The following is a 71,890-nucleotide window of genomic DNA, read 5'->3' as shown; positions in this document are numbered from 1 at the left end:
ACCACAACCATCTTTCTTTGTGGTAGGTATGACTTCAACCAGTGGAGAGTTTTCCCCTGATTCCCATTTTGCTAGGGCTCCTTGATGCCACACTCTGCCAAATGCTGCCTTGATGTCAAGGGCAGTCACTATCGCCTCACCTCAGGCATTCAGCTCTTATGTCCATGTTTGAACCAAGGCTGTAATGAGGTCAGGAGCTGAGTGGCCCTGGCGGAACCCAGACTGGGTATCAGTGAGCAGGTTATTGCTCAGCAAGTGCCACTTGATAGCAGAGTTGATGATGGAGAGTAGACTGTTGGAGCGGTAATTTGTCCTGCTTTTTGTGACAGGACATACCTTGGCAATTTTCCACATAGCTGGGCAGATGCCAGTGTTGTAGCTGTACTGGAACAGCTTGGCTAGTGGTGAGGCAAGTTCTGGAGCACAAGTCTTCAGTACTATTGTCGGAACATTGTCAGGGCCCATAACCTTTGCTGTATCCAGTGTCTTCAGCCATTACTTGATATCACGTGGAGTGAATCAAATTGGCTGAAGACTGGCATCTGTGATGCTGGGGACCTCCAAAGGAGGCCAAGATGGATCATCCATGCAACATGCTTGGCTGAAAATTATAGCAAATGCTTCAGCCTTATCTTTTGCACTAACATGCTTTGCTCCTCCATCATTGAGGATGGGCATATTTGAGGAGCCTCTTCCCCCAGTGAGTTGTTTAATTGTCCACCACCATTCATGACTGAATGTGGCAGGACTGCAGAGCTTAAAACTAGTACATTGGTTGTGGGATCACTTAGCTCTATCTATCACTTGCTGCTTATGCTTTTTGGGGCGCAAGTAGTCCTGTGTTATAGCTTCACCAGGTTGGCACCTCATTTTTAGGTACCCCTGGTGCTGCTCCTGGCATGCCCTCCTATGGACTTCATTTAACCCCTGGCTTGATGGTAATGGTAGAGTGAGGGATATGCTGGTCCATGAGGTTACAGATGGTGTTTGAGTACAATTCTGCTGCTGCTGATGGCCCACAGCGCCTCATGGATGCCCAGTCTTAAGTTGCTAGATCTGTTCAAAATCTATCCCATTTAGCACAGTGTGTGTTTGAATGTTTGTGCTATATGTATATGTGTGTCTGCTGGATGTGTGTGTGTGTGTGTGTGTGTGTGTGTGTGTGGGGGGGCTGGATGTGTGTGTGTATGTGTGTGTGTGCTGGATGTGTGTGTGTCTGTGCTGGGTGTGTGTGCGCGTGGACGTGCTGGATGTGTGTGTGTGTGTGTGTGTGTGTGCACCTGCTGGATGTGTGTGTGTGTGTGTGTGCCTGCTGGCTGTGTGTGTGCGTGTGGGTGTGTGCTCCTGCTGGATGTGTGTGTGTGTGTGCGTGTGTGTGTGCTGGATGTGTGTGTGTGTGTGCGTGTGTGTGTGCTGGATGTGTGTGTGTGCTGGATGTGTGTGTGTGCTGGATGTGTGTGTGTGCTGCATGTGTGTGTTGGAAGTGTGCGTGTGTGTGTTGGAAGTGTGTGTGTGTGTGTTGGAAGTGTGTGTGTGTGTGTTGGAAGTGTGTGTGTGTGTGTTGGAAGTGTATGTGTGTGTGTTGGAAGTGTGTGTGTGTGTGTTGGAAGTGTGTGTGTGTGTGTTGGAAGTGTGTGTGTGTGTGTTGGAAGTGTGTGTGTGTGTGTTGGAAGTGTGTGTGTGTGTTGGAAGTGTGTGTGTGTTGGAAGTGTGTGTGTGTTGGAAGTGTGTGTGTGTTGGAAGTGTGTGTGTGTTGGATGTGTGTGTGTGTTGGATGTGTGTGTGTGTTGGATGTGTGTGTGTGTTGGATGTGTGTGTGTTGGATGTGTGTGTGTGTGTGTGTGCTGGATGTGTGTGTGTGTGTGTGTGTGTGCTGGATGTGTGTGTGTCTGTGCTGGGTGTGTGTGCACGCGCGCATGCTGGATGTGTGTGTGCGTGTGTGTGTGTGTGTGTGTGCACCTGCTGGATGTGTGTGTGTATATGCGTGTGTGTGTGTCTGTGTGTGTGCGAGCACCTGATGGGTGTGTGTATGTGTGTGTGTGTGCGCGCGCCTGCTGGATGTGTGTGTGTGTGTGTGTTTGTGCGCCTGCTGGATGTGTGTGTGTGTGCGTGTGCGTGCGCCTGCTGGATGTGTGTGTGTGTGTGTGTGTTTGTGCGCCTGCTGGATGTGTGTGTGTGCGTGTGCGTGCGCCTGCTGGATGTGTGTGTGTGTACGTGTGCGTGCGCCTGCTGGATGTGTGTGTGTGCGTGTGCGTGCGCCTGCTGGATATGTGTGTGTGTGCGTCTGCTGGAATTGTGTGTGTGTGTTTGTGCGCCTGCTGGATGTGTGTGTGTGTGTGCACCTGCTGGATGTGTGTGTGTGTGTGTGTGTGTGCCCCTGCTGGATGTGTGTGTGTGTGTGTGTGCGCCTGCTGGATGTGTGTGTGTGTGTGCGCCTGCTGGATGTGTGTGTGTGTGCACCTGCTGGATGTGTGTGTGTGTGCGCCTGCTGGATGTGTGTGTGTGTGTGTGTGTGTGTGTGCACCTGCTGGATGTGTGTGTGTGTGTGTGCACCTGCTGGATGTGTGTGTGTGTGTGTGCACCTGCTGGATGTGTGTGTGTGTGTGTGTGTGCGCCTGCTGGATGTGTGTGTGTGTGTGTGTGTGCGCCTGCTGGATGTGTGTGTGTGTGTGTGTGTGTGCGCCTGCTGGATGTGTGTGTGTGTGTGTGTGTGCGCCTGCTGGATGTGTGTGTGTGTGTGTGTGTGTGTGTGCGCCTGCTGGATGTGTGTGTGTGTGTGTGTGTGTGCGCGCCTGCTGGATGTGTGTGTGTGTGTGTGTGTGTGTGCGCCTGCTGGATGTGTGTGTGTGTGTGTGTGTGTGCGCCTGCTGGATGTGTGTGTGTGTGTGTGTGTGTGTGTGTGCGCCTGCTGGATGTGTGTGTGTGTGTGTGTGTGTGCTCGCCTGCTGGATGTGTGTGTGTGTGTGTGTATGCGCCTGCTGGATGTGTGTGTGTGTGTGTGTGTGCGCCTGCTGGATGTGTGTGTGTGTGTTTGTGCGCCTGCTGGATGTGTGTGTGTGTGCGTGTGCGTGCGCCTGCTGGATGTGTGTGTGTGCGTGTGCGTGCGCCTGCTGGATATGTGTGTGTGTGCGTCTGCTGGATGTGTGTGTGTGTGTTTGTGCGCCTGCTGGATGTGTGTGTGTGTGTGCGTCTGCTGGATGTGTGTGTGTGTGTTTGTGCGCCTGCTGGATGTGTGTGTGTGTGTTTGTGCGCCTGCTGGATGTGTGTGTGTGTGTGCGCCTGCTGGATGTGTGTGTGTGTGTGTGTGTGTGTGTGCGCCTGCTGGATGTGTGTGTGTGTGTGCGCCTGCTGGATGTGTGTGTGTGTGTGTGTGTGTGTGTGCGCGCCTGCTGGATGTGTGTGTGTGTGTGTGTGTGTGCGCGCCTGCTGGATGTGTGTGTGTGTGTGTGTGTGTGTGCGCGCCTGCTGGATGTGTGTGTGTGTGTGTGTGTGTGTGTGTGCGCGCCTGCTGGATGGTAGTGCCACACAACACGATGGCAGGTGTCCTCAATATGAAAGCTGGACTTCATTTCCACAAGGACTGTGCGATGGTCACTCCTACTGATACTGTCATGGGCAGACGCATCTGCGGCAGGCAGGTTGGTAAGGATGAGGTTAAGTATGATTTTCCCTTTTGTAGATTCCCTCACCACCTGCTGCAGGCCCAGGCTAGCAGTAATGTCCTTTAGGACCTTGGCCAGCTGGGTCAGTGGTGACACTGCCGAGCCATTCTTGGTGATGGACATTGAAGTCCCCCACCCAGAGCACATTCTGATGAATCTTTGAAATTCTCTGATCCATCACTTAATACATCCATAGCTGAGATAGACAGGTGTTGGGGGCGGAATTTATAGGCGATCGTTGGAGTGGGTAAGATGGCAGGTGGACATGGAGAATTATGCAGGAGATTGTGTGTCTGACTCCCAGTGGCATTAAAACTTTCCAACATTTAGTGAGGGGCAGGAAGGGAAACCCAACCGCTTGTGATGGGACAGCAATTCGGCTCCTTAATGAGCCGCTTGAAACCAATTATTCCTGAGCCCACCGGGACTTACTAGTGGCTCAGGCAATTTAACAGGACTCGCACATGTCTCCCATGCCCCCAGAGAATCGCCCTGTCAGGTTTGACAGTGGGCTACCAGGGGGCTCCCTGTTCACATGAAGCCAGTGCCCGATTGAGGGACTCGGCGTTAGAAAGAGGGGGTGGTGCTGTTGAAGGGCAGCCTCCTGCCCCTGCATCTGTCAACTCCTGCCCCGTTGCTGGTGGTACCCTCCCGGGGACCCCCATCCAATCCCAATTTCCTCCCACCAGCAACCCAGTGACAATCCCTGATGAAGGCCTCAGTGCATTACCGGCAGCAGCCACTGCTCCCAGGGGCGCTGTCAGCCTCTGATTGGCCAGCAGCTTTCAGGGATGGGGTTTCAGACCTACTGGGATCTTAATTCACTGGGAGGCCCAACACTGTCTAGGTAAGTGCCTGGCTTACCTTGTAAATGTCTCAGGCCTGTGGAAAGGTGATGTGGGTCTCCCACTGGAGCTCCAACTGTCACCACAACTAAGTTCCACCCTTGGCCTCTCAGGGAATCAAGGGATATGGAGAGCGGGAAGAAAATGGAGTAGAACAAAAAGTCAGACATGCTCATATTGAATGGCAGAGCAGGCTGCAAGGGCCATATGGACTACCCCTGGTCCTGTATTTTACATTCTTATATTGAGATAGCTCTAGTTCCTCAGTTGAGCCATTTCACACTCTCCTTTTTATTCCTAGTGAACCATCAGAAGGGAATAAAGGATGTGAAGAGTCTTTTTAATACCCTTGCCAGGTAAACATCCTCATTCCTCCACTGAAATTCAAACAGGCTGCTGTGAATTTTCACCGGTTTAGTCAAGCTGTGCTTCCCCAAGTCAGGAGCTGTTGTAACATTCAAAGGAAATAATATCAACCTGGATTCAGAGGGGGTCAAGTACTGCTGCAGGACTCCGGTGAAAACAACATTGCAAATTGCAGAAATATTGCTTCCCACTGTTAGTAATCGATGGGAAAAATGATTTATAGTGTGAAAAAAATAACTGACAAATAACCCCCTTTTAAACTGCCTAAGCTGTGAGACCCAATTTTGACATATATTTAAGTTCCAATTAAACCACACACAATGACTGACAGCCTGGCGCTACAGTGGGGAATTATGAGCGTGACTCAAGCTTCTCACCTCTTAGAAAGGACCGACTGTGTGCAAGTGTTCTTAATGGACAATGGGAAGCAATTTGGCGAAGGTGAGATGTACCATGAGATCCCACTTCAGCATTTCAAGAAATTATTAAGGCTTTATTAGACTGAAGCCCATTGTAGGGAAGTGATGAGAATCTGTTAGTGCGGACAGAGCGATTGAACACTTGGAAAGATATGAGGCGATCGGCCGGGGCCAGTGTGTGGACGTGATAAGAATATGTTACGTCCAATGAATGTTTTGAGCGGGTAACTCCTGTGGTAGATGAGGGGGGCACATACGCATGTTGGGCGGAATTTCCTGGCCCCACCAGCAGCAGGATTTGTCGGGTTATGGGTGCGGAAAATTTGGAGCGAGGCCCAAAGTCTGAATTGCGCCGGTGGGAAAGCAAGCCGGAACTTTCCCCTCAGAACTTTCACGGCAGGCTGATGGCGAGTCGGCTTCCCCGCTGACCCATGTCGGGAACCCCCATTTAGCATGTATTAGCATGTCATGAATACTCATTGAAATTGCAAGTAGCCAGAATCACGTCCTCCCTCTTAATTACCTGTCACGCCAGTGGGAAATGAGATCGATCTGAATCAGGGCCACTTGTATCAGTCACGTGCAGCTGTACACCTTTACATCGCTCGTGACTACGAGGTGGGTGCAGCATTCAAAACCGGCCTGCAGCAACACCGCTCTGAGTCATCAGTGATGCCCAAAGCTGCAGGGACAGGTGAGATTGAAGGCGGTGGGGGGGTCTAGCTGGGCTGCTTGCAGTGGGAGTTGTGGGGATCTAACTGGGCTGCTCACGGTGGGTGTTGTGGGGGTCTAGCTGGGCTGCTCGCGGTGGGTGTTGTGGGGGTCTAGCTGGGCTGCTCACGGTGGGTGTTGTGGGGGTCTAGCTGGGCTGCTCACGGTGGATGTTGTGGGGGTCTAGCTGTGCTGCTCACGGTGGGTGTTGTGGGGGTCTAGCTGTGCTGCTCGCGGTGGGTGTTGTGGGGGTCTAGCTGGGCTGCTCACGGTGGGTGTTGTGGGGGTCTAGCTGGGCTGCTCACGGTGGGTGTTGTGGGGGTCTAGCTGGCTATTCACGGTGGGTGTTGTGGGGGTCTAGCTGGGCTATTCACGGTGGGTGTTGTGGGGGTCTAGCTGGCTATTCACAGTGGGTGTTGTGGGGGTCTAGCTGGGCTGCTCACGGTGGATGTTGTGGGGGTCTAGCTGTGCTGCTCACGGTGGGTGTTGTGGGGGTCTAGCTGGGCTATTCACGGTGGGTGTTGTGGGGGTCTAGCTGGCTATTCACAGTGGGTGTTGTGGGGGTCTAGCTGGGCTGCTCACGGTGGGTGTTGTGGTCTAGCTGGGCTGCTCACGGTGGGTGTTGTGGGGGTCTTGCTGGGATATTCACGGTGGGTGTTGTAGGGGTCTAGCTGGGCTATTCACGGTGGTCGTTGTGGGGGTCTAGCTGGGCTATTCACAGTGGGTGTTGTGGGGGTCTAGCTGGGCTGCTCACGGTGGGTGTTGTGGGGGTCTAGCTGGGATATTCACGGTGGGCGTTGTGGGGGTCTAGCTGGGCTGCTCACGGTGGGTGTTGTGGGGGTCTAGCTGGGCTGCTCACGGTGGGTCTTGTGGGGGTCTTGCTGGGATATTCACGGTGGGTGTTGTGGGGGTCTAGCTGGGCTATTCACGGTGGGCATTGTGGGGGTCTAGCTGGGCTATTCACAGTGGGTGTTGTGGGGGTCTAGCTGGGCTGCTCACGGTGGGTGTTGTGGGGGTCTAGCTGGGATATTCACGGTGGGCGTTGTGGGGGTCTAGCTGGGCTGCTCACGGTGGGTGTTGTGGGAGTCTAGCTGGGCTAGAGAGTCAGGGGGCAGAGGTGAGTATGGTGGCCATTACCAAGGAGAAGGTGCTAGGAAAACTGAAAGGTCTGAAGGTGGATAAATCACCTGGACCAGATGGATTACACCCCAGAGTTCTGAAGGAGATAGCTGAAGAGATAGTGGAGGGGTTAGTGGTGATCTTTCAGGAATCACTGGAGTCAGGGAGGGTCCCAGAGGACTGGAAAATCGCTAATGTAACCCCCCTGTTTAAGAAGGGAGTGAGGCAAAAGACGGGTAATTACAGGCCGATCAGCCTGACCTCGGTCGTTGGTAAGATTTTAGAGTCCATTATTGAGGATGAGATTTCAGAATACTTGGAAGTGCATGGTAAAATCGGGTAAAGTCAGCATGGTTTCATCAAAGGGAGGTCATGCCTGACAAATCTGTTAGAATTCTTTGAGGAGGTAACGAGTAGGTTAGACAAAAGAGAGCCAATGGATTTTATCTACTTGGACTTCCAGAAGGCCTTTGACAAGCTGCCGCACAGGAGGCTGCTCAGTAAGATAAGAGCCCATGGTGTTAGAGGCAAGGTACTAGCATGGATAGAAGATTGGCTGTCTGGCAGGAGGCAGAGAGTGGGGATAAGGGGGTCCTTCTCAGGATGGCGGCCGGTGACTAGTGGAGTTCCGCAAGGGTCAGTGTTGGGACCACAACTTTTCACTTTATACATTAATGATTAAGATGGAGGAACTGAGAGCATCCTGGCTAAGTTTGCAGATGATACAAAGATAGGTGGAGGGACAGGTAGTATTGAGGAAGCGGGGAGGCTGCAGAAGGATTTGGATAGGTTAGGAGAATGGGCAAATAAGTGGCAGATGGAATATAACGTGGGGAAGTGTGAGGTCATGCACTTTGGTAGGAAGAATAGAGGCATAGACTATTTTCTAAATGGGGAGAGAATTCAGAAATCTGGAGTGCAAAGGGACTTGGGAGTCCTAGTCCAGGGTTCTCTTAAGGTTAACTTGCAGGTTGAGTCGGTAGTTAGGAAGGCAAATGCAATGTTGGCATTTATTTCGAGAGGACTAGAATATAAAAGCAGGGATGTGCTGCTAATGCTTTATAAGGCTGTGGTCAGACCACATTTAGAATATTGTGAGCAATTTTGGGCCCCGTATCTCAGGAAGGATGTTCTGGCCTTGGAGAGGGTCCAGAGGAGGTTCATGAGAACGATCCCAGGAATGAAAGGCTTAACATACGAGGAACGTTTGAGGACTCTGGGTCTATACTCGATGGAGTTTAGAAGGATGAGGGGGGTTCTGATTGAAACTTACAGAATACTGAAAGGCCTGGATAGACTGGATGTGGGGAAGATGTTTCCATTAGTAGGAGAGACTAGGACCCGAGGGCACAGCCTCAGAGTAAAGGGAAGACCTTTTAGAACAGAGATGAGGAGAAACTTCTTTAGCCAGAGAGTGGTGAATCTATGGAATTCATTGCCACAGAAGGCTGTGGAGGCCAGGTCATTGAGTGTATTTAAGACCAAGATAGATAGGTTCTTGATTGGTAAGGGGATCAAAGGTTACGGGGAGAAGGCGGGAGAATGGGGTTGAAAAACTTATCAGCCGTGATTGAATGGCGGAGCAGACTCGATGGGCCGAATGGTCTAATTTCTGCTCCTATGTCTTATGGTCTTATGGTCTTTACGCGAGACAGCAATCGGTAATGGGCTCACATTAGAGGTGGCCTCAATGAACATTCAAAAGTCAGGAATGTGAGAAGGAAAGACGCATTAAGAGAGCACAGCTGCCACATCTCTGCAAGTTTAATCCAACCCTGCAAAGTGCATTATCCAATTGACATGGGTTACAGGCAAAAAGGCATCCAGTCATTCAAAAAGGCTTAATCTCAAATCCAAATCAAGCCTCATGTGAGTGCCTTTACTGAGAGTGACCATAACATGGCTGTGCTCAAGCCTCTTCTGTTCTCTATGGGCCTTGAGATGTCAGGTTATTTGGGTTGCTTCTTAGGCACCTATACCTGAGGTAATGCCTCAGCTACAAGGCTGCAACAGGGAAAGGCAGATAGCGCAGACCCAGCACTAGAGCATGACAGTGGCTTTCTGGCTGAGAAAGGGAAGTCTACTATAAATGGTCAATCTAAATTCATCCAATGGATCTACCTGTCCACCGGAAGAAGGAGAATTTAATGCTGCCTTCCCGATGGCAGTGCTCAGGTTGAGGAGGTGAAGAAGGGCCCATCGCCATCTAGCACAACTCAGAGAAGAACCCCAGCCTGAGGTAAAAGCAAAATACCGCGGATGCTGAAAATCTGAAACAAAAACAGAAAATGCTGGAAAAACTCAGCAGGTCTAACAGCATCTGTGGAGAGATAAACAGAGTTAACGTTTTGAGTCCATATGACTCTTCTTCAAAGCTAAAGAGAAGTGGAAATGTGATGAAATTTATACCGTTTAAGTGGGGTGGAGCAGGTGAAGCTGGGTAGAAGGTCAGCAATAGGTGGAGACAAGGGGAGATTGACAACCACCTGCCGCAAACCCAGTCTAGCAGTTATGTCCTGTAGGGCTTGGCCAGCTTGGTCTTTGGTAGTGCTACAAAGCCACCTATAGTGATGGAAATTTAAGTCTCCCCTCCAGAGTAATTCTGTGCCCTTGCCACCATCAGTGCTCCCTCCAAGAGGTGTTCAACATGGAGGAAGCACTGATTCATCAGTCTAGTGGAGGGAGTGGTGGTGGCGGGGTTGGGTCAGTACGTGATAATCAGAAGGAGATTTCCTTGCCCACGTTTAACCTGATGCCATGAGGCTTCATGGTGACCGGAGTCGATGTTGAGGACTTCGATGTTCTGACTTCGGTGATTGGCAAATTATTGGAAACAATTCTGAGAGGCAGGATAAGTTGTCACACGGAAAGGCACAGATTGATCACAGGTTGTGATCAAGCTACTGTAAAGGGAAGATTGTGTCTTATTAACTTCATCAAATTTTTTGAGGAAGTAACAAGGAGGATTGATGAGGGTAGTGCAGTGGATGATGTCTACATGGATTTCAGTAAAGGATTTGATAAGGTCCCACATGGCAGACTGGTCAGAAAAGTGAGATCCCATGGGATACAGGGGAAGGTGGCAGGTTGGATCCAAAATTGGCTCAGTGACAGGAAACAAAGGGTAATGGTTAATGGATGTTTTTACAGATGGAAACAATTTTCAGTGATGCTCCACAGGGCTCAGTGTTGGGTTCCTTGCTGTTTATTGTATATATTAATGCTTTAGGCTTAAAAGTGGGAGGCTTGTTTGGGAAAATTGTAGATGACACAAAAATTGGCCGTGTAGTTGACAGTGAAGAGGATAGATGTTGACTCCAGAATGATATCAAGGGTTTGGTACAGTGGGTGGAGAAGTAGCAAATGGAATTCAATTCTGAAAAGGGCAAGGTTATGCATTTCTGGAGGGCAAACAAAGCAAGTGAATACTCAGTTAATGGGAAGTTATTGAGTGGGGTTGAGGAAGTAAGAGACTTTGGAGTGCGCTTCCACAGGTCCTTTAAGATGTCAGGACAGGTCGACAGAGTGCTCAAGAAAGCATATGGAATGCCTTCCTTTATTGGGTATTGAATACAAAAGCAGGGGTTGAAAGGGCTAGAGTTGTTTTCCAGTGTGCCATTGGTGTCGGGCCCCAGCATCTTCTGTTTCTCGGATGTCCGTGATGTGAGCAAGGCCATGACAGTACGTCCTGACTTCTGCACGTCACACTTGTCAAGACGTGTTCTGCACTGGAACAAAAATAAAAATACCTGGAAAAACTCAGCAGGTCTGGCAGCATCTGCTGAGAGGAACACAGTTAATGTTTCGAGGCCGTATGACTCTTCAACAGAACTAAGGAAAAATAGAAGAGAGGTGAAATATAAGCTGGTTTAAGGGAGGGTGGGACAGGTAGAGCTGGATAGAGGGCCAGTGATAGGTGGAAATAGCCAAAAGATGTCATAGACAAAAGGCCAAAGAGGTGTTGAAGGTGGTGATATTATCTAAGGAATGTGCTAATTAAGGGTAGAAAGCAGGACAAGCAAGGTACAGATAGCCCTAGTGGGGGTGGGGTGGGGTGAAGGAATCAAAACACTTGAAAGGAGTGTTTGGGTCCTTTCAAGTGAAGCAGCATTTCACTTGCACTTCCCACAACTTAGTCTACTGCATTCGCTGCTCCCAATGCGGTTTCCTCTACACTGGAGAGACCAAACGCAGACTGGGTGACCGCTTTGCGGAACACCTTCGGTCTGTCCATAAGCATGACCCAGGCCTCCCTGTCGCTTGCCATTTCAACACTCCACCCTGCTCTCATGCCCACATGTCCGTCCTTGGCTTGCTGCAATGTTCCAGTGAAGCTCAACGCAAACTGGAGGAACAGCAGCTCATCTTCCGACTAGGCACTTTACAGCCTTCCGGACTGAATATTGAGTTCAACAATTTTAGATCATGAACTCTCTCCTCCATCCCCACCCCCTTTCCGATCCCCTCCTTTTTTTTCCAATAATTTATATAGATTTTTCTTTTCCCACCTATTTCCATTATTTTTAAATGTATTTCCATCCATTGTTTTATCTCTACCTTTTAGCCTTTTTCGATTCCTTCAACACCTTCAACACTTCTTTGTCCTTTTGTCTGTGACATCTTTTGGTTATCTCCACCTATCACTGGCCCTCTATCCAGTTCTACTTGTCCCACCCTCCCTTAAACCAGCTTATATTTCACCTCTCCTCTATTTTTCCTTAGTTCTGTTGAAGAGTCATACGGACTCGAAACGTTAACTGTGTTCCTCTCCGCAGATGCTGCCAGACCTGCTGAGTTTTTCCAGGTATTTTTATTTTTGTTCTGGATTTCCAGCATCCGCAGTTTTTTTGCTTTTAATTTATTAGGGAGTTGATTTAAATGTTTTATTTATTTGCAGTTTTAATAATTAGTTTAACCATTTAAGCTACATGTTTAATTCAATACTGCACAGTTTCCGAAGCCTAGTTTAACAATTCAGAGTGGGGTTCCTCAGGGGTCATTGGAATGACCCCTGCTTTCCCTGATATATATTGGTGACCTGGACTTGGGTGTACAGGGCACAATTTCAAAATTGGTGAATGGCAAAGAATTTGTAAGCATTGTGAACAGTGAGGATGATAGTGCTAAAATTTTAGGACGTAGACAGGTTGGTGGAATGGGTGTTCAGGTGGCAAATGAAATTTAATACAGAGAAGCGGGAAGTGATTCATTTGGGAAGGAGAATAAGGAGAAGGACCATAAAACAAAGGGTAAAATTCCAAAGTGGGTGCAGGAGCAGAGGGACCTGGGTGTATATGTGCATAAATCATTGAAGATGGCAGGATAAGTTGAAAAAATGGTGAACAAAACATATGGGATCCTGGGCTTTATAAGTAGGTGCATAGAGTGCAAAAGGAAGGGAGTTATGTAGAAGCAAGGAAGGCTGCAGAAATCACTGGCTTGGCGAAAACAAAAATATTCTGTCTACTTCTGCGCACCACATTGATGTGAAGACATTAGAAAGAGTGGAGGAAAAAATTTACGGGAATGGTTCCAGAGATGAGGAACTTCATTTATTTGGATAGATTGGAGAAGGTGGGACTGGCCTCCTGAGAGAGGAGGAGGTTATAAGAGATTTGATAGAGGCGTTCAAAATCATGAGTGGAACAGACAGGGTAGATGGAGAGAAACTGTTCCTATTGGCAGGAGGATTGAGAACCAGAAGGCAAAGGTTTAATGTGATTGGCAAAAGAAGCAATGATGACATGAGCAAAAACATTTTTATGTAGTGAGCATTCAGGACCTGGAATGTGCTGACTGACTATGCGGTGGAGACAGATTCAATCAATGCTTTCAATACTGCACCATCTCTGCAACCACATATTCATCTGCTATATCCCTCCTATTTCTATCTATTTCTATAATCACTAGTGTGCGGCACTGGGAGTAAACTGGTAATTACTAACTTTGGAGGTCCTGCTCCAAGCTTCTTTGAATGGATGTCTCAGGTAAGGATTGCACGGCAATTGCCCGGGAAGTTCAAACTTCCGTTGGGCAATCGCACTGCACTGGGGACCAGTCTAAAACATGATTTAAATCCCAAGGTTCGGATAGTTCTGACTGTCTTACAGCAATAGTTACCCAGAAAAGGTTAGAAGAATTAAAACAGCTTCTAGCTTCTGGGTAACTATTCTACTGACCTCCCCTGACCCCCTGCATAGGACACCCGGCTACCCCTCATTACACATCCCCAAACCCCCACAGGCCCCTTCACATCCCAACCCGTCACAGAACAACTCACCCACACCCCGACTGTCCCCCACCCCCACCACAGGACGTCCCTATGGCCCTGACTGTCTGAGACCACCCGACCATGCACCAGCCCCCCATCCCCCACCCTGGACCACTCAATACCTCCCCCAACCCAATTCAGTCCATTAACCTTCACCCTGCCTTCTCAGTGCTGGGCCATTAAACTCACCTGCTTTAGGGCATTTAGTGCTGTTAAAAGGGGGAGTGGCTTACTTACCTGAGCCTGAGTTGCCCTCTATTGTAGCCCTTGGGAACACACCATGCTGGAGTGATCTCGCCGCCCTGAGTCAGAAGGTCTGGTGAGATATAGGAGTGGCTGGATTTCAAGGTAAGTAATGAGGAACGAAATGGCAAACCCATTCATCTGCCACTCCACTGGTCCAATGTGTTAGGTGGGGACCGGAGGAAGGAGAAAATGCAATACGTCTAAATTAGGTTTACTCTGCATGTGAATGTATTCGTGTAGTAAATAAGGTTATGAGCTAGAGGCACAGATAGCCCCATGGAAATATGATGTAGTGGTGTCTTTCCTCTACACCCACTCTCCTATGTACCCTCCCTCCCATACGTCACCTTTCCCTTGTGCCCATTCTCCCGTGTGACCTCTCACCCATGTGTCTTCTCTCTCATGTGTCCTCTCCCCTGTGCGTGTCCTCTCTCCTATGCACCCCCTCTCCTGTGCGCCCCCTCTCCTGTGCGCCCCCTTTCCTGTGTGCCCCCTCTCTTGTGCGCCTCCTTTCCTGTGCGCCTCCTTTCCTGTGTGCCCCCTCTCCTGTGTGCCCCCTCTCCTGTGTGCCCCCTCTCCTGTGTGCACTGACCCCTGCGCGCCCCGACTGCTGTGCGCCCTGTCTCCTGTGCGCCCTGTCTCCTGTGCACCCTGACTGCTGTGCAAACCCAAGGACCACAATATTCTGTTTTAGTAAAGGCTGTCTAAGCCAAGCAACGTTCAGCTGCCAGGATATTTTGTAGTACCCTGCAACAATGTCTAAATAAGGCATTTTTCTGGTCTTGTGGAATGAATTGTTTCAGTTAATGTCCTTAAGAGAGGTTGGGAATTTTAGTTGAATATTTATAGACAATTTTCTATCGCTTTCACTTTTAATCACTTTTTGTACCTCTAATCTTACACAATTTCCTTCCTCAGTTAATTATTATTATTTGAAATGTGCCCATTTACGGGAAAGATTGTGCTTTCAGTTTCACAACATATGTGTGTGATTTTATTTGAAAATGAAGAATATGAAAATGGTATCTTGATTATTAACAAAAGATTTTGCACGTTAGTGTTCAGTAAAAAGTGATGATAAATGAATTAAGTCTTCCAGCACAGATGCTCTTTATCTATTACATGTAGAATGTATAAGAGTGTCTCTGTAAAGGGGAACGCTACGCCTCTGGGTAAAGTGAGCTCTCGTTCTGTGACAGGACTGGAGAGTCCCAAAGAAAGGAGAGGGAATGTTTCGAGATGTTAAAACATTTGACTCTTTCACCTAGATAAAAATAGCTATGTGTGTCACTAAGATATGTAGATTCCTTCAGAAATAAGGGGGGTGATTTATTTTACGAAGTATTTCCAAGTCAGGATGGTGAGTGACTCGGAGGGGAACTTCCAGGCAGTGGTGTTCCCACCCATTCAAATAAAACCTATCAAATATTTGACATTACCCATTGTGGGCTTCAGTTCCCTTATGGTAAAGAGAAGGTCCTACTGCAACTTTACAATGTGACTGCAAACAAATTCTTCTAATCTAAGGGGATAAAAGGGTAAAAAATCAACAAGTTGTATTTAAACAACAAGGTTGACAAAGAGATAATGAATACCAATGGTTGAAGGGTCCGAAACTGAGAGAAAAAAATTTAAAAGGTGTCTTGCAGTAAACACGAGCAGGATGCCTGGAAAATTGATACTTCAAGATTTCCCATTGATAATCTGGCCCATTGTTAGACTCTCTGTAACTTTTACAGTAAAATCCAACCCCACTCGGGGTGCGCAGGAGCCGGGGTGCGCAGGAGCCGGTGTGCGCTGGAGCCGGTGTGCGCAGGAGTCGGTGTGCGCAGGAGTCAGGCTGCGCAGGGTGCGTAGCAATCAAGGTGCACAGGAGTCAGTGTAGTGAGGAATAAGGGTGCACAGGTTTCATGGTGCACAGGAGTCAACCTGTACAAGTGAGGAACTGCACAGGGGTCAGGATGCACTGGTGCACAGGTGTCAGGCTGCAAAGGAGTCAGGGTGCACAGGAGTCAGGGTGCACAGGATGAAATGTGCACAGGTATCATTTTGCACATTAGTCAGGATGCACAGGAGTCAGGGGACACGGTTGCCAGGGTGCACAGGTGTCATTGTGCACAGGAGTACACAACGTACACAGGTTTCAGGGTGCACAGGTATCATTGTGCACAGGAGTACACAACGTACACAGGTGTCAGGGTGCACAGGTGTCATTGTGCACAGGAGTACACAACGTACACAGGTGTCAGGGTGCACAGGTGTCATTGTGCACAGGAGTACACAACGTACACAGGTTTCAGGGTGCACAGGTGTCATTGTGCACAGGAGTACACAACGTACACAGGTGTCAGGGTGCACAGGTGTCATTGTGCACAGGAGTACACAACGTACACAGGTGTCAGGGTGCACAGGTGTCATTGTGCACAGGAGTACACAACGTACCCAGGTTTCAGGGTGCACAGGTATCATTGTGCACAGGAGTACACAACGTACACAGGTGTCAGGGTGCACAGGTGTCATTGTGCACAGGAGTACACAACGTACACAGGTGTCAGGGTGCACAGGTGTCATTGTGCACAGGAGTACACAACGTACACAGGTTTCAGGGTGCACAGGTGTCATTGTGCACAGGAGTACACAACGTACACAGGTGTCAGGGTGCACAGGTGTCATTGTGCACAGGAGTACACAACGTACACAGGTGTCAGGGTGCACAGGTGTCATTGTGCACAGGAGTACACAACGTACACAGGTTTCAGGGTGCACAGGTGTCATTGTGCACAGGAGTACACAACGTACACAGGTGTCAGGGTGCACAGGTGTCATTGTGCACAGGAGTACACAACGTACACAGGTGTCAGGGTGCACAGGTGTCATTGTGCACAGGAGTACACAACGTACACAGGTTTCAGGGTGCACAGGTGTCATTGTGCACAGGAGTACACAACATACACAGGTTTCAGGGTGCACAGGTGTCATTGTGCACAGGAGTACACAACGTACACAGGTTTCAGGGTGCACAGGTGTCATTGTGCACAGAAGTACACAATGTACACAGGTGTCAGGGTGCACAGGTGTCATTGTGCACAGGAGTACACAACGTACACAGGTGTCAGGGTGCACAGGTGTCAAGGTGGACTGTAAAATTCAGAAGGAAGAGGTGGGTGCTGTCACATTGGGGAGATGTTGGAGAGATCATGAGGGTGTTTCCAAGCAGGCATAAGGACAGCAGCTCATCACTGAATGCAGCTAGTCACATAGTGTGAACTTGTGAATTTGATGAGTAAGGGAATTCAGTGCCGTGTGGCAGGAGGGAAGCAGGTAACTGATTAGTCGGTATGTGTTTTACTCATTTATACTTCAAAATTCGTGTAATTGATCAATAATCCTGCGGTTTTTCTAAGTGTTAGAAGGGTTACTGGCAGTAGTAATGTTCATTGAGAGTCCTTTGGTTTATTTATTATAAGTTACTTAACAAAGCGCCCACAGCTTGCAGAGTTTCGGTTCAGGGTCCTTGAGCTGGAGGTCGAGATGTAGACACAGTGATGCATCAGGGAGGGAAAAGTTTACTGAGACACTTTGTTCCCGGAGGTGGTCTCACCTCTTATGTTACGGTTAGAGTAAAATGATAGCTTCTGAGCATGTGTGTGAGGAGCTGCGTCATTGTGATTTCACTCACTGAGAGCAGGTGAGTGGGAAGCATGTCAGTGAGTAGCTTTAGCTATGTCTTCATATACAGCCTTTGTAAAAAGTAGATGAACAAATGTTTTTGAACAAAAGACTATTGCCTCCAGCAAGACCTCTTCTAGAGTAAGAAGCTGAGGAATCCCAAGATAAACCCACAATAACAGATGGTCGCAGCAGTGACTAAACCCACAGAGAAACAGTACAAAATGGCAAAAAGAGCCTCAGCTCAAACCCAGCAACACTGCAGGCCAGCGGGTGAAGGGCACCAAAGCCAACCCAGCAGCCATACAGGAGATGACCAAATAATGCAGGGCAGCATTGGGCATCATGGCGGGCGGGGGTGGACAATATGACGACATAGCCAAAAATCGGTTTCACGCTGTCGTGAAACCAGTTTGTGATTGTCAGCTCCACCCGACAATGGCGGGCCGCATTTCCCAGCACCGCCCGTTGGGAACCTGACTTCAATACTTTAGCATCTCATAATAAACCCTGCTCGCCGGAATCATCCCTCCACGTTGGATCATCCGGGCATGTTGGTGTGATTGCACGCCGACATGTTTCACAACTGTACATAAATGGTGTGCACCTGGTGTGCTGCTCTTGGCTCAGGGCTTGGAGGTTTGTTTGCCCACCTTGCTTCGGGCGGGCAGCACTCGCAAGCATCAGCCCCAGGCTTCGCAGGCAACACCGCATCACATTGAGGGGGGGCTGACGGGCAGGCCTCTACCCACCAAACCCACCGTAAGGTGGTGGGGGGCTTCACAATGGCTGCCAGGGCTAGGGCTTGCTTGGGGAAGGGGGAGAAGTGGCCTCAGGCAAGGGAAGAGGCTGCAGGGTATACGGGGTGGTGTGTGTCAGCTTCACCTCTGACTTCTGAGTGGTCTGAATCGCTCCCACTCCCTGAGTTCTCGACCTTGGACTTATTTGGGGGTTGTGACAAAGTGCAGCAGACAACTGGTTTTGGTGCAAGAAAAACTGGGTTTATTGAAGTCACAAATGAACTTGTAACATTAGGATTACACTGAGATTATACAGACCTACAAAGTACACTTAGTTAAGAATGGGGAACACGCGGCATAACGAGGGAAAATCACGCTACTAATCCCCTTACCCTTGTCCCACCCCCCAAAACCTAACTAAATTGTACTAGGAGAGGTCAGCGATCATGCTCACCAACCCAGGGTTCCTTGACAGTTCGAAATCCAGCCAGGTAAGCCGGTTGCAGTTTTGGGGTACGTTCTTTGTGTCCTCTGGGGACTGCCGTCCCCATGTGGTCCTGGTCTGTGGAATCTGCGAAGGTTCTTCAGTTGGGTGGAGGGCGCGGTTGTGGGTGGTCGATCTTCGTGGAGGGCGCAGCTGTGGGTGGTCGATCTTCGTGGAGGGCTGCGGTTGCGGCCTTGTTGTCTTCGGTTGAGCCTGCCACCCCGTGCCCCTCGCCGTGATGTTGCCTGCAGGCTTGCAAACCTCCAGATCTCCTTCCTCTGCTTGGCACAGCTCCCTGCTTAAACTCTGCTTCAAACGCTCCAAACTGCTCACCCATCCTCCTTCGTAACTGGTGGCCCAGTTATACTGTTTTTTGAATTTCTTAACTGAACCCAAATCAAGGTTAGTTCTTTGTCTGATTTTGGTGGGCATCTTCAGGTGATTGTTGTCTCATTGTTTTTAATGGGCTCACATGATGTTTATCATTGTCTTCCTGTCCCCGTAACTAGTCTTGAACTGAAAGCCATTGTATCTGTAGAGTATTGATAGATTTGCATAATTGCATTGATTGCGGCCTTCTTGCCTTAGTAGTTAGTAGCGATTATTTATGCAAGATGTTGATGGGCTTTAGTTTCGTGTAAGATGAAGTCTTTCTCTGGGTTGATTGTTTTAAAGGGAAGAATGCGTATTCTGTCTCCTCTCGTTGTCTGGCTTCCAGGCAACAATCCGCACTGCACTCAACATGCCCGGGCATGTCCAGTCCCAGGCCTTCATGGGCCTAGCCTCCTGTCTGCAGGGTTCTACACTTAACCCAGCAGTTGGGTCCTCTGCCATAAAAGTCCAAAAGTCATATCCTTGTTGACGATATGAAAAATGTGGGAATTTTGAGAACCCTTCAAGGGTGAGGGCTGTACAGGGGAAGGGGGGCGGTATCCCAGAGTGTGTGTGGTGTGGCAGTCGGTGGGGGTGGGGAGGGGGGGTGGACATGTTGATCTATGCAAGTGGCCTCAAGATGGTGAGGACTGAGGAGGCTGTCTCTGGAGGAGATGAAGTCAGATGGAGATGTGAGGGTGTGTGTGAGAGAGCGAGTGGGGATGTCCCTTGAGCTGGCAGTGAGTGAGATGCCAGTGAATGTGTGATGGCCTTGAGAGTGTGTGAGTTTAGAGTGATGAGATGGTTGCCTTACCTTGACGGAATAGGTGAGATCATTGATCCATTTTCTGCACCGCATCGTCGACCTATTGTGTGCAGCATTGGCACTGACCACCTCTGCCACCGCCTCCCAAGCCAGAGTGGAGAGGCTGATGGGTCTTCTGTGGCCAGAGCGGGGATAGAGGATATCGTGGCGGGCTCCAAAAGTGCCCAAAAGGTGTCCCAGGAATGAGTCACTGAATCGGGGGGGGTGGGCTACATTCTTCATGGCTTGTGCGGCCATGTCTTCACTGGAGCAGCCCTGGGCTGCAAATGTCGAGCAGTGCGCACAGCTACAGTTTAAATATGGCGCCCTACGTGAGGAAGCGGTGAGGTAGCGGCATGGCGGGCGAATCCGACGTCGCCCTGCACCAAGATGACGTGTTTCCTGTGGCTGCATAATTAATGAGGCAGGAATGCGATGATGCGGCGGGGGAACCCGCCATTACAGTTGGCGGGTATAACAACTTTTTTCCCATCTGCTCCCACACTTTCTAGCCTTAGGCAGATAAACACACTCTGCTGAGGGAGCTGAGTACTTAATTAGCTGACTGGTTGAATCTGGTTTCTCTAGCCTCAGTTCAGTTTTACATAAATTCAAGTGTAAAAAAAATTATACAAACTGGTGGTAAAGCTAATAAAATGCATAAAAAAAACACAACCTAATTAAGTGAATAATATAATTAAGTAATTAATTAAAACACATTAAAGATGGCAGGACAGGTGATGTGTCAATGCTGCAGCATGTGGGAGCTCCTGGCTGCCAGTGCGATCCAGGGCAAATGCGTCAGCAGTAAATGTTTATGGTTGGAGGAGCTTTGGCTCAGAGTCATTGAGTTGGAGGCTGATCTGCAGACACTGCTACATATCAGGGAGGGGGAATGTCACCTGGATGCTGTGTACCGGGAAGCAGTCGCATCACTTAGGATAGGGTCTCATGATTTGGTAGTGGCCAGGAACAGGAGGGTGTGACTGCGAGTCAGGTGGGTAAGGGGACCCAGAGGGTAGGAGTGCAGGGGTGTGAGCCTCTGCAATTGTCCAACAGGTTTGAGGTTCGCTCAGCTTGTTTGGGTGAGAGTTGGGGCTTCAGGGTGGATGAGCAAACTGACCATGGCACCGTGGTACAGGAAGACACCCACATAGGGGTGTGCAAAAAGGAATATAGGGGACAGTAGAGTTGGGGGGATTGACACTGTTCTCTGTAGCAAAGAGTGAGAGTCCAGACGGCTGTGTTGCATGCCCGGTGCCAGTGTTCGGGACATCTGCTCAGGGCAGTGGGAAGGGGGAGATCCAGTTGTCATGGTCCCCGTAGGTACCAACGACATAGACAGAACTAGGAAAGAGGTTCTGCATAGAGTATAAGGACCCATGACCACTACCATCTAGAAGGACAGAGCAGCAGACACATAGAAACACCACCACCGGCAAGTTCCCCTCCAAGCCACTCACCATCCTGACTTGGAGATATATCTCCATTCCTTCACTGTTGCTGGCTCAAAATCCTGGAACTCCCTTGCTAACAGCACTGTGGGTGTACCTACACCACATAGACTGCAGTGGTTCAAGGAGGCAGCTCACCACCACCTTCTCAAGGGCAACTAGGGATGGGCAATGAATCCTGGCCTAGCCAGTGAAGCCCACTTCCTGTGAATTAATTAAAAAAGTGCTAGGCACTAAGTTACAAAGCAGAACCTCAAAGGTTATAACCTCTGGATTATTACCTGAGCCACGTGAAAATTCGCATAGGGTGCCTGAAATTAGAAAGGTAAATACTTGGCTTAAAGACTGGTATGGGAGAAGTGGGTCCCGGTTATTGGGGCACTGGCATCAGTATTGGGGAAAGTGGGGGCCTTACCATTGGGACAGCACACACCTGAACCATGATGGATTTGTGTTCTGGTGAACTGCATAACTAGGGAAGTGGAGAGGATTTTAGTAGAGAGATTGGGGGGCAAGGGCTCAAGTGGGGCAGATGTGGAATATCAAAGAGCAGAAACAAAGGAAAAGAGGAATATATTTATATGTGAAATGATAAAATGACAGGAAGGGACAGAGTACAAATCTAAGAGTAAATCAACAGATAAGGCTAGGGGTTACAAAAATAATAAAATGACAAAACTTAAGGCTCTATTTCTGAATGCACGTAGCATTTGAAACAAAACAGATGAACTGATAGTGCAAATAGAAATGAATAAGTACGATCTAATAGCTATTACAGAGACATGGCTACAGGATGGCATAGATTTAGGAAAGAGAGGAAGTTAGGGAAAGGTGGAGGGGTGGGTTTGTTAATTAAAGATTACATTAGCACAATAGAGAGGGATGACCTAAATTCAGGAAACCAAGCTATAGAGGCGATTAGGGTAGAGGTGAGGAATGATAAAGGCAAGAAGTCACTTGTGGGAGTGTTGCACTGGCTCCCTAACAGTAATCACATGATAGGGAATGGTATGAAAGAAGAAAGAGTGGGAGCTTGTCAGAAAGATACAGCAATGATCATGGGGGTTTTAATTTACACATAGGTTAGAAAAACCAGATGTGCAAAAGTAGTATAGATGATGAATTCATAGAATAGATTTCAGGATGATTTCTTAAGTCAGCACATTCCGAAGCCAACCAGGGAGCAGGCAATGAGATAGGATTAATTAATGGCCTTATAGTGAAGGCACCCCAAGGTAGCAATGATCATAATATGATTGAATTTTATATTCAGTTAGAGGGAGAGGAGAGTGGGTCTAAGACAAGTATTTTAAATTTAAATAAGAATAATTATGAGGACATGAAAGCTGAGCTAGCAAAAGTGAATGGGCAATTTAGGTTAAGGGATAGGTCAATAGAAATGCAGTAGCATACATTTAAGGGGATAGTTCAGAGTACACAGAATGGATACTTTACAATGAGAAAGAAACATTCCGAGGGGAGGATCCACCATCTGTGGTTAACTAAAGAAAATAAAGGTAGGATCAAACTTTTTTAGAAAATATCTAGAAACATAGAAACATAGAAACTAGGAGCAGGAGTAGACCATTCAGCCCTTCGAGTCTGCTCTGCCATTCATTATGATCATGACTGATCATCCAACTCAACAGCCTGTTCCCACTTTCTTCCCATATCCTTTGATCCCTTTCACCCCAAGAGCTATATCTAACTCCTTCTTGAAAACATACAATGTTTTGGCCTCAACTACTTTCTGTGGTAGCGAATTCCACAGGCTCACCACTCTCTGGGTGAAGAAATTTCTCCTCATCTCAGTCCTAAATGGTCTACCCCATATCCTCAGACTGTGACCCCTTGTTCTGGACTCCCCCACCATTGGGAACATCCTTCCTGCATCTACCCTGTCTAGTCCTGTTAGAATTTTATAGGTTTCTATGAGACCACCCCCTCCCTCATTCTTCTGAACTCCAGCGAATATAACCCTAACCAACTCAATCTCTCCTCATATGTCAGTCCCACCATTCCAGGAATCAGTCTGGTAAACCTTCGCTGCACTCCCTCTATAGCAAGAACATCCTTCCTCAGATAAGGAGACCAAAACTGCACACAATATTCCAGGTGTGGTCTCACCAAGACCCTGTATAATTGCAGCAAGACATCCCTTTTCCTGTACTCTAATCCTCTGGCTATGAAGGCCAACATACCATTTGCCTACTTTACCACCTGCTGCACCTGCATGCTTACCTTCAGCGACTGGTGTACGAGGACACCCAGGTCTCGTTGCACATTCCTCTCTCTCAATTTATAGCCATTCAGATAATAATCTGCCTTCCTGTTTTTGCTACCAAAATGGATAACCTCACAGTTATCCACATTATACTGCATCTGCCATTCATCTGCCCACTCACTCAGCTTGTCCAAATCATACTGAAGCATCTCTGCATCCTCCTCACAGCTCACCCTCCCACCCAGCTTTGTGTCATCTGCAAATTTGGAGATATTGCATTCAGTTCCCTCATCTAAATCATTAATATATATTGTGAATAGTGTTGAATTTTCACTTCGGGGATGGGAAATAGGAGTCGGGACCATTTGTGGGACCTGAACTTGCCTCCAGGAGGGAAACATTTACTGACTTGGGATTTTCACCCCCTTAATTGGCATGGAATCTGCTCCTCAGTTCAATTAAAGCTGACAGACCATCTCCCGAAGCTGACGGGCCAACCAGAGGCCATCCAGCTTGAGGGAACAGGCTGCAGTAAAGCATAAGTAACTGAGCGGGTGCTTCAGTGCGGAGGTGCCCTCTCACTAACATTTAATAAAAATCAGAAAAAGCATCAAGACCACCACTGTGGGTGGAAATCCCTCTGCAGGGGGACCTTTGTTTGCAACCCCTACCCAGGCAGACAAAACAGGCCTGTACGCCTGCCTGGAGTACCAGCCTGTTCGGCCTGGCACTGGGCACACACCTCCAGGCCGCAACTTCAGCAGGAATACCATGAGGCAGCGATGGACAACCTAGGCTAGTGAGTGTGCTGCAAGAATGGCCCTCCTTCATCTCAGTGGGCCGCAAGATTGAAATCAGGGATGTACACTAACCATGACCCCATGAATAACAATTTGCGGGGCATGCCGATTGAACCGCAGCAGTGCTTTGATTGGACGCAGAGGGAGCGCACGGCTCTCACAGCCAATGTTGTGTACAATCACCACGTACCTCACTTCACGGGCCCTTGCTTTGCACGTGTATCACTTTAGAAATACCGGTTGGGAAAAAACTACATGGACGAAAACCAGCGGAATCTGACAGCCCTGCGCATGGGCAACGGTCAACAAAATGTCTTGCAGGCCGCACTCAGAACCCTGATGGGCCACACACTACCATAAGGGTGGAGGTTGCAGGTTGCCCACCACTACCATAAGGGCTGAAAATGTTCCTTTACTCTAGAAAAGAGCAGGCTGAGCAGTGACCTGAAGGCATTTAAAATTGTGAAAGGGGTTTGACATGGTAGATGGAGAGAACATGTTTCAACTTGTCGGGGAATCCAAAACTAGGATTATAAGATATCTGTTAATAAATGCAATATTTTTCACTCAGAGAGTGGTGTAAATATGGAACTCACTACTGCAGTGAGTCGTTGAGGTGAATAGAATAGATGCATTAAAGCTGAAGCTAGATAAGCACATGAGGGAGAAAGAATGGACGATGATGTTAGGTCAGGAGAGATAGAAGGGGTCTTGCGTGAAATATAAAAAAGGCTGTATGGACCAGCTGGAAAGAAAAGCTTGCTTCGGTAGTGTAGCTCCAGCATTGTTCTATGTAAAACATTCCCTTCAATAACCGACCACCAATGCTGGGGCAGCAGAGCAGGTAAACACTTGTACAAATTCAGGGCCACAGCCTTTGGGGGAGTATAACCAACTGGGTCAAGTTGGCACTTACTGGCAGCTGTAATACTGCATGAGTCAGCACATTCAAGTGAGAAGATTGGGGAAAATGGACTTGAGAGTGTTAATGATTCTTGCCACATCAGGGCTGAGTCACTCATATACATTGTGTAAGTTAATGATTCAACATCACAATAAAACATCACAACTTTACCCTTTAAAGGTAAATAACTGCCTATAAAACAAGGCGGAAATTTGGAAAAAGACTTTGGCGTCTTTCTGTGTTGCACCAAGAGAACTCCTTCACAATGGCTTTCAATGGACATTATGAGCTGCAGACCGAGGACAGCTTTGGAACTGAAACGAATGGTAAGTGTACAGCAATGGCTAGCAATGTGCGTTTCAAATCGTAATATGAAATTCTAAAATATTTGATATCATCTGAGGTCAATGTAAGTCTGTTGAATAGATAAAGTGATCTCGAAACAAACGATACTTTGCAAGAAAACATGAGCTGCGCAGTTTGAAATAGTAAAACCACAAAGACCGAATCTTGGCTGTTCGAACGTGCACCGAAATGCTTTGGGAAATTTGGCTTCCCTGCACAGAGAGAGTGGGGTTAGATCTTGACTTTGTGTGGTACTGTATAACCGGCAACTGTAAACTGTCAGCTCGTTTTCCTTCTTGCCGAATGTTGATGTCAATGCCAGGGGCAGAAGTTTACGCTAATCGGGCGGGCGCGCTCCCGACCCAATCCGGCGTAAAATCGCACGAGATGACATCGGGCGGGGATCCCGACTCTATCCCACGCTCGTGCGATATTTCGGTCGGGCGGGCATGTGCAAAAATCGGAAGCGCGCCCGATGACGATTGAGAGGGCAATTAAGCTGATGGCGCAATTGGCTGCAATTTTTTGTTGCCCGTCCGACCTTACGGCTGGCGGACGGGCGAACCTGCCAGGCGGCCTTTACATTTCTCATCGAACCTCATCCATGGGCTGGATGAGGTTCCCCTTGATGAAATAAAACATAAATAAATTTCTGTGGGCAACGTTTTCAGCAGCTAAATTTTCAGGTGATTTATTCTGATGCATGGACACTATCTTTCAGCGACCGATTGTTCAGATACTGAGTCGACTATGGAATATAGCATCCCTCTTTCCCCTGCGCTCTCTCTCCCCTGCGCTGTCTCTCCACTGCGCTCTCTTTCCCCTGCGCTCTCTCTCCCCTGCGCTCTCTCTCCCCTGCGCTCTCTCTCCCCTGCGCTCTCTCTCCCCTGCGCTCTCCCTCCCCTGGGCTCTCCCTCCCCTGCGCTCTCTCTCCCCTGTGCTCTCTCTCCCCTGCGCTCTCTCTCCCCTGAGCTCTCTCTCCCCTGCGCTCTCCCTCCCGTGCGCTCTCTCTCCCCTGCGCTCTCTCTCCCCTGCGCTCTCTCTCCCCTGCGCTCTCTCTCCCCTGTGCTCTCCCTCCCCTGTGCTCTCCCTCCCCTGCGCTCTCTCTCCCCTGCGCTCTCTCTCCCCTGCGCTCTCTCTCCCCTGCGCTCTCTCTCCCCTGCGCTCTCCCTCCCCTGCGCTCTCTCTCCCCTGCGCTCTCTCTCCCCTGCGCTCTCTCTCCCCTGCGCTCTCTCTCCTGTGCTTCCTCTCTCCCGTGTGCTCTCTCTCTCCAGCACCCTCTCTCCTGTGCGCTCTCTCTCCCGGGTGCTCTCCGTCCCCTGCACCCTCTCTCCTGTGCGCTCACCATCCCGTGTGCTCTCTCTCTCCAGCACCCTCTCTCCTGTGCTTCCTCTCTCCCGTGTGCTCTCCCTCCCCTGCACCCTCTCTCCTGTGCTTCCTCTCTCCCGTGTGCTCTCCCTCCCCTGCACCCTCTCTCCTGTGCGCTCTCTCTCCCGTGTGCTCTCCCTCCCCTGCACCCTCTCTCCTGTGCGCTCTCTCTCCCGTGTGCTCTCTCTCCCCTGCACCCTCTCTCCTGTGCTTCCTCTCTCCCGTGTGCTCTCTCTCCCCTGCACCCTCTCTCCTGTGTGCTCTCTCTCCCGTGTGCTCTCTCTCCCCTGCACCCTCTCTCCTGTGCTTCCTCTCTCCCTTGTGCTCTCTCTCCCCTGCACCCTCTCTCCTGTGCTTCCTCTCTCCCGTGTGCTCTCTCTCCCCTGCACCCTCTCTCCCGTGTGCTCTCTCTCCCCTGCACCCTCTCTCCCCTGCACCCTCTCTCCTGTGCGCTCCCCCTCCCGTGTGCTCTCTCTCTCCCCTGCACCCTCTCTCCTGTGCGCTCTCTCTCCTCTTTCATAGACTTTCCTGAAAATTTGTTTTCATTTTCACACTTTATTATTTTTTATCAGTAACTTGAAATTAAATTGTGTCTTGGGTTAATGTTTTGAGTCTGTATGACTCTTCTTCAGAGCTAAAATGAAGTTGAAGTGTAATAAAATGTAAATTGTTCAAGAGGGGTGGAGCAGGTGAGGCTGGATAGAAGGTCAGCGATAGGTGGGGGCTAAGGAGAGATTGACAAGGATGTCATGGACACTGTCAGCACCTTCCTTAGCCCTTACCACTACCATTGACACTCACCTTGTCTTGTGTCCATGACATCTTTGTCAATCTCTCCTTAGACCCCACCTATTGCTGACCTTCTACCCAGCTTCACCTGCTCCACCTCCCCACCCTTAAACAGTATGAATTTCATCACATTCATTACACTTCATTTTAGCTCTGAAGGAGAGTCATATGGACTCGAAACGTCAGCTCTGTTTCTCTCTCCACAGATGCTGCCAGACCTGCTGAGTTTTTCCAGCATTTTCTGGTTTCGTTTCAGATTTCCAGCATCCACATTATTGTGCTTTACTGTTAAACTGTCTCCTGTTTTTCTTGAAGCAACATTCTGTGTTTTAGGTGTGGACTGAAATTATTATGCATACTTTAAATATAGTTTCAGTTTCACAGTCGCTATAAATATATAAGTAGGGCACATTTTCTCTTAGGCCTTGACAGAGTGTATCAGGGCTAGTGCAAACTCTTGCTCAAATGAGGTCTCTGTGAATCTGCAATCAGTTCTTCAGAAGACGTGAGTTATCAGTGGGGAAATAATAGTTTGCAGTTATGGTCTGGTTCCAATATCCCAAATAATGAAAGAAACCTCATTAGTACTGGAGTGAACATTTACTGGAGTTAGCATTTTCAGCAGCTAAATTTTCAGGTGATTTATTCTGATGCATGGACACTATCTTTCAGAGAACGAATGGACAGATACTGAGTCAACTTTGGAAGATCCCATCTCTCTCAACACAGAAGAGGATGAACAATCTCACCTGTACTGGCAGGGTAAGGAAACCATCTCATCACTCTAAACTCACACACTCTCAAGCCCATTACACATTCACTGGCATCTCACTCACTGCCAGCTCAAGGGACATCACCACTCACTCTCTCACACGCACCCTCACATCCCCATCTAACCTCATCTCCTCTGGAGACTGCCTCCTCAGCCCTCACCATCTTGAGGACACTTACAAAGATCAACATGTGTCCCCACACATACCCTGGGATACCCTCCTTCCCCAGTAATGCCCTTGCCCTGCAGCTTCTTCCCTTGCCTGAGGTCACAATTCTCCCCCTTCCCCAAGCAAACCATGTCCCTGCAACCCTTGAAAAGCTATCTCTGCCTTATGGCTGGTCTGGTAGGTAGAGACTTGCCCATGAGCCTGCCCAAAACTGATGTGGCGCTGCCTGTGAAGCCTTACTCTGCATGTGAATGTATTCGTGTAGTAAATAAGGTTATGAGCTAGAGGCACAAATAGCCCCATGGAAATATGATGTAGTGGTGTCTTTCCTCTACACCCACTCTCCTATGTACCCTCCCTCCCATACGTCCCCTTTCCCTTGTGCCCATTCTCCCGTGTGACCTCTCACCCATGTGTCTTCTCTCTCATGTGTCCTCTCCCCTGTGCGTGTCCTCTCCCCTGTGCGCCCCCTCTCCTGTGCGCCCCCTCTCCTGTGCGCCCCCTCTCCTGTGCGCCCCCTCTCCTGTGCGCCCCCATCCTGTGCGCCCCCTCTCCTGTGCGTCCCCTCTCCTGTGCGTCCCCTCTCCTGTGCGTCCCCTCTCCTGTGCGTCCCCTCTCCTGTGTGCCCCCTCTCCTGTGCGCCCCCTCTCCTGTGCGCCTCCTCTCGTGTGCGCCCCCTCTCCTGTGTGCCCCCTCCTGTGCGACTCCCCTCCTGTGCGTCTCCTCTCCTGTGCGCCCCCTCTCGTGTGCGCCCCCTCTCGTGTGCGCCCACCTCCTGTGTGACCCCCCTCCTGTGTGTCCCCTCTCCTGTGCGTCCCCTCTCCTGTGCGCCCCCTCTCCTGTGCGCCCCCTTTCCTGTGCGCCCCCTTTCCTGTGCGCCCCCTCTCCTGTGCGCCCCCTCTCCTGTGCGCCCCCTCTCCTGTGCGCCCCCCTCCTGTGTGCCCCCCCTCCTGTGTGCCCCCTCTCCTGTGTGCCCCCCTCCTGTGTGCCCCCCTCCTGTGTGCCCCCTCTCCTGTGCGTCCCCTCTCCTGTGCGTCCCCTCTCCTGTGCGTCCCCTCTCCTGTGCGTCCCCTCTCCTGTGCGTTCCCTCTCTCCCAATTGCCTTCTCTCCCTTGCTCCCTCTCTCCCTGCACCCTCTCTCCTGTACACACTTTCTCTCCTGTGCGCCCTCTCTCCTGTGCATCCTGTCGCCCATGTGTCCTTTGTCCTGTGTGTCTTCTCTCACATATGCCATCTGTCCTGTGCACCATGTCTCCTGTGAACCCATGTACTCTCTCTCCCATGAACCCTCTCTCCCATGAACCCTCTCTCCCGTGAACCCTCTCCCCTGTGCACACCGTCCTAAGCATCCTGTCTCCCATGTGCCCTCTCTCTTATGCACCCTCTCTCCAATTTGCCCTCTCTCCTGTGCACCCTTTCTCCTATGAACCCTCGCGCCCCTGTGCACTGTTTGCGTTGTGCCCTATCTCCCCTGCGCTCTCTCTCCCCTGCGCTCTCTCTCCCCTGCGCTCTCTCTCCCCTGCGCTCTCTCTCCCCTGCGCTCTCTCTCCCCTGCGCTCTCTCTCCCCTGCGCTCTCCCTCCCCTGCGCTCTCTCTCCCCTGCGCTCTCACTCGTTTGCCTTCTCTCCCCTGCGCTCTCTCTCCCCTGCGCTCTCTCTCCCCTGCGCTCTCTCTCCCCTGCGCTCTCCCTCCCCTGCGCTCTCTCTCCCCTGCGCTCTCTCTCCCCTGCGCTCTCCCTCCCCTGCGCTCTCTCTCCCCTGCGCTCTCTCTCCCCTGCGCTCTCCCTCCCCTGCGCTCTCTCTCCCCTGCGCTCTCTCTCCCCTGCGCTCTCTCTCCCCTGCGCTCTCTCTCCCCTGCGCTCTCTCTCCCCTGCGCTCTCCCTCCCCTGCGCTCTCTCTCGCTTGCCTTCTCTCCCCTGCGCCTTCTCTCCTGTGCGCTCTCCCTCCTCTGCACTCTGTCACCCGTGTGCCCTCTCTCTCCGATGTGACCTCTCTTCCATGTGCTCCCTCTCCCATTCAACCTCTCTCCTGTGCTTCCTCTCTCCCGTGTGCTCTCTCTCCCCTGCACCCTCTCTCCTGTGCTTCCTCTCTCCCGTGTGCTCTCTCTCCCCTGCACCCTCTCTCCTGTGCTTCCTCTCTCCCGTGTGCTCTCTCTCCCCTGCACCCTCTCCCCTGTGCTTCCTCTCTCCCGTGTGCTCTCCCTCCCCTGCACCCTCTCTCCTGTGCTTCCTCTCTCCCGTGTGCTCTCTCTCCCCTGCACCCTCTCTCCTGTGCTTCCTCTCTCCCGTGTGCTCTCCCTCCCCTGCATCCTCTCTCCTGTGCGCTCTCTCTCCTGTGTGCTCTCCCTCCCCTGCACCCTCTCTCCTGTGCTTCCTCTCTCCTGTGTGCTCTCCCTCCCCTGCACCCTCTCTCCTGTGCTTCCTCTCTCCCGTGTGCTCTCCCTCCCCTGCACCCTCTCTCCTGTGCGCTCTCTCTCCTGTGTGCTCTCCCTCCCCTGCACCCTCTCTCCTGTGCGCTCTCTCTCCTGTGTGCTCTCTCTCCCCTGCACCCTCTCTCCTGTGCTTCCTCTCTTCCATGTGCTCTCTCTCCCCTGCATCCTCTCTCCTGTGCGCTCCCCCTCCCGTGTGCTCTCTCCCCTGCACCCTCTCTCCTGTGCGCTCTCTCTCCCGTGTGCTCTCTCTCCCCTGCACCCTCTCTCCTGTGTGCTCCCCCTCCCGTGTGCTCTCCCTCCCCTGCACCCTCTCTCCTGTGCGCTCTCTCTCCCGTGTGCTCTCTCTCTCCCCTGCACCCTCTCTCCTGTGTGCTCCCCCTCCCGTGTGCTCTCTCTCTCCCCTGCACCCTCTCTCCTGTGCGCTCTCTCTCCTCTTTCATAGACCTTCCTGAAAATTTGTTTTCATTTTCACACTTTTTTATTTTTTATCAGTAACTTGAAATTAAATTGTGTCTTGGGTTAATGTTTTGAGTCTGTATGACTCTTCTTCAGAGCTAAAATGAAGTTGAAGTGTAATAAAATGTAAATTGTTCAAGAGGGGTGGAGCAGGTGAGGCTGGATAGAAGGTCAGCGATAGGTGGGGGCTAAGGAGAGATTGACAAGGATGTCATGGACACTGTCAGCACCTTCCTTAGCCCTTACCACTACCATTGACACTCACTTTGTCTTGTGTCCATGACATCTTTGTCAATCTCTCCTTAGACCCCACCTATTGCTGACCTTCTACCCAGCTTCACCTGCTCCACCTCCCCACCCTTAAACAGTATGAATTTCATCACATTCATTACACTTCATTTTAGCTCTGAAGGAGAGTCATATGGACTCGAAACGTCAGCTCTGTTTCTCTCTCCACAGATGCTGCCAGACCTGCTGAGTTTTTCCAGCATTTTCTGGTTTCGTTTCAGATTTCCAGCATCCACATTATTGTGCTTTACTGTTAAATTGTCTCCTGTTTTTCTTGAAGCAACATTCTGTGTTTTAGGTGTGGACTGAAATTATTATGCATACTTTAAATATAGTTTCAGTTTCACAGTCGCTATAAATATATAAGTAGGGCACATTTTCTCTTAGGCCTTGACAGAGTGTATCAGGGCTAGTGCAAACTCTCGCTCAAATGAGGTCTCTGTGAATCTGCAATCAGTTCTTCAGAAGACGTGAGTTATCAGTGGGGAAATAATAGTTTGCAGTTATGGTCTGGTTCTAATATCCCAAATAATGAAAGAAAGCTCATTAGTACTGGAGTGAACATTTACTGGAGTTAGCATTTTCAGCAGCTAAATTTTCAGGTGATTTATTCTGATGCATGGACACTATCTTTCAGAGAACGAATGGACAGATACTGAGTCAACTTTGGAAGATCCCATCCCTCTCAACACAGAAGAGGATGAACAATCTCACCTGTACTGGCAGGGTAAGGAAACCATCTCATCACTCTAAACTCACACACTCTCAAGCCCATTACACATTCACTGGCATCTCACTCACTGCCAGCTCAAGGGACATCACCACTCACTCTCTCACACGCACCCTCACATCTCCATCAAGCCTCATCTCCTCTGGAGACTGCCTCCTCAGCTCTCACCATCTTGAGGACACTTACAAAGATCAACATGTGTCCCCATACATACCCTGGGATACCCTCCTTCCCCAGTAATGTCCTTGCCCTGCAGCCTCTTCCCTTGCCTGAGGTCACACTTCTCCCCCTTCCCCAAGCAAACCATGTCCCTGCAACCCTTGAAAAGCTATCTCTGCCTTACGGCTGGTCTGGTAGGTAGAGACTTGCCCATGAGCCTCCCCAAAACTGATGTGGCGCTGCCTGTAAAGCCTGGCCCTGATGACTGTGAGTGCTGCCCGAAGCAAGGTAGGCAAACAAACCTCCAAGTCCCGGATGAAGTGCAGCTCACCAGGTGCATGTCGCTTATGCTCAGTTGTACCCGGATGATCCAGTGTGGGGGATAATTCTGGCGAATTGGGTTTATAGTGATATGCAGATGTATTACAACGAAATTCCCAACATGTGGCAGTGGGAAACGTGGCCCGCCATTGATGGGTGGGGTGGACGATTGCAAACTGCTTTCACGACATCGTGAACCCGATACTTTACTTTCTGCCATGTTGCCCGCTCACACCTGCCACGATGCCCGATGCCAGTGGGCACAGAAAATTCCACCCTTGATGTGCTTTGTTCCACTTCGATCAATTCTGACTGTGTACAAATAGTTTTGTCAGAGAGCTAAATGCATTTGTAGATGTTATACAGTCTAATACACAAACTCTCCATTCTCCATTCATAATCCATCTAGCATACGTTAACATAAACTTAGTAAGCATTCCAAGTAGCTGAATGACTAAACCAGATGAGGTGCAATCTATGTTAAATGAGCAACTCAAACACTGAACTGAAACGCTTACCTTCATCTCAGTCTGATTTCATGGCTATCAGTGCAAAAACTTTGCTTTAATGGAACAACCAACAGTCACCTTTTTGTTTCAATGGCATAATTAGACCTCTCTGTGCCTCCATTATCTATTCCTTTTGTACAAATAGTATGATATCAAAGCTTAGTTAACCAATTAGGCAGCTTCCAAAGTGAAGGAAGGTAACTGCTAAAAAAGGACAATGGCAATTTAAGAAGCCTGGTCTGAGATATATGCTTGAACCTGGAAGAAATTTTTTTTTTAATGGATGTGGGCTTTGCTGGCTGGGCCAACATTTATTGCCCATCTCTAGTTGCCCTTGAGAAGGTGGTGGTGAGCTGCCTTCTTGAACTGCTGCAGTCCATTTGGTGTGGGTACACCCACAGTGCTGTTAGGAAGGGAGCTCCAGGATTTTGACCCAGCGACAGTGATGGAGCGGTGATATATTTCCAAGTCAGGATGGTAAGTGACTTGGAGGGGAACTTCCAGGTGGTGGTGTTCCCATATATTTGCTGCCCTTGTCCTTCTAGATGGTAGTTGTAGTGGGTTTAGAACAGAATATTCTGTTGTTATGCAGGATCTCCCTCATCCAGACTAATTTTGTGACCTGATGGATTGCCACCTTGGAGCAATAAAATTGAATGGGGTCAAAGTGTCACCTTCAGTTTGGGTATCAGTCTTGGCTCAGTGTGTAAATCTCTTGCCACTGGATGATGAGGTTATGGGTTCAAGCACTGCTCCAAAGTGTTAAGCACATAATCCAGGCTGACATTCTAGCACACTACTGAAGGAATGCTGCACTGTCAGAGGCACTGTCTCTCATTAGCCCAAGGCTCTGCCAGATTTCGAGGAGGAATGCATTGATCTATTCAAAGTGTTGTATCTATCAATCAGCAAGACTTAAACAAATTGTTTCAGATTTCCAGCATCCGCAGTATTTCGCTTTTAACTTAAACAAATAACTCATTGCTGTTTGTAGGAACTTATTGTGCGCAAAATAGTTGCTGCTTTTCCCTACGTTACTACAGTGAAAAAGAAAAGAAAGGTTTGCATTTAGAAAGATTTGCTTTTCACAACCAATGGATGTCTCAAAATGCTTTACAGCCCAATGTAGTCACTGCTGTAATGTGAGAAATGCAGCAGCCAATGCAGCAAACTCCCACAAACACCAATGTGACAATGAGCAGGTAATCTGTTCTCTTGTGATGCTGATTGAGGCCAGGGCACCAGTGAAAACTCCCCTGCTCTTCCTCAAAATGGTGTCATGTGCTCTTTTACACCCATCCAAGCAAGTGGACGAGATTTGAATTGAATGTCTCATCTAAAGACGGCACCTCCGACAGTGCAGCACTCCCTCAGTACGCTACAGGCCTATGAACTTTGATTATTGTGCTTAAACCCTAGAGTGTGACTTATACCTGAACCTTGTGATGTGAGGGTGCTACTAACGGAGCCACAACTAACAGATGATGACACCTCAAAACGTCATTGGTGATTAACTGGTGAGTATATAAGTGCAAAGTTCTTCTTGAGATCAGCATATTTTGTGATATTATGACTGCCATAATTCTGGGCCATAAAGCAGATGTTAATATCTAATTAGCACGTGTCGGTGCAGACTCGATGGGCCGAAGGGCCTCTTCTGCACTGTGATTCTGTGATTCTGAAATATGAATCAATTTCCAGAAGCACTAAAGGACTTAATTTTGTGGTTTTTGAACAATGGAATACTCTGTATATTTGATTATTTTCTCCATTTGATAGGAACCAGAGAAATGAATCCAGGGAACATGCAGAGAAATGTATACACCCTAATCACACCTCATAAGAACATCTCCCAAAGTGCTCTGCATACAATTAACTGTCTTGAACGGAGTTAAATGATTTGAGTGAATGGCGGGCGGGACCCACATGAAGAAGTTCCACCACTGCCAGTGGCAGCAGTGTGCACCATCTCCAAGATGCACTGCGGCAACTCACCAAGGCTCCAGTGACAGCACCTTCCAAACCCCTGCCCTCTACCACCTAGAAGGACAAGGGCAGCTGGCACATGGGAACATCACCACCTGGAAGTTCCCCTCCAAGCTGCCACCCTCTGATTCGTCAGTTACCCTTGGGAGTGGCGGGACTTTGGACACCAGGGTCCCAAATCCCAGGGAAGGACCGATGCTGGCCATTTAATTTTGTTGCACAACCCCCATGGAAGCAGCTGGAGAACCAGTGGGTGGGACTCACTTTGTGAACATTAAATCCAGCCCTTATCTACACTGAGATTGGTTAGAATGTGAAACTCACTGCTCGAAGGTGTAGTTGAGGTGAATAATATAGATGTATTTAAGGGAAAGCTAGATAAACACATAAGGGTATGTTGAAAAGGTTATATGATTTTGAGTGGGAGGAGACTGGTGTAGAATTAATTGCAGTGTAGAGCAGTAAATTCTGTGCAATTCTATGTAAAATAGCCAACACACTGACACTGTAGCTCTCATACTGTGATGCAGGAAAACCTATGTCTGGCAGAATTCATATGCATATTTATATGTATACACCATTAATATATTCATATTAATAATGTTTTTGTTTAATTCCTTTAACAGGTACTGATCTAGGCACAGTGAAGCTCAGGTATGCACAAATTTTGTAGCAGATATGTGAATGCATTGTTCTAAATTAGAAATGAATTATTCTTCTTTGTTTCATCAAACTCTGTAATATGTAACAGTTACAGTATAGAAACAGGTCATTCAACCCTGTCAGCTTTTACCCTCAATGTAATCAAACTGTTCCCATCACATTCACTGATCCTTTCCCCATTTTATACCGCACCATGTTTTATCCTTTCCCTATCTTTAATTTTCAGAGCAGGACTGTTGAATATATTCCCACCCCCATAGTCTTTTAAACAGCATGTGTTCATTTTCTCATGAGGATATATTGGAGTGTAGCGCAGGAAGGATCACCTCCCTGTTCACCAACTGGTGAAACTGTGATGTTAATTTGGATGATATTTAAGCTCAGAGATCTTGATGCTGGAATTCCATCGTACAGCATTATAGCCATCAAGCCATCCAATAGCTTTTTAATGTAATATCTCTGATGAATTAGTTTATCTATGTTTAATGATCATTATGCACAGGCTAATCTCACTGAGGATCAGCAATCATTCTGTCATCGAGAAACACAACATTTAAACAATGTAAGGAAGACAAAGTGCATTTGACCAAGCTAAATTGAACAAGCCAAAAATAATCTACAGCCTGTACCACGCATGTACCTTCATGATTGACAATTTAAGTTACCAAATAAATTATACAGTAAAGATTCCAATATTGATCCTTACTGAGCATTTCCCACTGCAGTCAGTTGAATGAAGAGGTACAAAACAAGTCTAAATGGATACACCATGTGTGGCTCTTTCGCTGGTGCTCATGGCCCAGCCTAGGATAGTGATGACCAGACTTTCACACTCTGCCTGTGAGATTAGGAACACTTCCACACATTGGGTAGAATTTAATGATTGGGAGGCAGATGGATGTCTCTCTTGATTGAACAGTAAATCGGGCGGATGACGTTGGGTCAGGCCCCTAATGTTATACACTGGATAGCCAGTAGGCGAAGGAAAAAACTGGAACCAGTCTTTATTTGGAATAGACTCATTCACAGAGTGAGACATTACAGGTATAAATATCTCCTGTCCCCACAGTGCCCCTGTGTCAGTAAGTGTCTCTTTACGTGTGCTCCGGTAACCATCCAATCAATGCCCTCCATTTAACCTCAATTGCTCCGATTAACAGCCGATGTTATCATGAACAATTCTGAAATTATAGAAGGCCAGCAAGCCCAAAACTCAGGAGCCAGCGTGCCTTCCGCTTAAGGACAATGAAGAAATGCTTTAGGTATTTAACAAATCACTTGACTAAGATTTAACACAATCTATACAATTGAACGGTAGCTGCAGGGATGCACAGGCAGGTGGGAATCACGACAGGGTGTCTCACACTGGGGCAGGTAGGATAAAAGCAAGCACAGGAGAGGAGAACACTGAGGAGTAGGAGGTTGCAGGAGAGGTCTGTGTGCTCCATTGTTTAAATATATGTCAACTTGGCTGTCGAGGATGTAAGGGGATAATCTGTGAGGGGCTTGGAAGAAGGGCTTGAACCAGGAAAGACAATTTCAGGACAGCCTGCAACAACAGAAGAACGGAAGAGTCACTCCGGTGGTGGCTTCTCCAGTGAGGTAGAGAGCCATGGTTATCAGCAACCAGCACACCAGCAACATGAGTATCACAATGATGCTGAAGGCCCAAAAGACCAGTGAAGGGAGTGTGGACAGGTACTCTCCAGCAGAAGACACTATCCTAAGGAAGGAGTTTACAGGACCTTCAGATGAATGAATGCCAGAGTTGTAGTATACTCTGTCTATACAGGGAGCTAGTAACATCAATATGCAACATGATTGATGGGGAGATACGAATTAGGTTCATAGGCTCATGCAGTTTAGGTTCATGCCATTCCAACTGCATGTTTGAAGGTAATGGTGGCCCTCAATGTCTAAGCATTAGGATCCTTTCAGGAATCAGAAGGTGATCTGTCTGTCATTTCACAATCAGCAACCCACCTTTGTACTGACATTGTAATGAGGGTTGAAACCTTCATTCATTTCACCACTACCGATAAGAGCCATCCTGAGAGAGTGAGAGGCTTCGGGCCAATGGCGGGCTTTCTTAAGACACATGGGGCCACCAATTGTTCAACTGCAGCTATTGGGGCACCCACGAGCCAGCCAGAGGCTTTTGTCGGTCGGGAAAGTTTTCACACTCTAAACGCGCAGATTGTCTGTGATCATTGTTAGTACATCCTGTAACTGTCTGTGCGGTCCCCTGGGAGTAGTCATGATCCCTATATCCTCAGACATTGCCATGCACCACAGCTCTTCTCATCTCTTTTCAACTGGATGGCTAATTTATTGGTGACAAACGATACCCATTAAACATGCAGCTTATAGCACCCATCAGGCATCCATGGTGTCAGGCTAAAGAGAGGTACAATCCCAGGCGTGCTTCCACCAGGACGACCATAGCATGAAATATAGGTCTGCTCAAGCTGCAGTTTCATTCACATGGAGTGAATCAAATTGGCTAAAGACTGGCACCTGTGAATCTCAGGGCCTCTGGAGGAGGCCGAGATGGATCATCCACTCGGCATTTCTGGCTGAAGATTGTAGCAAATGCTTCAGCCTTATCTTTTGCTCTGATGTGCTGGGCTCCTCCATCATTGAGGATGGGGATACTTGTGGAGTCTTCTCCTGCAGTGAGTTGTTTATTTGTCCACCATCATTCACGACTGGATGTGGCAGGACTGCAGAGCTTAGATCTGATCCTTACGTTGTGGGATTGCTTAGCTCAGTCTATCACTTGCTGCTTATGCTGTTTGGCACACAAGTAGTCCTGTGTTGTAGCTTCGCCAGGTTGACACCTCATTTTTAAGTATGCCTGATGCTGCCCCTGGCATGCCCTCCTGCACTCTTCATTGAACCAGGGTTGACCCGCCAATTATATGGTAATTGTAGAGCGGGGGTTATGCCGGGCCATGAGGTTACAGATTGTGGTTGAGTACAATTCTGCTGCTGATGATCGCCTCATGGTTGCCCAGTCTTATGTTGCTAGATCTGTTCAAAATCTATCCTGTTTAGCATGGTGGTAGTGCCACACAACACGATGGAGGGTATCCTTAATGTGAAGATGGGACTTTGCCTCCACAAGGACTGTGTGGTGGTCACTCCTACCGATGCTGTCATGGACAGACGCATTTGCAGCAGACAGGTTGGTAAGGTTGACGTCAAGTATGTTTTTCCCTCTTGTTGGTTCCCTCACCGCCTGCTGCAGACCCAGTCTTGCAGCTATGTAATTTAGGACTCGGCCAGCTCAGTCAATAGTGGTGTCACCGAGCCATTCTTGGTGATGGACATTGAAGTCCCCCACCCAGAGTACATTCTGCGCCCTTTCCAGCAGTGCCCAACATAGAGGAGCACTGATTGATCAGCTCAATGCTGGGTGGTGGTGGGGTGGGTGGGCCGTATGTGGTGATCAGCAGGAGGTTTCCTTGCCCATGTTTGAGCTAATGCCATGGGACTTCATGGGGCTCAGAGTCGATGTTGAGGACTCCCAGGGCAAGGTCCTCCCACCTGGGATAGTGATGGTTGTACCTGGGACATTATCTGTAACATATGACTCTGTGAGTATGACTATGTTAGGCTTGACTAGCCTGTGAGGCTGAGTTTGCCAGCTAGGTCAATGCCGCTCCATCCATTTCATTCCTTTTGGTAGTTTGATACAACTGAGTGGCTTGCTAGGCTATTTAAGAGTCAACCACATTGCTGTGGGTCTGGAGTCACACATAAGTCAGACCAGGCAAGGTAGACTTCCTTCTCTAAAGACTAAAGTGAACCAGATTGACAATGGTTCCATGGTCTTCATTGGATTTTTAATTCCAGATTTTTATTGAATTCAAATTCTACCATCGGCCATGGTGGGATTTGTACCCAGGTCCCCAGAGCATTACCCTGGGTTTCTGGATTATTAGTCCAGTGACAATATAACAATGCCACCTCCTCCCCAGTGAGAATCTGACTCTTTAGGAAATGGTCTTTCCTGTTTTACCCTGCCGTTTCTCACTAAGAGTTTACCCTGAGAAGAGGTACAATAATCCCTTCTTGTTTACCCAAGGAATCAAACCGCAACCACGCGACCTTTAGCTATTCCACTCACAGGCCTGTACTCTGGCTCTGATCCTCAAACCTTCCCGTCTCCAATACTGACCGCCCTATCTAATTGGTGTAAATGAGCTTGTTCACCCGTCCTTTGCTATCAACGTTCACTTTAGTGCCAGTGACTGACATTGCAAAGATCCTACTGACTATGCCAATGGTTGTGGTAAAAATGACCGCTCTCAAGTTTGTGAGTTTCAAGTAAGCAAAGATTTTACTTCAGGCATTTCCAAGGGAGATAACCTTAGCCAGCCAAGAAATCTCTCTCCATGATACAAGGTTTGTCGCACATATTTTTAGTTCTTAATTCCCTGGTTCCCTGTCCAGCCTTGGGCCCTCACAATTCCCATGGTGACTTGACCATCTTTCTGGCCTCCAGTTCACCTTATCTTCTTTTCTGGTTCAACAATGAATGTCTGTGAAAGGTCTTGTTGTTACAACTGATGAGCTAGCCTCCTCTGGAACTGTCCTTGGCCAAGGATCCCATTGCTATGACCAAGCAGTTGGTAAAGCTGAGTTACTTAAAAATTCCAGAGGGAAACTTTAAACAACTGTCATAACCTATAATTTTAAGTGTTATATTTGAGGTGTGATTCTAAATTCAGGAATCAGAACACCAGTTCTCGAGGTTTTACTTTGAACTAAATTAAACATTTTATTCATTTACACTGGTTAAAATATATATACACATGGCTACAAATTACTACTATCATAACTTTTCACAAATTCCCAAACGAATCTCCATTAAGGCAACAACAACCCATAGACTTAACCAGACACCAGGCAAAGCATTTTCACCTTACCAATTCAAAACGAGATAAAAGCAAAAAACTGCGGATGCTGTAAATCCAAAACAAAAACAAAAATACCTGGAAAACTCAGCAGGTCTGACAGCATCTGCGGAGAGGAACACAGTTACTGTTTTGAGTCCGAATGACTCTTCATCAGAACTAAGGGAAAATAGAAAAGAGGTGAAATATAAGCTGGTTTGGGGTGGGGGGGGGGTGGTGTGGGTAGGACAGCTCTACCTCTATTTTATTTTTTAAAATAGTTTCAATAATATTATATACATTAATAGCTTCATGACACCATCATGCCTAGAAGGAGTCACTACAATTTACTATATTTGTCTATTCTAAAGCTTTTGATGCATGTTTTAACATTAACAAATATAAAATCATTTCAATTATCCCACTTCATCAGTGTTTGTGATGTCTCAAAATAACTTAGAAAAATATTGTGTTTTCAATCTTACAGGGAACAGACCATAGAGTATGCTAAGAAGTTTTTCAACAAATTCCTTGATTATAAACAGAAGGTTACAGGATACATCAAGAATCTACGAAGGATTGCAGATGATATTGACAGTTGTCACAAAGATGCCACCATTGCAAAAGTCACAGGGTCGTCTATAGGTATTGCAGGAGGAGCTCTAAGCATCGCTGGATTAATTGCTGCTCCTTTCACAGCAGGAGCTTCATTAATCCTCACTGGGGTGGGATGTGGGGTCGGCATAGCTGGTGGAGCCACTAACATTGTAGCCAGTGTTACTGATGCTGTTAACCAAAACAATAACCTGGAGAAAGTAAAGAGCATTATGGAACAATATCAAAAAGACAGCAAAATTATGTCAGACTGTTTAAATAATGTTCGCCAGGCAATTAAATCATGGATTAAAATTAGCAAGAAAGACATACCACTAAATGTTTTTGTTGGTACATCTGAGGCTATCATGAAAAGCTTGAGTACTATTAGTGTGGTGGCTTCAGTAGTGACCAAAAACAGTTTAAGAGCACTCAGAGCTGCTTCAGGAGTTCTGGCAGGGCTCCTCGTGGTGTGGGATTTCTATTCTGCGGTGTCAGATGCAAAGGACCTTAACGAAGGAAGCAAGACTGAAATTGCTAAAAAGATACGTGAAGCAGTTAAAAATATAGAGGAGGAACTGAACGGATATGAAAAATTTGCAAGTAATCTGAAAGAACCTTTCAAATTTCAAAAATGGCTAAGAGGTGGAATCTATCAATATTTGAAACAATTCTCCCCAAATTATTAGAAACATTTCACATTCCTTGTGGATGTAAGTAGGCCTACATTATCAGATTTTAGTTTAACTTGACCATTTTTAGACCACTATCATTTTGAATTGACAAGGCCAAGGAAGCCATTTTGATATTAAGATAGGGCTAAAGAAGTCATTTTGGATTCTGCATTCTGTATTTTGTATTAAACAACTGTATTAATCAAAATTACTCTATTAAGATAGTCACCAGTCAGAAATAGTGATCGAGCAAGTAGTGAGCCTTAACTGAGTTACAATTAATGAACTAGTGATGAATCAATAAATATATTAGAAAGGCTGGGTTTAATTTGAAACTTTTCGCTGTAAGCTTGTTAAAGTCGCTTAATAATTGTAAGTCTCTGTACAATCTATGAAGGAATATTTGTTCAGATACGATGTGCCAGCAGTGGGAGCTTCAAGCTCTGTTAAGCTCGAAAAGTGTACCATGGCCTTAGAAGGATTTGGGTTTTAAGTAACATTAATTGAAGTTTATGAATGCAAGTTGTACAAAATCCGATAGAAATTTTGAAACAGTCCTATTGTTTTCTTGCCTGCGATAATGAAGACAGATGGCATATGTAATTGGGAACCAATTAAATTAACTTAGCAACAAGAAGGACCGATTATTACGTGTGAACAAGCCCAACTCTGACATAAGGTAATGGTCACTTGGAGATTAAAAGCAGAGGTTGGAAGGGATTTCTTTGCTAGCCAAGTATTGCAGAATTCCAATAGAATTTATGTCAAAGGAGTTCCGAGAGAGCTCCGCTTCCACGGAATGATCACCAAATGAAGTTTCAAACAGTCATTCCTGTTAGGTTTATCTTTTTCCTTTAATGAACTTTTTAAAAATTTACTATCCGAAGGGTCCTGCTGTTCTCTTGATTGGTTAAGTCTTGTCCGAACCACAGTGAATTTATTAAATAGCAAAATCGGGGTGGCTGAAATCAATTAAATTACAGATAACAAGATCAGATAACAAAGGAAAAAAAACAACACTGGTTATGTTTACTTTAAAATTTACAAATTCACTTTTGATTTCTGTTGGTGAAATGGTGGGATGGAGTGTGGCGGGCATGGATTTTACGGAGACTGCAAGGGCAGGAAATGTGGCCTACAAGGTGACTTGATGAAGCCGATGGGGAATTTTGATTGAGATGTGGATATAACGGGCAGATCCGTCCCAGATTTGCACTAAGTGCGGTAGCGGGTTGGTAAAATGACTTAATACCCGCCGTCCGCAATGGAAGCTTCTCACACCGTATCATCTTAAACCTGCTGCATAAATGATGCATTCTCGGGAAGCATGCCGCTCCCATGGTGGGCGGGCCCTCATTCACCCGCCACGACAATACCTCGCCGATTCAGCACGCCGGACGCCATATTTAAAGTCCATCCGCACGGACAGCCACTGCAACGTGGTTGGCTCTTAAAATGCCCTCTGAACAAGGGCAGTTAGGGATGGGAAATAAATGCTGGCTTAGCCAGTGACACCCACGTCCCATAATTGAATAAACCACCTCTCAGTGCTTCCAGCCCATGATTGCTGCACAGAAGACATGGCCCTGAAAGACAAAAAGACTGTAGCCCCCGGTTTAATGACACATCACTGGAATGCCTGTTGGATGCAGTAGAGGCTTGTTGTGATGTCCTCTACCCCTGCTCTGGTTGCAGGATTGGTAGCAACCTCTCTAATCCGGCTTGGGAGGCAGTGGCAGCAGTGGGCAGCACCAACGCCCTTATAAAGAGGACAGCCAGCCAGTGCTGCAAGAGGGTGAATGATCTCCTCTGTTCCACCAAGGTAATTCACTCTTCTCATCACCCTCAACTCACACACTCACAAACCCATCATACATCCACAGTGCCCTCACTCACTGCCGGTTGAAGGGACATTCTTTTACACACACACAGCTTCATTGTCCTCACCCCATCCCATGGGACTACTCACCACCCACACATGCCAGGCATACTTATCACCTGAGTTAACGCTTCATCATACGGACTCGAAACATTAACTCTGACTTCCTCTCCACAGATGCTGTCAGACATGCTGAGCTTTTCCAGCTATTTTTGTTTTTGTTTCAGATTCCCAGCATCTGCCGTATTTTGCTTTTATACATATCACCTGGCTTAGCAGGCGTCCTGCTTACACTCTCTCCATCTCTAGTCATGAAGGACAAGCTGGCACACAACAAGAGGGAGAGGTCGCAGACCTGAAGGTCTGAGAGGTGAAGGAATGCCTGAAATCAAGGACCTCACGGATTTGAAAACAGAGCCAACGAGGATCTGGACCGTTCCTGTGCTGACGGTGAGGTCGGCGGTGCTCTACCAAGTGAGGATCCAGCAGTGCAACATCCATCAGACAACCAAGCTGTGAGTGATGTGTCCTGTTTCACAGGCCACTGCCATGCACTGATTATCTCCCCGTGCTTTCGCAGGCACACCTGGGAAACAGCCAATGGAGTCCACGGCCCAGGGCCTCCAATCAAGCCCCAAAGAAACTTCTGAAGAGGAATCTGAAGGCACCCTCCCTGAAGTCCCGTCACAGCGCTCACCCACACCTTCCACCAGCGCATAGACACTGACTTCGGTGGGACTTAGCTTTCAAGTAGCCTCAGGATCACAATCTGGTGAGCTGGGCAACGAGATGGTCCCTGGCCTTGAGGGGACGTTTGAAATGCCCCCCAAGGGACATTGCACTCGGCCGTTTCGATGGAGCCAAGATAAACGCAAACTTCCTCAAAGAAGCTCGCTTGCTTCTGCGCGCCCAGGGATGGCGTACATATTTACAAAGTGAAGCACCGTGCCCCCTAGGCACTTTGTAAGGTGCAGCAACTGGCCTGGCTCACCTCACCTGGCTCCAACAACTCAAGGTTGTCAGCACTGCTCACTATCAATGCCACTCCCTTCATGGGTGAATGAATTTCTGGATGTGTGGTCTTCCTCCATGCCTTCTTCCAGTGCTGCTTCTTTCCCCTCGTCTCGCCTGCAGCCAAGGTGGTATTGGCCACCGGCATCGCCTCCCCTTGCAGGAAAGTAGTCAAAGTGTTGGTGGAGGGAGGTGTAGCAATGCCAGCCGTGGCCACCTGACCTGCCCCACCTCCTTGCAGGCATGGCACCGTGTGAAGACCCTGTAGACGGCCCCCTCGTACTCTACACTGAAAGCCCCCTCCACGCACTCACCCTGGGCCTAGCGCACAAATACCTGGTGCCGGAAGGAGTACGTGTGACGGAGACTTGCCTCCCTGGGGCTGAGCGGGATTGGCGCGATCCTGGACCTGACCTCACCCAGTAGATGGAGGTGGGGAAGGAGGAGCTCACTGGGGATAAAGGGCGGGACAATGGACAATATGAGTCTCTAGGGGGTGGTTCAGAGGGGTTCTCCACCAGAAAGGTCTCGCCCACATTGAGCCCCTTTTCCAAGCCAGGCACACCACCCACTTGGACCTCAGGAAGAATACGGTCTTGCCGTACATTTTTGAGGCCGCTACAATGGCTGAGGGGCCAACGACCCCAGCTATTGCCTTGATGCAGGCCTCAATAGACCTATCAGGGTGGGTGTAGCTCTTAACACCCTGCTCTCTAGTCACCAGACGAAAAGGCTACGAAGCCACAGCAGCAACAGGACATGGAGAAGCCACCGCTCCTGCATAGATAGGTTCCGATGTTCCAGCCACCACTGGAGATGGTGTGTAGCCACGGGCTATCAGAGCCACACCCACCCCTAAAAGCTATTGGCATTACAACAATAGGGGAGACAAGGGTGGGAAATGCAATCCCTAAACAAAAAAGGTCAGAGAAAGGAGGGGAGAGAAAGAGGAGGAGGGCATAGGAGGGAGGATGGAATGGCACAGGGTGGTCAGGTGCCACTCACTGGTGGGTAGGTGGTTTCTTCACAGTAGGATGTCTTCGGACAGGGGAAGGCAATTGCCTTCGTCTGGGTAGCTAGAACTCCCTGGCAGGTTAGACAGGTGGTTCACCAAGCAGCCCCAGCTAGCCTGGACTTACAAGGAAATTGAAGAGTGGGGTGGGCACAGATAGCCACAAGATTACAAAACGGAAAGTCCGCAAACACAGCCACATCCCGCCGGTATTAGTAACTCTTCTGCCTCCCTCTATCAACACAATAATCCCTCGGAGAAAAATTCCTCCCCCCCCTCTCAGGCCCACATCACCCACCTCTTGATGTCACAACAGTTTCTGTTCCAGTTGTAATATGCTCCCTCGTGGTCTTCTCCTCCCTCCAAATGGAGCTAGGCCCAAAGCCTGAGGCCTCTGGTTGTAGACCTCCTGCAAGTGCAGCAGTTCTCCCCCACTTCTCAGCTGTGTTCTCTTTCCCTTTCCCTTCTCTCACCAAATAGGCAAACTCCCTAAGAGAGATGTTTCCCTGTTCTTTCCTTCCAGGCCACAGTCGCATCCACAGCAGCAGCAGTAGTGTCAGTAGTAGTAGTAGCAGCTCCAACTCCAGCCCCAGCAGAAGCTACTCACACCTCTTTCCAATCAGGAAGATGTAACCCTGGTGAAGATTTTCAGCAGGGGCAACAACAAGATGTCCGGTCGCGGCAAAACCAAGGCCAAGACTCACTCTTCCAGAGCCGGTCTCCAGTTCCCCCGTCGGCCGTGTTCGCAAGGGTCACTATGCCGAGCAAGTCGGGGCCAGAGCCCCCGTCTATCTGACCCCTGCCCTCGCGGACCTGAGCGCCGAGATCCTCGAGCTGGCCGGCCACGCGGCCCGGGACAACAAGAAGACCCGCATCACCCCCCACCCCCACCCCCCCCCACCACCCCCTCCGCCGCCACACCCCCCCCCACCACCCGCAGCTCACCATCCGCAATGACGAGGAACTCAACAAGCTGCTGGGAGGGGCCACCAGAGCCCAGGGTGGGGTCCTGCCCAACACCCAGGCTGCGCTGCTGCCCAAGAAAACCGGCCACCCCAGCAAGGTTGATGCATGAAGGGGCAACATCAGAAAAAGGTCAAAAGAAATGAATTAAACTAACAAAAATAGGGAGAAAGTAAGTGGCAGCCCCTCAAATGGAAACTGCAAAAGAAAAACAAATCGCAAAGGAAACTTACAAACATTAAATTAAAATGTGACGAAAGGGGTCGTTTACGCACCCCAGTCCCCACCGTGCCCACCGAGCACCGATGACCTCGACAATGCCAGCGGACATTGCGTGCTCCCTCTCCAGGGATACCCGGCCATGAACGTAGCCATGGAGGAGCGGCAGACGGTCAAGTCGGACAACCCCCGTGATCGCCCGTTGCCCAGACCTGTTGATGGACCCCTTACTCTGAGATTATGCCCTCTACTCCTATACTCTCCCACAAGGGTAAACAACCGCTCAGCATCGACCCTGTCAAGCCCCCTAAGAATCTTATATGTTTCAATAAGGTCTCCTCTCATTCTTCTAAACTCCAGTGAGTACAGGCCCAACCTACTCAACCTCTCCTCATAGGAAAATCCCTCCATACCCAGGATTAACCTAGTGAATCTTCTCCAATGCTTCCAATACCACTATACCTTTCCTTAGATAAGGAGACCAAAACTGTTCACATTAGTCTAGATGTGGCCTAACTGGTGCCTTTTATAGTTCTAGCAAGACTTCTCTATTTTTATACTCCATTCCCTTTGAAATAAGGGCCAATGTTCTATATGCCTTCCCTGTTACCTGTTGAAATTGTATGCTAGGTTTTTGGGGTTCATGCTGTAACTTTTTGCAGTCTTTCTTCATCTAAATAATATTCAGCTCTTCTATTTTTCCTGCCAAAGTGCATAGCCTCACATTTTCCCACGTTATATTCCATCTGCCAAGTTTTTTTTCCCACTCAATTAACCTGTCTATATCCCTCTGTAGACTCTTTGTGTCATCCTCACCACTCACTTTCCCACCTATTTTTGTGTCATCTGCAAATTTGGTGACAGTACATTCACTTCCCTCATCCAAGTCATTTATATATATTGTAAATAATTATGGCCCCAGCACTGATCCCGGTGGTACCCAACTAGTTACAGGTTGCCATCCTGAAAATGCCCCCCTTATCCCAACTCCCTGTCTCTGTTATTACATCCTTTATAATAGACTCTAACATTTTCCCAATGACACACGTTAAGCTAACTGGCCTATAGTTACCGATTTTTTGTCTTCTTCCCTTTTTGAATAAGGGTGTTACATTGGCAGTTTTCCAACCCTCTGGGACTTTCCCAGAATCTAAGGACTCTTGGAAGATTACTATAAGTGCATTAACTATCTCTGCAGCTATTTCCATTAATATCCTAGGATGTAACCCATCAGGAACAGGTTACTTATTGGCCTTTAGCCCTATTAATTTCCCTAGTACTTTTTCTCTAGTGATAGTTATTGTATTTATTTCCTCTCCTACTTTTGACCCTTGATTATTTAGTATTTTTGGAATGCTATTAGTGTCTTCTACCATGGAGACTGATGCAAAGTATTTATACAACTCCTTTGCCATTTCCTGGTTCCCCATTATTATTTCCCCAGCCTCATTCTCTAAGGGGCCTATATTGACTTTGGCCTCTCTCCCTTTTTATATATTTAAAGAAGCTCTTCCTGTCTGTTTTTATATTACTTGCTCGTTTGCCCTCAAAGTTTATTTTCTTCCTCTTTAGTATTATTTTTTGATCATCGCCTGTTGGTTTTTAAAACTTTCTCGATCCTCTGGCTTACCACTAATCTTTGCCACGTTGTATGTTTTTTTCTTTCACTTTGATACTATTTTTAACTTCCTTGGTTAATCATGGTTGGTTTAGCCCCTTCCTACAATTTTCTTCCTCACTGGGATATACCTTTATTGTGAGTCATGAACTATTTTCTTAAACCATTGTCATTGTTCATCAACCGTTTTTTCTGATAAACTCTTTTCCCCTTCCCTTCAGCCAACTCTGTCCTCATTCCTTTGTAATTACCCTTATTTAAGTTTAGCGCAGTTGTTTCTGAACTAGGTTTCTCACTCCCAAACTGAGTGCTAAATTCCACCATGTTATGGTCACTATTTCCTAGGGGATTTTTTACTCTGAGGTCATTTATAAAACCTACCTCATTACACATTATCAGATCCAAAATAGCCTGATCCCTTGTTGGATCTGGAACATATTGTTCTAGGAAACTGCCCTGAATACACTTTATGAATTTTTGCTTGTTGCTTCCTCTGTCAATTTGATTTTCCCAACCTACATGGAGATTATAGTCACCCATGATTAATATACTGCCTTTTTTACATGCCCTCATTATTTCCTGATTTCTCTGTCCAGCCGCATAGCTACTGTTAGGGGGGCTATAGACTACTCCACCATTGCCTTCTTCCCCCTGTTATTTCTTACCTCCATCCAAATGGATTCCATATCTTCCAATCCAAGATCATTTCTTGCTATCGTACCTAAGGCCCTTAAGGCTCATTAAGGCCCTTGACTTGCCAATTGTCCAGGATTTTGCAGGGCCCGTGCGAACTTCGGGTCGGCGCAGGGGCCCAATGGGTAGGCGGGTAGGAGATTTTTTAAGAAAACCCATGCAGTGTCGGGATACGTGGACTCAGAGGGGTTGTTCGTGTTTTACACAAAGTTTTAATTGCCTAAAGTGTTTAAAAGTTACCTGTGTGATTGTTAGCAGTTCTCATCGATTTCCAAGAGCTTCTTGTGTACTTTGAAACCAGTCTGCAGACAGTAATCTTTCCTGGGCCTGCAGCTTTCCAGAGGCCTCCATTTAGCCTGGGGATATGGGTTCTGAGCTCTTCACTGGAGGCAGCTCCTCTGAGGAGGAAGGAAGGGATAGAATAAGGAGGAGGCCAAGACTGGACAATCAGTCTCCAGGGGAACCACCTTTGGGAGGCTAGGCGCAGGCACAAGGGGCACAGGGCCAAGAGGTAGTCCAAGGCAGAAGGGGCCGCAGAAGACGCCACTATCCTGCTGCCAGGGTTTACAGGCAGTGAAGCAACTACCTCAATATGACTGAGGTGCAGTGCCGAAGGAGGCTCCGACTGTCAAGGGAGACAGTCAACTATATCTGTCAGATGATTGGCCCTGAGATATCTCCTAAGTGTGTGGGTGGACACCCCATGCCAGCGGCTCTGAAGCTCACAGTTGCCCTCAACTTCTATGCCTCTGGCTCCTTGTGGTGTCTCCCAATCAGCTGTCCACACTTGTGTCAAGCAGGTTACAGACGCTCTGTTCAGACAGGTATCCACCTTCATCCACTTCCGCTGTGACCAGGCAAGTCAGACACAGCGAGCCAGAGGCTTTGCAGCCATTGCTGGCTTCCCCCGTGTCCAGGGTGCAATAGACTGCACACATGTGGCCATCAAGGCGCCAGTGGGTGAGCCCGGTGCCTTCGTAAATAGAAAGGGCTTCCACTCCATGAACGTGCAGATAGTGTGTGATCACGGGATGCAGATTCTACAAGTCTGTGCAAGGTACCCAGGCAGCTCCCACGACGCCTACATCCTCAGACACTCCCAGGTGCCGGGGATCTTCAGTGCTCCGGCTCGGCTGGATGGTTGGCTGGTGGGTGACAAGGGCTATCCCCTCAGAAGGTGGCTCATGACGCCTCTCCGCCATCCAAGAACAGAAGCTGAGCAGCGCTACAATAGGAGCCAGGGCACCACAAAGGCTGTGGTGGAGAGAGCCATCGGTCTTCTCAAGATGCACTTCCGATGCCTGGACTGCTCAGGGGGCGCACTCCAACACCCCCCTGATTGCATCTCTGTGATAGTGGTAGCATGCTGCGCTCTGCACAATCTTGCGCTGGAAAGGGGGGATACAGTTGACGATGAAGACCTTGACGCAGTGGATGAGGCTGCACATGATGAATCCAGCAGTGGCTCAGAGGATGAGGAAGCACAGGGTGATGATGAGGGGCAGCACGCTGACCCGCTACTACACTAAGGAGGCAGGGACACCCGGGACACTTTAATCCAAAGAACCTTCAGCTAGCTCCACACACATGGATCAGCAGGACCAGCATTGCCTGACACTTCCACACGTGGCACTTAGGTGCAACATCTTTCACCTGTTCAGCTGCAACTAAGGGCTTAGTACATAAACATCAATGTCCACTCAAACACTCATAATAAATATGTGAAAAAGAAAAATGCAGCACAAACAAAAGACCCTCAGCCATGGTTACAAAGGTGGACTTTATTTTGTCCAAAAGAAAAGCACACAGCACTTGTTGACGCTCACAAATATATGGGTCCCTGTTCTAAAGCCAACACAAAATCACCAGTGACAAACCCGTGGAGTGCCTAACGTGCCTTATGCTTATGTTTGCGGGTGCTACGTCTAGGTGCCACCCCATCGCTCGGAGTGGCTTGTGAGACAGCTTGATGACTCTGCTGTCCTGTTGGCCTCGATGACCTTGGAGGCCGTCCTCTGGCCCGTGGAGCCTGTGCTTGCCCCGCCTGGGAGGGAGTGGCCAGTTCCTGAACTGGCACCTCCGCAGTTGTCACAGCCTCAACAGAAGAAACGTTGACTGGCAGAGGGGCGGAGGAGCTGCTGCCCTCATCCGGAGCGCCCTGAGAGGAGCTCGCAGTGACGACAGGCAGCTGCTGCGCTGATGTGAGGTCACATTGGACCTCCCTGCTCACCGCAGATGCATGGGCACCGAGCTTGGTGTCCACAACATCTCCCACATTGGGAATGACCACCCGTGGCCAGTACCGCTGTGAGGGCTTGCAGATCAGAGCTTATCCCAATCATGAAATGTTCCATTCGACTGAAGCCCCTCTCTATGAGAGCCACCAATCTCTCACTGGAGGAAGCCTGAAGCTCTGCCCTGAGGGCGGAATCTTCACGTTCACTCTGCCTGGACTCCTCCATCGCAGAGAGCAACTGAAGCATTTCCTCATGCAACCCTTCCAGATGCAAACGCACTTCCTGACGCCTTTCCTGCAGCTGCTGCATTGGGGACAACTCCAGAGGCACGTCATCAGTGCCGGACTCAGCATGTGCCTGGTCCCCTGCAGCCCTCCGGCTGCTGGCGCCATCGGCACTCTCTGTCCCTACCATCTCCTCCAGCGATCATGATGTGCCCTCTCCACTGTGACCCGGGACAATAGCTGACGGTAAAGTCCCCACCGAGGTGTGTGTGTCTGCGCTGGTGCCTGGCTGGCTGAAATGATGTGCCGCAAGTTGCACACGTTGGCCCTCAGGTGTGGAGGGGGGGCTGCAGTGTGGACATGCGGGTCACTCTGGTGGTGATGCTGAAATTAACAACAAGGACACTGCATCAGTTAACGTACAGTCAGTTCAACCTTTCATCCCTCTCCCTCCCAGCCTCATAAGTCACTCACCCTTCAAGACCCTAAGGAGATGAACATTGGTGAGGTGGGAAAGAGTCAAGACGAGCCCCAACCATTAAACGCACATGCAGACAGGCTGGTCAGGTGCCCTCAGGAATGCCACATGGCATGTTATGAACCCTAGGTGTGGGGAGAGCGCAGAGGTGCTTGACCTGGATGTATTGTGGCCTGGATAGTTGCAGGGCTGAGGAAACATCGCAAACATTAGCGACATTTGCTGCCGATCACAGGAGATTGAGAGGTCACATTATTGACCTTCATTCCGTTAGGAGGGGCATAGACTGGGTGGCCAGAAGGCAACATTTCCCCTTGGCGCAGGGATGAGTAACATGGTGGCATTCGTCTAAGTTGAGTGCCATGAGATTCACAGCTGAGGTGCTGAGGACCTTTTGGACAGAGTAATGTGGGGCACACTGGCTGAAAGGGTGCAGGAGGTCCCAAACCCCCTCAGATGAAATAAGTCTTTGGCTGTGCAACAGCGATCCAATGGCATGTTAGACCATGGTAATAGTGGTCACAAATGGAATAAGGTGACTTTGGAAGGTGGTGGAGACACGATTCCTCAAGGGGACGTGGGTCCCTCCTGTATGACCCACACGTCAGAATATCTCAGTCTGTGAATGAGCATTGTTACAGCATTAACGATTGCAGCAGCCATCAGTGGTTTGGATGGTGGGCAGACAGAGTGGATAGGACTGTGGACCTCAAATACCTGCCCGCCGGACCCCAGCCTCGCCCCGCCCCCGGCCGCCCTGACCTCCTGACTCCTGCCCAGCTCCATGACCTGCTCTTCAAAAGGCGTGAGGCGCTGCAGGAGGGCGCGCCCACCTCCAGTCCTCTGGCGCTCCCGGGCATTGTGGTGATTTTTTGCCTGAAAAACAGAGAAGAGGATTTATTGGGGCTGCTCGCTCATGCTGCCTGGTCAGTAGTGGTTATAAGTGTCGGTGCTATAGAGAGTTCATTTACACAGGTGAAATTCAATACTCAGAAGTTTGTCGAGTGACTGCTGCCCAGTTTACTCTGTACCATAATGGCTGGCCTTCAATAAACCTGACCTTCTGTTCAACCACATACATATTCATCTGAGATACTCTTCTGTTTTTTCCAACACTGGTAAGAAGCCAATTATAGACAGAGAGTGAAATTAATCTGAGTGTCTTTCAATAAATTTGCAGGGAAATGTTTGGGCCTGAATATTTGAATAGGCTCAAACTCATTCTGGATCCTATACAGTATTTTCTTTGTAATTAACCCTTCCACAAATCCATAATCTTCCCCACAGATTTTGGTATTTATACCCTCTTTCCCCATCATTCTGGTATTGTCCTCTCCCTCGCTGTCTATTTTAGCGTTTTACCCCTCTTTTCCATGATGAAGACAGTTCATTTTGCACTTTGCCAGATTGTTAATCCCGTACTATGGTCACAACTGGATCCTCCTTATTGGATCAACTCGTCGCCCAGCATACTTTTTCTGAATGTTTTTAAAATAACCTGCAAGATTGACCTTGAAACCATTTGCATGTTTCATCATACTAGCTCTCAATTCCTTATTATTTCCATGGTCTCCATTGATAATCCTCCCAGTCTACATTCTGTGTTTCAACATTTACTATTGGCTTTATCCATCCTCACCAACCGTGGCTCTACCAGGTTTACATCTTCTTTAATATTGCTCCACCCCAATCCCACTGCCCATTGTTCCATTATCCTTACACTCCTCTTGATTCACACTCTCAAAGATTATTGTCCCAAACAGCACCCATCTCCTTATGTTTTATTTTTCTTTTGGTTTGTTACTTTTTGCTACATTTTTACAACATAAGTGAAAATGAACTGCTGCTCTGACATATGCACAGGGTTATATAAGGGCTAGGTGCTCCTCTGACATTCACATGTTGAAAAGGTCAAAGGGAAGAATTTTCAGATTGACAGGTTCCTCACAATCTTTGATCAACCAACTCATCCCAAGCCAGATATCAATGACGTTACATATTTGAAGATTGAAAACGACTAAAAGAAAGGCAATTTTACTTTCTCATCAATGCAAATAAAACCTATCAAATATTTTACATTACCAATTGTTGGTTTCAACTCTATTGTAGCAAAGAAAAGATCCACTCTCAATTTTCACAATATGACTTCAAACAAATTCTTCTAATCTAAGGAAAAAAAAATGATAAAAATCAACAAGTTGCATTTAAATAACATGGTTAATGAAGAAATAATAAATCAGGATAATCATTGTTGATCCAAATTTAATTGAGTTATTAGAACTAGACTATAACTACAAGCTATTATTTCGCACTGATAACTTGAACTGACATCTTCTGAAACAATAATTGTGAATTCACAGTAACCTGAAGTTGATCAAGAGTTTGCAACAGCCTCAATGCACTCTGCCCAACCTAGGAGAATTAGCATTGCATTTATACATTTCCAAATATTGTGAAATTAAAACACCAATAATAAAAATAGGCAGAAATATTCCAGCCAATCTCTAAAGGGCATAATACTTCTGGGGAAAAAAAACCCAATTTGCTTTCACATTACAGGTAAAATGTGATGAAGGTTTTCAACAAAGTTTGACAAAAACAAATGAATGTCTTAACTAGATTTTGATGGGTGGTGTGGCAATGTTCCCTGAAAGATCAACATTTCTTAGAAAGCACATGATTTCGACGGTATTTACTAGAACAGATGTTGTGACACCCAAATGACACTGGAGCCACCAATGAGACCTTTTAACCCCAAGAACGTGTGGTTTGAGGATGGACAGTTTATGCATAGTTAAAATAATTGAATTTTGCTTCTCAGCTGTAACGAGGCACCAGCAGAGAGAGTGCATGGAAAAGAGGTGCACAGGAGAGAAAGTGTACAGGGGAGAGAGGCTGCACAGAAGGGACAGCGCTATATTGTATTTCCAGTTTGGGGTTGCCAATCCTCCAGGATTGGCCTGAAGTCTCCAGAAGATCAATCTCCAGGACACTGCTATGTGCAACCCTGGAGAAAAATCCCCTGGACATTAAAAAAATATATTCGTTTGTCATTTTCTTATAACTTTTCTTTTGACCAGATATATAAATATTGAAAATGGCAAAAAAAAGAAGGTTGTTTGACTGACATTCGAGCATCCATCCAATTGGGTAATGAGTCATATGAAGGGTCAAATGGACTCAAAACGTCAACTCTTTCTCTCTCCACGGATGCTGTCAGACCTGTTGAGTTTTTCCAGCATTTTCTGTTTTTGTGGGTAATGAGTCTTTTTGGTTGCCAGTTTATATAGGAATGCAGTACGTCACAAGGATGGATGTGTTGGCGACTAATGGCCAGACTGTGGGTGAAAGTCATGTGATGAAACCTCCAGGGATACATTTAATCCCAGTTGGCAACCCTCGGTGGGTGGGGTGGGGGAGGGGTGGGATCGGGTAGGGGGATGTTTGCCAGTGCGGTCAGGGAGGGTTTAAACTAGAATGGCAGGGGGATGGGAACCTGAGCAGAGAGACAGAGGAGGGGAAAACAAGAATAGAAATAAAATACGGAGAAGTAAGAAACAAAAGTGGAAGGCAGAAAATAAAGGGCAAAAAGCAAATGGGGTCATAGTGCAAAATAAAGCTAAAATGATGAGCAAAGTTAAAAAGGCAAGTCTAAAGGCATTGTATCTTAATGCACGGCGCATTTGCAATAAGGTAGATGAATTAACAGTGCAAATAGATATAAACGGTTATGATATAGTTGCAATTACGGAGACATGGCTGCAGGGTGACCAAGAATGAGAACTGAACATCCAGGGGTATTCAATATTTGGGAAGATGAGGCAGATAAGGAAAGGAGGTGGGGTAGAACTGTTAGTGAAGGAGGAAATCAATGCAATAGTGAGGAAGGATATTGGCTCAGAAAATCATGATGTGGAATCTGTTTAGGTGGAGATAAGGAAGTCCAAGGGGCAGAAAGCATTGGCGGGGGTTGTCTATAAGCCCCCAAACAGTAATGGAGATGTAAGGGAAGGCATTAAACAGGAAATTCGAGTCATTTGCAATAGGGTACAACTGTAATCATGGGTGACTTTAATCTACATATCGATTGGACAAACCAAACTCGCAATAGCACTGTGAAGGGGAATTTCCTGGAAGGTCTAAGTGATGGCTTTTTAGGTCAATATATTGAGGAGCCAACTAGAGCGCAGGCTATCCTAGACTGGGCATTGTACAATGAGAAAGGATTAATTAACAATTTTGTTCAATTTCCGTTGGGGAAGAGTGACCATAAAAGGATAGAATTGTTCATCAGGATGGAGAGTGAAGAAGTTGAATCTGAAACTAGGGCCCTGAATCTAAATAAAGGGAACTATGAGGGGATGCGGTGCGAGTTTGCAATGATGGCAACGTGCCGGTCATAAAATGGCCACAGGTGCAGAGTTCACATTTTTTTATGACCTTCAGGTCTTCTACGCATGGCTGGAGAATGGCTGCACATCTGCAGTTTGTTGATTTCGCTGTCTTCGGGCTGGAAACCTGCCCTGCACACGTGCGTAAAAGAAAAGGAGGAAAAGCGGCATAGCACAAAACTGGAGGTCAGCTGACCTGAAGAGGAGTGCCATTGCAGAGGAGGTGTCCCAAGGAGCATGACACAGGGAAGGGGGCAGGGAGGAGGTCCCAGACAAGGAAGAAGATCCCGAACTGGGGAGTGGGTCAGAACCAGGTCCCAGAAGACAATCCTAGATAAAGGGCAAGGACAGAGATCAGAAATAGATCCTGTTGAACAAAATTGAGAGGAAGGAGCAGAGTAGTTGGCCCTGAGTTAAAGGGAATGCTGCGAGGAGCAGACTTGAAGCAAAGTAGACTTGGGAGAACCCGAGGAGATCCGAGGAAGCAGCCAAAGGTTGTTGACTCCTCACCGTGAGCATTTGGGGCCGTGGTGTCCTGCTTGGCATGGATGAATAACTGAAATTGTGCTTGGAAGGGGAAACTTGAGTGTACATCGATATCCAGGGGAAAGGAAAATCAGACGGCGAATTTGAAACCCCGGAGATGGTTTAAGAATTTCAAGTGGAAACGATGTTTGGGAGAAAATTCCAAGATGAATTCTTCAAGCATGGTGATTGGGAGGCCTCAACAGAATGAAGGAGTTTTGGTGATACTGATTGGCTCATAGTGTAACAAGCATCTGGGGAGGTTGATGAGAAATCCATGGAATCTGCTTTGGTGGCATCTACAACCCGTTTTGGGGTGTGGTGTGTCTGAACCCAATTTGTCTATTAGCTCACATGTGCCACATGCTTATGTTGAATATTAGATTATAAGATCACACAATCACAGAATCTGGACAGCACAGAAGGAGGCCATTCAGCCCATCATGTCTGTACCTGCTCTCCAAATGATCTTTATGACCTAGTGCCATTGCTGTGCCATTTCCCTGTTCCCTTGTACATTGTTTCTATTCAAATAATCACCGAATGTCCTCTTGAATGCCTCGATTGAACCTGCCTCCACCACACCTCCAGGCAGTGCATTCCAGACCTGAACCACTCGTTTTGTGAAAAAGTTTTTTCTCACGTCACATTTGCTTCTTTTGCAATCACTTTAAATCTATGCCCTGTCATTCTTGATCCTTTTACGAGTGGGAACAGTTTCTCCCTATCTACTCTGTCCAGCCCCCTCATGATTTTGAACATCTTTATCAAATCTCCTCTTAGTCTTCTTGTCTCCAAAGAGAACAGTCCTAAGCTCTCCAATCTATCCTCATAGCTGAAGCTTCTCATCCCTGGAACCATTCTTGTAAACCTCTTCTATGCTCTCTCCAATGTTTTCACATCCTTCCTATAATATCGTGCCCAGAACTGTACAACATACTCCAGCTGAGGCCTAACAAGTGTCTTACATAGATTCAGCATAACATCCCTGCTCTTGTGCTCTATTCCCTTATTAATAAAGCCCAGGATACTATATGCTTTATTAACTGATCTCTCCACCTGTGCTGCCACCTTCAATGATCTATCCACATAAGCACCCAAGTCTTTCTGCTTCTGCACTCCCTTCAAAATTTCACCCTTTATTTTATGTTGTCTGTCCACGTTATTCCTAGCAAAATGTATCACCTCACACTTTTCTACATTGAACTTCATCTGCCACCTATCTGCCCACTCCACCAACTTGCCTATGCCCTCTTGAAGTTCCACAGAGTCCTCCTCACAGTTCACAATACTCCTAAGCTTTGTATCATCTGCAAACTTTGAAATTGTCCCCTGCACACCAAGATCTAGATCATTAATATATATCAGGAAAAGCAAGGGCCCCAATACTGTTCAATGGGGAACTCCACTACAAACCTTCCTCCAGCCCAAAATATATCCATTGACCATTACTCTCTGCTTCCTATTTTTCAGCCAATTTTGTATCCATGTTACTACTGTCCCTTTGATTCCATCAGCAATAACTTTTCTCACAAGTCTGTTGTGTGGCAATTTGCCAAGTGCCTTTTAAAAGTCCATGTACACCACATCAACAGCATTACCCTCATCAACCTTTTCTGTTGCCTCTTCAAAAGACTCCAGCAAGTTAGTTAAACACAATTTCCCCTTTAGAAATCCATGTTGGCTCTTCCTTATCAACCCATCTTTTTCCATGTGACTACTAATTCTATCCCGAATAATTGTTTCTAGAATCTTGCTCACCACTGAGGTTAAACTGACTGGTCTGTAATTGCTGGGCTTGTCCTTCCAACCTTTTTTCAACAGGGGCATGATGTTTGCAATTCTCCAGTCCTCTGGCACCTCCCCTGAGTCTAGGGAAGACTGAAAGATTATGGCCAGTGCCCCTGCAATTTCTACTCTCACTTCCTTCAATATCCTTGGATGGATCACATCTATTCCTGGTGCCTTGTACACTTTAAGTACCGACAGTCTCTTTAACACTTCCTCCTTATCAATTTTGAATCCTTCTAGTGACAGAGTTTCCTCGTCTGTCACCATGGCCTGGGTAGCATCTGCCTCCTTGGTAAAGACGGATGCAAATTATTCATTTGTGAGCATGACTTGTGAGCAAAGTTATGGCGAATGGAACAAAAGGAACAGTAGCGGCATGGATATGAAATTGGCTGAGTGACAGGAAACAGATAGCGGTTATATGGATATTTTTCAGGCTGGAGAAAGGTTTATAGCAGAGTTCCCCAAGGGTCAGTATTAGGATCCCTGCTTTTTCTGACATATGTTAATAATCTAGACCTTGGTGTACAGAGCACAATTTCAAAATTTGCGAATGATACAAAACTTGGAAGCATTGTAAACTGTGAGGGGGATAATGTAGAATTACAAAAGCAATAGGTTGGTGGAATGGGTGGACAAGTGGCAAATGAAATCCAATGCAGATAAGTGTGAAGTGATTCAGTTTGGCTGCAAGAATGCAGAGGAATGCAGAGGAACAGTGTAAAATAAAGGGCACAACTCCAGAGGGGCAACAGGAGCAGAGGAAACTGGGTTTATATGTGCATAAATCATTGAGGTTGGCAGGAGAGTTTGAGAACGCGATCAATAAAGCATACACCATCCGGGGTTTTACTAATCGGGGTATGGAGTACAAGAACAAGGAGAAAACGTTAAGCTTGCAGGAAACACTGGTTCAACCTCGAATGGCATATTGCATTAGCACAAGAGAAATGAATTCTGCCAGACATAGATTTTCCTGCATCACAGTAATTACACAGAATTTACAGCTCAGGAACAGACCATTTGGCCCAACTGGTCTATGCTGGAATTAATTCTGCACAAGCCTCCCCTCGCTCCAATTTATATAACAATATCCTTCTATTCCTTTCTCCCTCAACTCTTTATCTCGTTTCCCCTTAAGTACATCGATACTATTCATGTCGGCTGCTCCTCGCGGTATTGAGACCCACATTCTAACCACTCGATGAGTAAAGGTGTTTTGACCGAATTATTTTTGGATTTATGAATGCCCATCTTAAATTAATGAACTCCTCGGGCTGAATGTCGCAGGGCAGGAGTAGGGAGGCATTTTTTTCCTCGCGCCCTCTTCCAATTGCAAAAGCCGCGTGCCAGCCAACCAACTTTTAAAAAAAAAGCCCACCCCGTGGCGCTAACGCACTGCCGGCGGGCTAAACGAGGTCACAGCGGGAATTCCGCTCTTCCGTGGGAGGAAGTCCCGCCCTGGAGAGCTGTCAGCTAAACTGATTGGCTGGCAGCTTTAGCAGTGCCGGCAACACTAGAACTGAGCAGTGGGTCTTATTGGGACTGGAAACAGACCCATGAAGCGGCGTCCAGGTGCAACTTATTCCAGGGCAATATATTAGGGCTTTCTTGCTCAGGCTAGAAGGGGTGGCGGAGCCTGGAGAAGAGAGGTGCAGGGTGGGTTTGGGAGGCCAGGTGGAGAGGATCAAAGGGGGGGGGGTGTGTTGCCCCCGATGTGCACAGAGCACACCCTGAATCATGTGCCCCCTGCCCTTCCTTCCCACCTTTCCACTTAAGTATTTTTAAAAGAGGGCCAACCCACTACCGCCTGCCTGCCTGCCTACGCTAACTGTTTCATGGTGTGGGTAGTGTAATATTCAGATCAATTGGCTTGGTAAAAAGCTCAATTACCCATTCATTATTTATTTTAAAATGGTAGGTGGGCTGCCAATTTCAGCACACATATTTTACACACAACGTTTTTCAGCTATTTGTTTGTAACGGTTTCGCTGAATTTCAGCTCTATCAAATTACAAAATGTGCTTGTTACAAATGAAAACTGGGAACTTGGGAATTTCCTGTGCAGAGGTTGCTTAGGGTGGAAGAAGGCATCAGACTGAAGTGGCTGCTAAGGACAATGTTGTAAAAGTGTAGAGTGAACTGGTTCTGCCAAAGCTTAATGGATGACCTTTGACTGCGCAACCTTGCGGCACAAGGCTGTGACATCTTTTGATTATCTGCTCCTATCACTGCTTGCTTATCCCCACAATCACCCCACCCTCAACTTCTCTCTCCCCCCGCCCCCCCCACCTTAGACCAGCTTATATTTCACCTTTCTCCTAACTATACTCAGTTCTGCCGAAGGGTCGTGAGGACTCGAAACGTTAACTGATTTCTTCTCCACCGATGCTGCCAGACCTGCTGAGTTTTTCCAGGTAATTCTGTTTTTGTTTTGACTGTACAACCTGGTTATTGAGATAAAAGCAAAATACTGCGGATGCTGGAAATCTAGAACAAAAACAAAAATACCTGGAAAAAATCAGCAGGTCTGACAGCGCCTGCGAAGAGGGATACAGTTGACATTTCGAGTCCTATGACCCTTCATCAGAACTAAAAAATATAGAAATGAGATAAAATATAAGCTGGTTGAGGCGGGTGGGAGGGACAGGTAGAGTTCGATAGGGGGCCAGTGATAGGTGGAGGCCAAGAAGAGACTGCCAAAGATGTCATAGACAAAAGGACAAAGGGGTGTTGACAGTGGTGATGTCATCTAAAGGATGTGCTAATGGGGACATTAAGGGTAGCAAGCAGGACAAGCGAGTGGCAGATGGCCCTAGTGGGGGTGGGGTGGGGGGAAGGGATCGAAATGGGCTAAAAGGTGGAGATGAAAGAATAGATCAAAATAAATTTAAAAATAGATGGGAAAAGAAAAATATATTTGTAAAAAAATTATAAATTATTGGAAAAAGGGTGGGGATGGAGGAGAGAGTTCATGATCTGAAATTGTTGAACTTCTTCAAGGAATGTCTACCTTGAAGAAGTACTGCTCTTCTCTCTGACAGGATTTCCGCCTGTCTCTTTTCCCCTGTTCACCTTCATTGCTTTCCATTTCCCTCCTGGTGTTTGACAAGGTGTTTACTAAAACTCACTTTCACAGCCATATTTCATTCTTCAGTGACTGTCTCCGTCTCTGACTTACCCTACATGGATTCCAGCTGAAGTTCCACCCCTCATGTTTCAAATCCACCCAGGATTACAGGTAACTCCGGGACATACAACGCTCCTTGGACTGCTGTTCTCGTTGCATCCTGAGATCCACTCTCAGTGCCATGCGCCGCCATATGAACACACTCGATGCTGTCAGACCTGCTGAGTTTTTCCAGCCAGCATTTTCTGTTTTTGTTGCTTGTTTTCTGCTTGCCGCTTTTGAGTCAAGGTTCGTGTTGTGAGACACCGACAATCAAATAGGAAAAACTTGGGTTAGCATAGACTATGCAGACAATGATTCAGTGCACAGTAGCTAGGGCAATATTGCTATGCTGCTGCTGGGTGGTGAAGAAGATTGAGTTGGAAGTTTGAAGTTGAGGACAACAATTGTTTGGTTGAGACGGAACACAAAACCTCTTTCAGCAACACCGTGAGTGATCTCCAGCACTTCGACTTGGAAAATAAATTCCTCATGACAGTGAGATGGTGTGAAATATTACTCTAAATGAAAGTGTATTGAGTCCAGCACATAGATGACCTCATCCCTTTGATATCATATAGTTGAGTCTTCATCTGGGTTAGTATGTTAGTCAGCTGAGACACCAGAGTGATAAACATCCACCAGAGGTGATCTAATGTTCGCCCAAGATGGCAGACTGGAAGAGTGGTGAAGCTCCACCTATAAAGATATTTGCCCTTCTGTCACAAATCTTCTCTCGGGTAATTTCATGTTTCACACTAACGTTCGGACTGGGTATCTTAATGTTTTTTACATATTCACTCACAGGATATTCACCAAAAAAAAAATCACTCCCATTATTGCTGAGGAAACTCATGCATCTAAGTGACTCACGTAGCTGTTTGTATCTTAGAGCTGGAAATTTTGAACAACTCAAAACTTTTGCTCTCCTGCTCTATTTGGAATTCTCCAGCCCTGTCACAGAATGAGAACTAGCTTTACCCAGTGATGTGCCATTACCACTTACAGAGGCAAACATCTGCACGCAATAGATATAGGACGTCAGAACTGGAATACTCAATTCCCTTACTACCACTTAATACTAATCTGCAAAACCAACTGTTAATAATCAAGACACCATTTTATGTATTCTTGATTTTCAATTAAATTTACACACACACATATACTGTGAAACTGAAAGCACAATCTTTCCAATAATTGGACACATTTCAAATAACAATTTTTAAAAATTCATACACAGGATGTGGGATTGGTTGGCTGGGCCAGCATTTATTGCCCATTCTTAGTTTCCCTTGAGAAGGTGGTGATGAGCTGCCTTCTTCAACCGCTGCAGTCCATGTGGTGTAGGTACACCCACAGCGCTGTTAGGAAGGGAGTTCCAGGATTTTGACCCAGCGACAGTGAAGGAATGGCAATATATTTCCAAGTCAGGATAGTGAGTGACTTGGAGGGGAACTTGCAGGTGGTGGTGATCCCATCTATCTGCTGCTCTCATCTTTCTAGATGGTAGTGGTTGTGGGTTTGGAAGGCGCTGTTGGTCTTGGTGAATTCCTGCAGTGCATCTTGGTACACTACTGCTGCTGCATGTCAGTGGTGGAGGGAGTGAATATTTGTGAATGTGGTGCCAATCAAGCAGACTGCTTTGTCCTGGACAGTGTTAAGCTTTTTGAGGTTGTGGGAGTTGCACTCATCCAGGCAAGTGAGGAGTATTCCATTACACTCCTGACTTTTGCCCTTTAGATGGTGGACAGGCTTTGAGGAGTCAGGAGGTGAGTTACTTATCGCAGGATTCCTACCCTCTAATCTGCTCGTGCAGCCACAGTTTTTATATGGCCAGTCCATTTCAGTTTCTGGTCAATAGTAACCCTCAGGATGTTGATAGTAGGGGATTCAGTGATAGCAATGCATTGAACGTCAAGGGGCGATGGTTAGATTCTCTCTTGTTGGAGATAGTCATTGTCTGGCACTTGTGTGGTGCGAATGTTACTTGCCGCTTCTCAACCGAAGCCTGGATATTGTCCAGTCCAAGTCTTGTTGCATTTGAACATGGACAGCTTCAGTATCTGATGAGTCACGAATGGTGCTGAACATTGTGCAATCATCAGCGAACATCCCCACTTCTGACCTTATGATGGAAGGAAGGTCATTGATGAAGCAGCTGAAGATGGTTGGGCCGAGGACACTGCCCTGAGGAACATCTGCAGTGATGTCCTGGAGCTGGGATGACTGACCTCCAACAACCACAACCCTGTTTCTTTGAGTTAGGTATGATTCCAACCAGTGGAGAGTTTTGCCCCTGATTCCCATTGACTCCAGTTTTGCCAGGGCACCTTGATGTCACACTCGGTCAAATGCGGCCTTGCTGTCAAGGACAGTCACTCTCACCTCACCTCGGAAGTTCAGCTCTTTTGTCCATGTTTGAACCAAGGCTGTAATCAGATCAGGAGCTGAGTGGCCCTGGTGGAACCCAAAGGGGGCATCAATGAGCAGGTTATTGCTAAGCAAGTGCCGCTTGATAGCACTGTTCATGATCTCTTCCATTACTTTACTGAAAATCACAGAATGACACAGTATCACAGAATCTGGAGAGCAGAGTGATGGGGCGGTAATTGGCTGGGTTGGATTTGTCCTGCTTTTTGTGTACAGGACGTTCCTGGGCAATTTTCCACATTGCCAGGTAGATGCTAGTGTTGTAGCTGTACTGGAACAGCTTGGCTAGAGGCACAGCAAGTTCTGGAGCACAAGTCTTCAGTGTTATTGCCGAAATACTGTCACTGCCCATAGCCTTTGCAGTATCCAGTGCCTTCAGCCATTTCTTGATATCATGTGGAGTGAATCGAATTGGCTGAAGGCTGGCATCTGTGGTGCTGGGGACCTCCGGAGGAGGCTGAGATGGATCATTCACTCGGTACTTCTGGCTGAAGATCGGAGCAAATGCTTCAGCCTTATCTTTTGCACTGATGTGCTGGACTCCTCCATCACTGAAGATGGGTATATTTGTGGAGCCACCTCCTCCAGTGAGTTGTTTAATTGTCCACCACCATTCACAACTGAATGTGGCAGGACTCCAGGGCTTAGATCTGATCCGTTGGTTGTGGGATCGCTTAGCTTTGTCTATCACTAGCTGCTTATGCTGTTTGGCACGCAAGTAGTCCTGTTTTATGACTTCACCAGCTTGACAACTCATTTTTAGGTAACCTGGTGCTGCTCCTGGCAAGCCCTCCTGCACTCTTCATTGAACCAGGGTTGAACACTTGGTTTGATGATAATGGTAGAGTGAGGGATATGAGGGGCCATGAGGTTACAGATTGCGTTCGAGCACAAATCTGCTGCTGCTGATGGCCCACAGCGCCTCATGGATGCCCAGTCTTGAGTTGCTAGATGTGTTCAAAATCTATCCCGCTTAGCGAGGTGGTAGTGCCACACAACACGATAGATGGTGTCCTCAATGTGATGGCAGGACTTCGTCTCTACAGTGGCCGTGAGGTGGTCACTCCTACCGATGTTGTCATGGACAGATGCATCTGCAGCAGGCAGATTGGTGAGGATGATGTTAAGTGTGTTTTTCCCTCTTGTTGGTTCCCTCACCACCTGCCACAGACCCAGTCTAGCAGCTATGTCATTTAGGACTCAGCCAGCTCGGTCAGTAGTGGTGCTACCGAGCCACCCTTGGTGGTGGACATTGAAAAATGTTAGCGATGTTAAAAACATGTCCCCTCATGTGACTCTGTCACATGAGCAAGGACATGCTGTGGGTGGAATTTAAAAATTTTTCTTTCATTTATAATTGCTGTTGGAAACCTCTTACAGCCCATGGATGAGGCTTCCTAAAAAATCCAAAGGCCGCTTGGCCTTTTCGTCTGCCTGAAAACTGTCAGGTTGGATGGGCAGCAAGACATTTAAGTCAATTATTACTTTAATGGCCTTTTCGGCCTGCTCATTGCTGGCTGGCGAATCCCGCGCACGCCTACCAACAGAATTATCGCGCAACTGCGCAATGATGTCGGGATGCTCGCCCAACACCATCACGCGTCATTTTACACTTGAGTGGGCCAGGTGCGCGCCCGCCTGCTCAGCGCAAATTTTTGCCCTATATCTCTTATACCGGCAGGATTTTATAATCACGCTGAAGTCAATAGAGTTTTGAATGGCTCGCCCCAATTTATGACCCTTCCCCCTCCGTGAGGGGGTTGTAAAATTCTGCCCCTTGTGTCCACCCTACAGCTTACCTTCCCACCTAGCTTGATATCATCAGCAAAAATTTGGCACATTGGTCTCTATCTCTTCATCTAAGTCATTAACATAGATTGTAAATAACTGAGGCCCCAGCCGTATGTTTTGTGACCGATCACCAGCAGCGTGGACAGGAGGCACTGGTGTCCTCAGGGGAGGGGGTAAAAGAGGAGGAGGCGTTGCATTATTAGTTAAGGAGTCCGTTACTGTAGTAAGGAGAGATGATATCTTGAAGGGGGCATCAAATGAAGCTTTGTGGGTAGAGCTTAGGAATAAAAAAGGGAGCAGCCACATTGTTAGGTGTTTATTATAGAACCCCAGATAGTCAGCAGGAAATTGAGGAGCAAATATGTGCACAATTTGCGGAGGTGTGTAAAAACAATAACAACAGGGTAATTATATTAGGTGATTTCAACTTTCCCAACATTAATTGAGATAGACATAGTGTTAAGGGCTTGGATGGAGTGGATTTCTTGAAATGTGTACAGGAGAACTTTTTAGGTCAATATGTAGAGGGTCCAACAAGGGACAGCGCAGTGCTGGACCTAATTCTGGGGAATGAAGCCGGACAGGTGGCTGAGGTGGTGGTGGGGAAGCATTTTAGTGATAGCGACCACAACATGGTACAGTTTAAGCTTGTTATGGACAAAGAAATAGAAAAGTTGCAAAAAAATGTTTTGGATTAGGGGAGAGTGGATTTTAGTAAAATAAGGCAGGATCTGGCCAAGGTAGATTGGGAACAGTTACTTGTGGGGAAATCTACAGAAGAGCAGTGGGGGGGTGTTCAAAAAGGAAATGGGGAGCGTACAGGCTCAACATGTTCCCTCTAGGGTGATAGGAAGGAGTAACAAGCCCAGAGAACCATGGATGACCAGAGATATTCAGGTTACGATGAGAAGGAAAAGAGAGGCTTTTAGCAGGTACAAGGGAAGCAAATCAGCGGAGGCATTAGTGGAGTACAGAACGTGCAGGGTGGAGCTTAAGAAAGCAATTAGGAGAGCAAAGAGGGGCATATGAGAAAGCGCTGGTTGGTAAAAGTAGGGAAAATCCCAAGATATTCTATAAGTATATCAATGGGAAGAGGATAACCAGGGAAAGAGTAGGGCCCATAAGGGATCAAGGGGGCAATCTATGGGTGGAGCAAGAGGACATCACTAGAGTGTTGAATGAATACTTCATGTCCATCTTCATCCAAGAGAATGAGGATGAAGGTATCGAACTCGGGGAGAGAGACTATGAGGTTCTTAAGCAAATTGATAGAGGGAGAGACAAGGTATTGGAGGTGTTGGCAGGCTTAAAAGTGGACAAATCTCCAGGTCCGGATGATTTGTGTCCCAGACTGCTGAGGAAGGCAGGGGCTCTGACCCGAATTTTTAATTCCTCTCTGGCCACGGGGGAGGTGCCAGAGGACTGGAGAACAGCTAATGTGGTTCCGCTACTTAAGAAGGGTTGTAGAGATAAGCCAGGGAACTACAGGCCAGTGAGTCTCACGTCAGTGGTAGGGAAACTATTGGAGAAAATTCTGAAGAAGAGAATCTATCTCCACTTGGAGAGGCAAGGTTTGATCAGGGATAGTCAGCATGGCTTTGTCAGAGGGAGGTCATGCCTAACAAATTTGATTTAATTTTTTGAGGAGGTGACCAGGTGTGTAGATGAGGGCAGTGCAGTTAATGTAGTTTATATGGATTTCAGCAAAGCCTTTGACAAGGTCCCACATGGGAGACTTATAAAGAAGGCAAATGCACATGGGATACAGGGTAATTTGATAAGGTGGATTCAAAATTGGCTTAGTTGTAGGAGGCAGAGGGTGATGATAGGAATTTAATGACTGGAAGCCAGTGTCTAGTGGCGTACCACAGGGATCTGTGCTCGGTCCCCTATTATTTGTCATTTATATAAACAACGTAGATGACTATGTGGGGTTAGGATTAGTAAATTTGCAGATGACACAAAGATTGGCCGGGTGGTGAACAATGAGGTTGAGCGTCTTAAGGTGTAGGAAGATATAGACGGGATGGTCAAATGGGCAGATAAGTGGCAGATGGAATTTAACCCTGAAAAGTGTGAGGTGATACACTTTGGAAGGAGTAATTTGACAAGGAAATATTCAATGAACGGCATGACACTGGGAAGTTCTGAGGAACAAAGGGGCCTTGGCGCATGTGCCCCTAGATCTCTGAAAGCAGAGGGGCACGTTAGTGGGGTGGTGAACAAGGCATATGGGACACTTGCCTTTATCAATCGAGGCATAGATTACAAAAGTAGGGAGGTCATGTTGGAGTTGTATAGAACCTTGGTGAGGCCACAGCTGGAGTTCTGTGTGCAGTTCTGGTCGCCACATTATAGGAAGGATGTGATTGCATTGGTGGGGGTGCAGAGGAGATTCACCAGGATGTTGCCTGGGATGAAACATTTAAGTTATGAAGAGATGTTGGATAGACTTGGTTTGTTTTCGTTGGTGCAGAGAAGACTGAGGGGCGACCTGATCGAGGTGTACAAGATTATGAGCGGCATAGACAGGGTGGATAGGTAGCAGCTGTTCCCCTTAGTTGAAGGGTCTGTCACAAGGGGACATAAGTTCAAGGTGAGGGGCAAGAGGTTTAGGGGGGATGTGAAGAAAAACCTTTTTACCCAGAGGGTGGTGATGGTCTGGAATGCACTGCCTGGGAGGATGGTGGAGGCAGGTTGCCTCACATCCTTTAAGAAGTACCTGGATGAGCACTTGATACGTCATGACATTCAAGGCTATGGGCCAAGTGCTGGTAAATGGGATTAGGTAGGCAGGTCAGGGGTTTCTCACGTGTCGGTGCAGACTCAATGGGCCGAAGGGCCTCTTCTGCACTGTGTGATTCTGTGATTCTGTGAAATACTTCACAGACCAGGTTGACAACCCCAGCGAGCCCTCATATCCCACCCAGGGATGAGTTTTGTTAAAAAGTCGCTTACTCGCCCGCCCATCGTGCCCTTGCGCCAAGCCAAAGATCGCATGGGCGCCTAACAATCGGCATCGATTGCCGAGCTAAGGGCCTTGACTTGCCCCTTAGATAATGGCAGGCGTGCGTCGCACTTCATCACGCGCCTGCCCAACGCAATATCGCAATGGCGTGCGGCAGCTTTGGAATGTTCACCCGGCATCACCGCACGACACCCTGAAAATTCTGCCCATAGGCCAACTCTCTCATTCAAGGGCTGAACCTTGTAAACCTTCGCTGTGCAGGTTCAAACACCAGAACATCATTCCTTAAATATTGAATTCAAACCATGCACAGTATTCCAGATATAGTCTCACCAAAACCCTGTACAACAATGGCAAGACTTCTTTATTCTTGTACTCCAACCCAACCCCCTTGCAATAAAGGCCAAAATGCCATTTGTCTTGCTCATTGTTTGCTGCATCTGCCTGCTAACTTTCTTTGTCCCTTGTACAAGTGCACCCAAGTCGCTCTGGAAATCATAATTTACAAGTTTCTCGCCTTTTATAAAATATTCTGCTTTTCTATGCTCAGTGCCAAGGTTAACAACCTCACACTTCCACACATTATACCCTATCTATGACGAGGGATGTATATATTTTTATGTTTTTCTGATTATGCTGTCTGTGTAGAAAGCCGTGTGTGCGTGTGTGTGTCCAAGGTTAATTAGACCGGGGAAAGGTTGCTAGAGACAGGTTGCCTGTGAGGCCTAAGAGATGAAAGGTCAAAGGTGTTAGGTTTGTGCATTTATAATGAGAGGTTATGGTGGGTTTGAGTTACAACTGAAATTTGCATTTCGAGATAAGTTGGGAAATTGTTTTTTCAGCCGTTGAATTTCAAAAGGGAGTCAGAAGTAACAAGGAACATTTGCGTCTTACAGGGTTTCCATGAGTAAACAAGGGAAGGGATATTACATTTTATTGACCCAAAACTAGAGGGAAACCAGAAAACATGAAAGATTTTTTGTAATAAGAGAAACTGAGTTTCAAAGAGGTGTTTGAGGACAATAGAACCTGAGGTGAAAGGGGAAAAGATATTTAAAGAAAGGGGAGAGTTGCTGTGGGAACCCACTGAAGGCCAGCATCTTTGTGTGTGAACTGCTGAGAAGCTGCGAAAACTTTGAATTGGAGCAGTCACTCAGTGTTAAGCCAAGAGTGTCTTTGTTTCAGGAAACAGCTTGTTTCTGAACCTCCTTTTGGAATTCCACATCAGAGTGGAAGTGTCTGGGAAGTCATGAGGTGTATCTTTATTAAAGTGACAACAATTCCTAGATATTTACTGGGTTTTTATGGCTAAAAATCTAGAAGAGGTTGTTGCCAGAAAGGTAGTTTAATTGTATACTTTTGACCAAGCATGTTTTTTGGGTTTTTTTTTATTTGTTCATGGGACATCGGCATTACTGACTAGGCCAGCATTTATTGCCCATCCCTAAATGCCCTTGTTCAGATGCCATTGCAAGAGTCAATCAAAGTGCAAAATTCTGAAGGTGTCACAGGAGTCCTATGCTTTTGAGGTCAGTAGCTCTTCCTCCTTGTTTGCCCAATGATCAGTATCACAGATTTCACTCTGGGGTATGGCTTGCTCAGCAATAAACATTAGCTGTGGTCATAACACACCTTGTTGCCCATTTACTTAACCTGTATGTGTTTCTTTGTAGCCTCTTTGTGTCCTCCTCACAGCTTGCTTAGGTTTGTACCTTTGTCTAAGTCATTAATATAGATTGTAAATAGCTGAGACCACAACATCCTTGTGGCACTCTACAAGTCACAACTTACCAACTTGAAAAAATGCCTCTTTTATTCATGCTCTTTGCTTCCTGCCCATTAACCAACCCTCTAGCCATGCTGATATATTGCCTCCAACTCCATTAGTCCTTCAGAGCATATTAGCCTTTTGGGTGGCATCTTATCAAATTCCTTTCGGAAATCCGAAAATTTCCCTTTATTTACCCTACTAGTTATATCCTCAAAAATCTCTAATAAATTTGTCAAACACAACTTCCCCTTCCTGAAATTATGTTGACTTTGTCTGATCATAGTATGATTTTCTAATTGCTTTGTTAAGGTTTCCTTAATAATAGCTTTGAACATTTTCCTGACAACTAACTGGCCTTTAATTCCCTGTTTTCTCTCTTCCTCGTTTCTTGAATAGCACTGATACATTTGCTACATTCCAATCCACTGGGGTCTTTCTAGAATCTAGTAAATTTTGGAAAATCATAACTAGCACA

At 47.4% G+C, this 71,890-nt stretch overlaps 1 protein-coding gene across 1 annotated transcript; it reads left to right on the top strand.

Moving 5' to 3' along the window:
* The first annotated feature begins 25,356 nt into the window (after positions 1–25,356).
* On the top strand, positions 25,357–43,122 carry LOC144679512 (apolipoprotein L3-like). The gene is made up of 5 exons (XM_078539999.1): positions 25,357–25,417; positions 28,266–28,355; positions 32,346–32,435; positions 36,040–36,067; positions 41,465–43,122. The coding sequence occupies exons 1-5, from the start codon at positions 25,357–25,359 to the stop codon at positions 42,258–42,260; spliced, it is 1,065 nt and encodes a 354-aa protein (XP_078396125.1). The 3' UTR covers positions 42,261–43,122.
* The last annotated feature ends 28,768 nt before the right edge of the window (positions 43,123–71,890 follow it).

The sequence above is a fragment of the Cetorhinus maximus genome, chromosome 1 (assembly GCF_964194155.1).
Source record: "Cetorhinus maximus chromosome 1, sCetMax3.hap1.1, whole genome shotgun sequence".
NCBI classification, from domain to species: domain Eukaryota; kingdom Metazoa; phylum Chordata; class Chondrichthyes; order Lamniformes; family Cetorhinidae; genus Cetorhinus; species Cetorhinus maximus.
The sequence above is the reverse complement of the archived record's forward strand: the minus strand, read 5'-3'. Positions and strand labels throughout refer to the sequence as shown.

Excerpts from the sequence above, each read along its gene's own strand:
- LOC144679512 (XM_078539999.1), top strand. The coding sequence starts at position 25,357 with ATGGCTTTCAATGGACATTATGAGCTGCAGACCGAGGACAGCTTTGGA. Across the intron at positions 25,418-28,265 it reads CTTTGGAACTGAAACGAATG|AGAACGAATGGACAGATACT; the intron begins GTAAGTGTACAG and ends ACTATCTTTCAG. Across the intron at positions 36,068-41,464 it reads CTAGGCACAGTGAAGCTCAG|GGAACAGACCATAGAGTATG; the intron begins GTATGCACAAAT and ends TCAATCTTACAG.